The 72,089-nt window shown below is 40.2% G+C and overlaps 2 protein-coding genes across 2 annotated transcripts; both read right to left on the bottom strand.

Annotated features, from left to right (window-relative positions):
* Nucleotides 1-14,702: 14,702 nt before the first annotated feature.
* On the bottom strand, nucleotides 14,703-26,428 carry snapc2 (small nuclear RNA activating complex, polypeptide 2). Its single transcript, XM_031727196.2, has 7 exons — nucleotides 26,121-26,428; nucleotides 23,844-24,017; nucleotides 22,357-22,477; nucleotides 18,278-18,366; nucleotides 17,737-18,184; nucleotides 16,482-16,570; nucleotides 14,703-16,235 (listed from the first exon to the last, which is right to left on the bottom strand). The coding sequence occupies exons 1-7, from the start codon at nucleotides 26,328-26,330 to the stop codon at nucleotides 15,936-15,938; spliced, it is 1,431 nt and encodes a 476-aa protein (XP_031583056.1). The 5' UTR covers nucleotides 26,331-26,428; the 3' UTR covers nucleotides 14,703-15,935.
* A 13,650-nt stretch (nucleotides 26,429-40,078) lies between these two features.
* Nucleotides 40,079-46,441, bottom strand: vgf (VGF nerve growth factor inducible). The gene is made up of 2 exons (XM_039609168.1): nucleotides 46,095-46,441; nucleotides 40,079-43,346 (listed from the first exon to the last, which is right to left on the bottom strand). Exon 2 carries the CDS (start codon nucleotides 43,294-43,296, stop codon nucleotides 41,152-41,154), a length of 2,145 nt encoding a protein of 714 aa, XP_039465102.1. The 5' UTR covers nucleotides 43,297-43,346; nucleotides 46,095-46,441; the 3' UTR covers nucleotides 40,079-41,151.
* Nucleotides 46,442-72,089: the final 25,648 nt, after the last annotated feature.

Here is a 72,089-nt window from a genome sequence, read left to right as displayed (position 1 = left end):
ATAATATGCACTGTTAGTTGATTATTTACCTGCCGCGTGCGGAGAGGGCGTGCAAACGTTACCGCTGCTGCTGGGTTGAGATTCACGAGTCCAGAGCGGAATTAAAAACACGACATTCATTTAAGGTTATCGCGTGTTTTGTGAGCAAATGCTTTTGCATATTTGTAGTGTTTCCTCCTTTAAATGAAATATCTACTTTGCAAGTATTGCAAGTTGCCCTGTTGTCATCCGTTCTCATAAAGTATAACCAAACTTTTGAGTGTTTGAGCCGCTTAAGCTGGGCATACACTGTGTGATCTTTTCAGTCGCGTTATTCAGCTCCTGCTCAAACTGTACGACTGGCTCGCAGGGGTTAGAAGTTCATAGGTCACGATGCAGGGTCTCACACTATATGGCCCGATGCTCTGATGTGACCTGAGTGCTCACACTGTGCGTCCATAAAATGAAGGTTATAACGGAAATTCTGTCGCTCGCTCTCCCTCTCTGTCTTTCACTCACACAGATACGCACACCACCACCATCAGCTTTGCTAAATTGCTAATGAAAAACATTGATCAGGCAGCTGTGATTGAGCAGCAGTGTAGATCCAACTATTTTCACGGTTGTTGTGGTCGTGATAATTTTGTGGTGCCACATCGAAAAGACTCAGATGAGCTTTCCAAAGTTCTACAAGTGCCTCCATCGCTTGTGTCCAGATCACACGCTGCACTGCTGTGCTACTCCGTCTTTTTCACCGATATTTATGTGTTTGCGCGTGTGCAGTGTGAGCGGCTGCGGTGACACCCTCACGACGGTCGGGAGGGTTTGAAATCCTCCCGACCAAGCGATTGATGATCGGGAGCTGGTCGTGAGGTGTTAATCGCTTCTCGTTACCCCATGTATACTACACGATGAACGACGCATGATGAAGGCCAAACTCGGGTCGATCAACAAAACGGTTGCACGACTGAAAAATCGGCTCAAAATGGGCCAAAAATCGCACAGTGTAAGCCCAGCATTAGGCGCCGTGTTTCCTGCCAGGTAAATGATGCTCCGCAACGTGGTGACGTCTTTCAGGGCGACTGGAATCGATTAGGGAATCGTTTGCAAAAATGGCAAACAATTCCAAGGAATTGAAACAGTGGGAACCGGTTCTCAACAAGAACCAGGTTTCGATACCTATCCCTAGTGTTCATATTTATTTATGATTAGTAGGAAACACCTTAAAGTCAAATGCAATTTAAGAAAGGCTGTAATGGATTTTCAACATGAGTTTAATATTCCTTACCTCTGGAAGAGTTGAAAAATACCAGATGAACAAGAGCAAATTGAGCAAATTAACCTCAACAGCCTTCCATATCACAATTTCTGAACACTCATGCCGGGCAGTACAGCATGACTCATCCACAGCAGAAAGCCATCGCAAATACATCATTAAGTGACTTGATTATTGGTTGCAACCTGTCCTGTCTATTGTGGAAAACAAGAGTTTTCAGCACTTTCTGACAGTAGTAGACAGCAAATACAGCTTGGTACAATTACATCAATGCTTCTATCAACACAGAACAATTACATCAACAACAGAGAATCTCACTGCTGAGAAACGTTCAATGTTAAAAAAGTTGAGCGAGACTGATGATGTTTCAGTTAATGTGGGCATTTGGTCAGACCAAAAGATGATGGGTTTCCATGGTGTCACTATGCACTGGATACAAAAAGGGACGGGTGGGTGAGTTGGTGGGCCCAGCAGTTGCTCTGTGGCCCCCAGCCAGGGAGCAGGAAAGGGCGCAGGCCCCTGCCGGGCACAAGCCGTTCCCACCCGAGGAGTGGGGATGGGCGAGGCGGCAGGCTGTGTCCTGACAGGTCGCATCCTAGGGGCCGGCATGGGTACTGGGACAGTCCGGACCTTCTCCACGCCAACGGCGTCGGGATATGCTGGTGGGAGTGGCGGCGGTGACAGCCTGGACTGGATCCAAGTGGCCTGATTCTCAATCAGCGCCAGATGATGCTCTGTCTGGTCTTGCAGCTCTTCCCACCAGGGGTGTGGCACCCACCGCTTGCTCCCGGTGTGTGGCGGCCATTTCACCAGCTCCTCCCTTTGCTGGCCCAGTCCTGGGTCTGCCGATGGAATTCAACACTGAGACAAGTGAAGGCAGTTCTCCAGTGTGAACATCTAAAACTCTGTGCTGTTCTTGAAATGGCTGACCATGAGGAGTTATTATTCACAGCACGAGAGTGGATCCTGTTGAAGATGGTGGTCATCTTGTAACCTTTTGAAGAAACAACAGATTTGACGCAAGGTGAGAACATAGTCGCAATTAGTGCTGTTATTCCATCCGTACTGTTCCTCAATCACCACCTTAAAAAACTTAAGCCTCAAGTTAATTTCCTGAATGGTCTGGTAAGGAGTCTCCAAGCATCTTTGAACAAAAGATTTCGTGGAATCACTATCAATGTGCGAATGGCTAGAGCAGAAGATGGGATCACTGCCTCCTCAGATCCAGTGTACCTCAAAGCAGCTGCTTTGGATCCAAAACAATGACTTGGTCCCACCTCTGTCTTGTTCTTCCCACTCAGCTGACATCTCAGGATTTGCCTTACTCTCTGTAGATATTTTGTGGTTGCTGTTTTCCTAGCGGCAGCTTCACGGTTCCCATTTGGCTGTGGGGTTCCCAGGTACTTTAAGCTGTCCTCAGTGTCTGTTATGTTGGCTTATGGTAGTGTTATCCCCTTTCCTTTCTTTGTTAGCATACAACTACATTTCTCCAACTACATTTCTCCAGTCTGAATGGCATTCATTTCAATGTCATTACTGTAGATCCCAATGGCATGGATCAATAAGTCACAGTCTCATTCACTCCTGGCATAAAGCTTGAGGTGATCAATGTAGAGGAGGAGGCTAACGACTGTGCCATTCCATAGGCTCTATCTGTAGGGAGTCAGTGATTTGACTAAGGGGGTTGAGGCCTATGTAGAACAGTAGTGGGGACAGAGCAGCTCCAAAATGAATGACGACTTCTGCAATTGGCTTGAAACTGACCTATAGTATTGTTCTCCCCATCAAAATCCTATGAAGACTTTTATGCTCCCATTGATCTTTGTAATGTAACCCGTGCCCTTTAGAGGACAAAGACTGCATATAGCCCATAACATGCTAGAAAGGCATTTTCTATTGTTTTATTACACATAACCTGCAAATCAGTATTTTTTCTAAATAAATTGCATGTCGGGTAAAGAGACTCCCTGCCTCCAAGTCTGCTTCCTTCACTGCATCTGTGGCCCCCATCAGATGTGGTGTCAGAAGACAAAACCAGGGCTTGCCTCTTAAAAAGCAAAAGCAGTAAATGGATGATGGTATAGAGGAATCAAAATCAGAATACTTTAAAGAAATTATGTGGGTTACAGACAATAACAATAACAGACTAAACTAAACTAGCTCAATTTAAATATCAAGAATATTACAGAGATGAAATACATATGATTTACATTTAACTGTAACCTGTGAAACTTTGTCATTAGTTATTTTATTGTAGAGAATGTGCAAAAGGGTGTAACTATTGCAGTGTGTACTGTGCATTAGATGGAGGAGTTGTAAGGAGAGAGCCATGGGCAGGAATGACTTCCTGTGTCATTCAGTGATCCATCCATCCATCTTCTTCAGCTTTATCCTGGGCCAAGTTGCAGGGGCAGCAGCCTAAGCAGAGAAGCCCAGACCTCCCTCTCCCTAGCCACCTCCTGTTTGCGGGAACACCAAGGTGTTCCCAGGCCAGCCGAGAGATATAATCTCTCCAGCGTGTCCTGGGTCTGCCCCGGGGCCTCCCGGTGGGGGTCAGCCAGCCACCCTTCGGAGGAAGCTCATTTCCGCCAATTGTATCCGTGATCTCGTTATTTCGGTCACTACCCACAGCTTGTGACCATAGGTGAGGGTAGGGATGTAGATCTACCAGTAAATTGAGAGCTTCGCTTTTACGCTCAGCTCTCTCTTCACCACAGCGGACCGGTGCAGCGTCTGCATCACTCCAGCCGCAGCACTGTCGATCTCGCGCTCTCTTCTCCCATCACTCGTGAACAAGACCCCGAGATACTTAAACTCCTCCACTTGGGGCAGGAACTCATCCCTGACCCGGAGATGGCACTCCACCCTTTTCCAGCTGAGAACCATGGCCTCAGATTTGGAGGTGCTGATCCTCATTCCCGCTGCTTCACACTCGGCTGCAAACTGTTCCAGTGCGAGCTGGAGGCCATCACCCGATGAAGCCAACAGAACCATATCATCTGTGAAAAGAACAGATATGATTCTGAGGCCACCTAAGCAAAAGCCCTCCGCCACTTGGCTGCACCTAGAAATCCTGTCCATAAAAGTTATGAACAGAATGGGTGACAAAGGGCAGCCCTGGCGGAGCCCATCACCCAATGGGAACAAGTCCGACTTATTGCTGGCTATGCGAACCAAGCTCTTGCAACAGTTGTATAGGAATCGAATGGCCTGTAGCAATGGGCCAGACACCCCATACTCCTGCAGCACCTCCCACAGAAAACCCCGAGGGACACGGTCGAACGCCTTCTCCAAGTCCACAAAACACATGTAGACTGGTTGGGCAAACTCCCAAGCGCCCTCAAGTATTCTTGAGAGAATAAAGAGCTGGTCCAGTGTTCCGCGACCAGGACAAAAACCGCATTGTTCCTCCTGTATCCGATTTTCGATTAACGGTCAGACACTCCTTTCCAGCACCCTGGCTTAGACATTCCCAGGGAGGCTGGGAAGTGTGATCCCCCTGTAGTTGGAACACACCCTCCAGTCCCCCTTCTTAAAAACGGGTATCACCTCCCCGGTCTGCTAGTCCAGGGGTACCGCCCGTGATCTCCACGCAAAATTGCAGAGGCATGTCAGCCAGGACAGCCCTGCAACATCCAGAGCCTCCAGGAACTCGGTACGGACCTCATCCACACCAGGGACTCTGCCAGCAAGGAGGTGTTTAACTGCCTCAGTGACCTCACCCTCGGAAATTGGCGGGTCATCCCCCTCATCCCCAGACTCTGCTTCCTCCTCGGAAGATGTGTCAGGGGGATTTAGGAGGTCCTCGAAGTATTCCTTCCACCACCCGACAATTTTCTCAGTCGAAGTCAGCAGCACTTCTCCAGCACTATACACAGTGCAGGTAGAGCACCGCTTTCCCCTCCTGAATCGCCTAACGGTTTTCCAGAATCTCTTCGAGGCAGTCCGAAAGTCTTTTTCCATGGCCTCTCCGAACTCCTCCCACACCCGATTGCCCAAGCTTCATTCCGCTTGGCCTGTCAGTACCTATCGGCTGCATCCGAAGTCCCACAGATTAACCAAGCCTGATAGGACTAATTGTGGTCTTCAACAATCCAGCACACAAGAAACACATCCACCTGCATCACTGTCAGCTTATCACCCAGAAGGGTTGAACTGATGGTACTAAGTGCACTGGAGAAGTCAGAAAAACATGACCCTCACAGTGCTTGGCAGCTGGTCCAAATGGGCGTAGACACGATTGAGCAGGTAGATGATGGTGTCCTCAACTCCGAGGTGGGGCTGGTAAGCAAACTGAAGGGGATCCTGATGTGGCCTGACAATAAGTTGGAGCTGGTCAAGGATGACTCTTTCCAAAGTCTTGATGACAGGGGCCTGTAATCCTGGGGGCCACTGGGAAGGTACACGGACGAGGCATGATGTCTTCCACAGCACTGTGACTCTCTTCAGACCGAGCTTCAACATGAATAGTTTATAACAGACTCCACAAAGCTGGGGGCCACAGGCCTTGAGGACACGGGACTCACCCCATCTGGTCCAGTAGACTTGCCTGAGGGGAGTCTTCTCATTTGTCTCTGAACGTGGTCGTGAGTGGAAAAAGATAGGTAGGGTGATAGAGGGGTGTCGGGACTTTTACAGGAGGCAACGGTGCAATGTGGAGAGTGGTGTGGCTGTGGATGTGTCTGACTACAGGTAAGGCTGTTGGGGGGTGAGCATTCACTGCAGTGTCGAATCTGTTGAAAAACACATTCAATTCATTAGCTCTGTTCTGAGTGTAGATGACTCAGCCCCCAGCCTCTGCTGCTGAATAGCCTGAATTTAGTGATTGTCTTGATGCCACTCCACACCTCTCCCATGCTGTTCTGCTGGAGTTTCCACTCCAGCTCTCTCCTGTTATGGTCCTTAGCCTTTCTGATCTTGCCCTTCAATACCACCTGAACCGTTCTCACCTCCTCTTTTTGCCCATTCTAATGGCCCTCTTCTTGTGATTCAAGAGGCTCTGATGTCTTTACTCACCAACACCTTGTTATTTGGGTAACAATGAAGTTTTATTAGTTTTGCCCCCATCTGAGAACAAGCTGTTGGTGAAGTGGCATGGCTCTTACCAGGTAAAGAAAAAGATGAACTGCCAGCAAACCATTCCTTTTCTGTTTGTGCTGCGGGGGATGATTAAGAAGTGACTGAGCAATTCCTACCTGTGTGGGAACCACAGACACAGCTAGATGAGACACGTGCTGATGTCTCTAAAATTAGGGCTCAAGAAAGTCTAGTGTTCAGTTAGATTTGACACAGATCTGTCTTATCCTTTAGCAGCTGGTTCATTTGTGCTGCCAGATGCTCATGGAGCACAGTTGGCTTCTTTAGCCAGTAGATGTGGATCATCTCAGGGGCTGATACTGTCAATCTCCTCCTGCTTGAGACACCTACTTGAATATCTGCCACTGCGATGGATACTAAATCTTGTTTACGGAGGTTTTTGTAGTCTGCTCTTAGCTCCACTAGCCACTAAGCATTGGTGTAATATGTTGTGCCCTTCTCCCATATGGGAAGCTGCTGGACCAGACAGAATCCCAGGTCGCGTGCTGAGACTGGCTGATGTCTTCACAGACATCTTCAACTCATCAGTGAGCCAGATGATCATCCCAGCATGCTTCAAGTCCACCACCATCATCCAGGTGCCAAGGAAATCCTAAGTATCCTGCCTGAATACTACCATTGCCCTGACCCCCATCATCATGAAGTGCTTTGAGAGACTTGTCATGGCACATGTGAAGAGCAACCGCCCCTGCTCATTGGATCCGGTGCAGTTTGCATGCCAGCCGAACAGATCGGCCGAGGATGATATTTACACTGCACTTCACCTCTCCCTTTCCCACCTGGACAAGAAAGACACCTGTGTCAGAATGCTGTTCATAGACTTTAGCTCAGCATTCAACACCATTATCCCCCCAAAACAGTTTGATAAACTCAGCAAGTTGGGGCTGAGCACTTCTCTCTGCAACTGGATACTAGATTTCCTGTCAGAGAGGCATCAGTCCATCCGAATCAGCGACAACATCTCTAGCACCATCAGGCTGAGCACAGGAGCTCCTCAGGGCTGTGTTCTCAGCCCTCTGTTGTTCACTCTCCTGACACACGACTCACCGCCCTACACAGCTCCAACCACATCATCAAGTTTGCTGACGACACAACCGTGGTTGGACTCATCAGCAGCAACGACGAGTCCGTGTACAGAGATGAGGTTCAGCAGCTGGCGTTCTGGTGCAGCGGGAACAACCTGTCATTGAATGTGGACAAAACCAAGGAGATGATCGTCGACTTCAGGAAGACTCGCTCCACCCACACACCACTCAGCATCCAGAGTTCCACAGTAGAAACTCATAACAGCATCAAGTTCCTCGGAGTTCACATCTCAGACGACCTCATCTGGACCACCAACACCACCTCCATCACCAAAAAAGGCCCAGCAGTGCCTCTACTTCCTGAGAAGACTGAAGCGTGGCAACCTCCCCCCTACTATCCTGACTGTGTTATACAGGGACACCATAGAGAGCGTTCTGACCAGCTACATCTCCTTGTGGTTTTGAAACTGCATGTTGGTGATCTCAGTAAACTACAATAGCTTGTTAAAGCAGCTGCCAAGATCATTGGGACATCTCTCCCCCTGCTACAGGACATCTTCCACAACCACTGCATCAGTAAGGCTTCCTGCATTGTGATTGACCCCTCACACCCCTCACATGGACTCTTTTCTCTCCTTCCATTTGGCAGATGCTACCGCAGCATCGAGGCCAGATCCTTGAGACTGCGGAATAGCTTTTTCCCACAAGCCATCAGACTCCTGAACTCACTACCAGGCCTCCCTCTCCCCCCCACCACACACACACACACAAACTGTTAACCGACCCTTTTGCACTTTACACACCACTCCCTTTGTAAGACATGCTGCTCTATAGACAAAATTTTTTACTCCAGGTTTACAAGCTGCTATACTGGTCACTTTAAACCACTCCAAACTGTAAATTGTAAATTCTAAATTGTAACTTTTCTTGATCCCCTAAGACTTAAGTGTATATTTGTTTTTCTTACTCCTTTTTACATCTATTTAGAAGCCCTTTTCCACTGACGTAACCGGAGCCTTGTCGTCTTGTTTCTCTGTATGCTGCACTGGATATAGCAGAGATAACAATAAAGTTTACTTTGTCTTTGACTTTCCTGGATTCTGTCTCTATTGTATACCTTTTCATGTTGCTACCCAGGGATATGAGTCTTTGCTTGGCAGTGCTCTACAGCTCCAATAGCTAGCTTTGGAATTTCTCCACATGTTGCCTTGATCTTGGGATCTCATCTCCTTCTCCATGGAGGGTACTGCTCCTTGTGGGTCCTTGTGGTGTAGATAAGTTATTTGGTTTCAGTGATGGTTGCAGTAGAGATTGCCTGTGCTGGATTTACATTTTCTAGTAGTTGGTACTTCACATAGTCTTAGTAATCAGTCAGTAGGGTCCAGGTTTCCTGCTTAGCTATTTTCAGGTCAGCTGCTTTCGCCCTCAGTCCCTTCAGTTGGACTTGGTACGGGATCTTGGAGGGTGGGGAAGATGATACCCCCCCCTTACCTGACATCCTGGCTCCCCCTTGGTGTAGCTTTCGAGTTTTACCTCATCGATCTTCAGTTATGATAACAGTTGCTTCCAGATGCCGAAACACTGAGCTACTAGTGCTACGACTGCTTCTTTGTTAGTCTAGATTTTAGGCATTGAAGATTCCATAGGTCCCACCTCCTCTTGATGTAACACCTTCCGCTGGTAGGTGTAGTAGCATTTCAGCAGCCCTGTATTCTCATCTTAACAACAGTTTTTCTCTGCTCTTTATGGATAAAGGGGTTTGGCTCTGAGCAGCAGATCAGAACTTCAGCAGGTGCTTGAGAGGAGGAAAAGGGAACAGAGTTACCAGGATGAGGAACAACATAGTAGGACTCCTCTGGAGAAAGTCCTACTCAGACGTCAGCAGAAACAGCATGAGGTAGTAAACTTAAAGTATTGCATAAGGTTTAGCTACTTTTAGTAAGTGCCTTTATTTAATTGGATCATCCATTATAAACAGTGTCCAGTAGGGTTCAAGACCATTTCCTCCAAGACTACTGTAGGGTATTTACATCTTACAATATAAACCACCCTGAGGTTACAGTTGTTGTGATTTGGTACTATACAAATAAAACTGAACATAATTGTACTAAGGAAGGACTGTAGATAAAATGAGTGGAACTTATAGAAAGTAAAACTTCAGATATCATGAAGAACATTATTAACACAAAACGTGGTAAATGGACTGGTTCAGAATTTTTTGTTTTGTTTTGTTTTTGTTATATACCACCTTTCTACACCAACTGAGAACTCAGTTAAAGCACTTTTTACTACGAGCCTCAATGCTTTTAACATCTCCATACACTCACCCAGATGTATTTTATAAACAATAAACATATTATGTGAAAAGTTACTTTTTCTCTGTCATTTATTTTCAATAATAAGCTTTATGTGCTTGTCTTTGTCTCTTAGAAAGAGAAAAAACATGATGAGGAAGTACGAGAGGAATCCCAGCTGATGGAGTTTGTTAGAGTCCGACAGAACTTAAGAAAGATCCACTCCGTGGTCCAGGACAAGAATGCAAACTCTTGAACTGTTATTGAAAAATATGAAAAGACTTATTGTTTCATTTCACTTTATTCAATGTCTGCTGTCCTTTACATGTAAAAACATTGCTTATTGAAGGGAAAAAAAATTTTAATACAAAATTATGACACATTTTTGTTATACTTTTCAATGCTATATTAGATACTTTTTAAAAAGAAGATATTCATAAATGTAAATAGGAACTGTATTCTTTAACTTGTGCTGTTTAGTTATATTGAAGTCATTTTATAAAGTACTGCTACTTTTATGTTATAATAATACCAGAAATTTTTGCAAACAGTTGCACATGAAATCCTGAATAGAGCAGGACAATTTGCATGTTTTGTTGTGAAGTGGAAAAAAATACAAACCAAAATGTAAAATTCACATCTCTATGTTGCTTAGCAAAATTTGGCCAATAACTCTTGTTAGTGATGGAACGTGTGCTGAAGCTTTGGGGCATGTGTCGAGAAATCCAGTATTAGGAATAAAATGATTAAATAAAGCTGTTTTTTTATGAATTTTATACACATTGCTATGTGCTCATTAAAGAGTTGGCACTCCGTGTGATGAAGGTCGAAAGCTTCATTCAGCACTATGACTGAATTGAATTATCATGATTGACACGTAGAAGTGCAGAAGGTTTTGCAACATGCGTACACATTATACCGTTTAAAAGTCAGGATGATATTTTCTGGGCCAAGGGATCAGGGTTCAGAATATCCTGAACTTAGATAAATAGAATCAGTAGGATAATATTAATAATAAAGGCTAGGCAGGGAGGTATTTTCTGTTTTATTTCAGGAAAAGAGCAGATACGAGACGAGGTCAGATGTGAACAGAGAGAAAAGATTCGCAGGGAAACGGCAGGACCGCCACTTTGCTTCCCAGAAGAAGATAGTCACAACAATAATTGTTTTTTCTTGTTTTATAAAACTTTACAGCCTGCTCTGATGGTCATCCTCTGTGTGAGGCAGACGGCTGATTTCACACAGAGGTCCAGTGCTATAAACATGTAAATTCAAGTGCTGAAGCAAATTAAATCTTTTAAACGACAGAAGTTCTCCTGTACTTCCTTAAGAAAAAAACATGTCACCAGAAAGTCTTTTATGAAGATTCTTCGTAATGAGGCTTGCTTCATTAGGGCGAGTGATGTCACTGATGACATCGGAAGCCTTGCTGGTTCAGAAAGTGGTTGGAGTGTTTGTGTAATTGATGATCATATATTAAGTAGATTGGATCCACACAAAATTTTCATGTTAGTGTTCAAGCTTGTTTTCATGGAGGCTGCTGATAAAAAGAAGTGTCTCCCCCTGCATGGCAACACTTTGACCTGATTTCTCCCTATAAAATATTACACACAATGTGCAATGTGTTACTATGACTACAGTATTCACAAGTCAGTTTTTTCGTCATTCCAAGGTGAAGTATTTGTTGTGTGCCAAGCACCTGATCTAAGGGTATCATCTAGAAAGAGGTGCATTTATCTAAGCCGTTACAGCAGCTGACCTGCCCTACCTCCTGAGCTACAGCCACATCATTAAATATTTTTAAATATTTTAAATAAAGTGTCATTAATTAATAAATTGTATGAATTTAATTAATGAAAATGTATGAATGAAGAATGAAGACAAAAGGACCAACAAGTGCTCAGCATCTCTGGGAACTCCTTCAAGACTGTCGGAAAACCCCTTCAGGTGACGACCTCATGAAGCTCATGGAGAGAATGCCAAGAGTGAGCAAGACAGTAATCAAAGCAAAGGGTGGCTCTCATTACTACATAATTCCTTATGTGTTCATTTATAGTTTTGCAGTCTCTCCTTGCAGCAAGGAGGAAGAGAGAGAGCTCCACCTGGAAGAGAGAGCTGGGGATTCAGTAACAGCAGGTCCTCATCTTTGGCCTACAACTTCGCCAACAATATATCTGGCAAGGAGCAGGGTGGAGCGCCACACAGCTGGGCCTCCAACGGGCTCAAAACTGTGTCAGGGCAGGGATTGGCTCAGATGGGGGCAAGCTCAACAATAAAGCGATCAGTTTAACAGATGTAATGAAGTCATGGGACTGAAGACTGGACTTCTGCGACCAAGAATCCTGCTTCTGTCCAATTTGCGATAGAGAAACGAGCTGGCTGACTGTTGCTGTTCAGACTGCTGCAACCAGGCTTAAGTGCTGAGTGGATGTATGTGATGTAAATGTTCAAATAGTTGAGGATGTTTATGGATTATGGCTTTCATGGCTGAAAGTCAATACATTTATGTCTTTGGAGTCACAGACCTTAAATTTTCAGAAGCTGTGAAAATGCCATCCAAAAGAACAGCTGGCTCTTTTGGGTTCATTTCATGGTCATATGAGGCGGAGAATGAAGAGTGCTGACCCAAATGCAGACTCTGAGGTGGAGGTCAATTAGGAAAAAAACTGAGGCAGCGGGTTAGAAAATCCATAAATTCAGGAGGTGAAGGAACTCACAAAATGAAACAGGAAACAATCAGAGAGCTAAGGGTCAACACAACAAGAAACCCAGAAATACTGAGGGCTTAAACACATAGATGAGGAATTGAGGTTGAGAAAACATAAGTGAAGAAGAAGACAGAGATGAACAGAATCTGACAGATGAGACAAGGAACTAGCAAAACAAAACAGGAAGTTAAGTGACAGAAATAAAGAACAGAATATGCAGAAAATATTATAATGAACAAAACTAAAATATTAAACTTACAGCGCGGGGTTGAAGAACCCGCATCATGACAGAGCTCTCTATCCACTAGTTGGTTAAACTTTTAATAAATAAACTTTTTTTTAAATTTAAGACTGAAAAAAATGAAACAGGAAGTAACTATGGAATTACCGACTGACCAAAACTTGAAAAGATACGGAAACACAGGGAAAGCGCGATGACTAAAAGGTACAGAATACAAACCATCTATAACTAAGAAAACCTAGATAAATAAAACTAAGAAGGCCTAAGAATATAAATATTGAGCACAAGGAGAAAAATAAAAATGCTACACAATGCTGTTGTGGCTCTTTTGGGGGTCCTGTTAAACACATGGCTCCATAACAAAGCTGGATTTCCTGGATACCAATTGCATGCCAGGCATTGTCCTGTATCGCTTTCTGGGAAAGTCTCAAAGCTCAGTCACGGGCACAAAACTTCATATGTTGCCCATGAAAAAAAAGAACCTAACTGTCCTAACTGACTTAGCCAGATGTATACAGGTACTTGACAGCAGATGCGCAGCCCAGAGCTAAATTTGGGTATATAGAGAGACAGCTGTTACAGACAGAATACAATAATATCTCCATCAAACAAATGTTAAGGCAGCTGAAGAAATCTAAACAACTTATTACGAACATTGTGACAAGATGGGAACATTACTAATACACCAACAAATACAAGCTTCTCTTAAACATACAACAAATGTAATTTGGATGCCAGTTGGATCAATATCTACCTACCCATCAGTCATAAATGAGCAGTTTCAGAAATTCTACCGCAATCTTTACACATAATGTTTTTAGGAATCTACAAGTCTGAAGCTTTGCTGGTAAGCACCTCAGACTTTCACAACCACCAGATGAGTCAGTTATTGATGACATACTTGCTTTGGACCCTTGTGCAAAAGGCAACATTTGAAACATTTCAAGATTCACCGAGCTGGGAAAAACTAGATTAACATGGATAAAGGATCTCAAAATGGAAATTCCCAAAGAATTCTGGCAGCTCTGTCTAGAGAATACTCACACACCTTCGTTCTGTATTATACAATGTTTGATACAATTTAAGAGAGTACTTAGTTACATACAAGCAAAAATGTATCCAACTGTGAGTGTAGCATGTGCAAGATGCCATCAGGTTCCAACCACATTAGAGAATATGTTTTGGGAGTGCCCCTTGCTATATGAATTCACAAGAATGTGTAGGTCTTTCATACATATGCAACAGAATAATTTCACCATCGGCCCACATCTCCATCTTTGGGGTCCCTCCCCAAGATGTTATGGTTTCGTCACCACAGCTAAAGGTGATTGCTTTCGCCTCAGTCACGGCTCAAAGGCTTATTCTTCTTCAATGGAAATTAGACAAACCTCCTTCTTTTAACAACTGGCTTAAAGAAATGCTTTCAATGTTACAGCTGAAAAAACTGAGCTACAGCAATTCAATTCAATTTATACAGCGCCAAATCACAACAACAGTCGCCTCAAAGCGCTTTATATTGTAAGGAAAACCCTACAATAATGGAAAAATGGACTCATAAAGTTTTGGCAAACTTAAAATAAAACAAAAAATAAAATTACATAAAATAAGTTGTACTGAAAATAATTTGTGAACATTAAAATATGCTACAACTAAAGATGTATAATATTGTTAGAATCTGTGTTTATGTGCAGGAATGTGTTTTATTTGAATGCTAATCTCAACGCTTTGCTTCACTTTTAGCTCACTATCAAACATGAAATAACTTTGTCTGTGTTGGTCTATGGCATGTCAATAATAGTCCAATTTGAGTAATATATAAAGCGCCTTGAGGCGACTGCTGTTGTGATTTGGTGCTGTATAAATAAAATTGAATTGAATTAATTTACCATGCTGAGCATTGTGTTATGTTTTATGCATACATAAAATTTCCAATTTAACAAGGGTTAGGATTTTGTTGCCTTAACTTGATGATTTTGCATACAGAACTGTTATATCGTGAGTCATACTTCATATGCCATTGTGGCTACATCGTACATCATAATCATGCATTTTATTTTTCTGTTTTATAGTAACAGACACGCGTTTTCAAGAATACAGGTTTATTGAACTTTTTTAACTAACATTTCTCAGACAAGCAATTGTGAGGACAGAATATCCATTGTATTAATTTCATTTGTCATTTTTTATATCATGTTTTTTAAATTTGTGACACTACCATTCAAACCCAGGTCTACTCAATAAAGTTACGTTTCCAACTTCCTGTAATTTTTTTTGTATTCATCAAAATGTGCAGATATTTTACTTACAATGCTTTCCATGGACAGTGCTGAACAGAACTGTTGGTAGGTCAATCATTGGTAACAGTTACCAACGAATGAGCTGCATTTCTATTGCTCTTCCTCCTCCAGGTCCCAGCAGCTGCTGAAATAGGCAGGCACAATGCAGTCAGGTCTGCTGTTCTCCAGTCCCCAAATCCAGACTCCTCCACCCAAACTGCCAGACGTTAGAGGTGTGATTCATCACTCCAGAGAACATGTGTCCACTCCTCTGGAGTCCAGTGCTTTACACCACTGCATGCAAAACATTTCATGTAAGGCTCGGATGCAGCCTTACATGGGTTTCCTGATCAGCCACGGAAACCCGTTCAATGAAGCTGTCTATGTGCTGCTCTCGAGCTAATTTGGAGGCTTTCATTCCCAGACGTTTTCACTTTGTTATACTGACTGACTGTGGAATATTCAGCATTGCACCGGCATCCTCTAACGGTACCACGCTGGAATGTACTGAGCTCATGACAGCGACCCATTCTTTCACAAATGTACTTAGAAGCAGTCTGCAGGCCTGGAGCTTGATCTTCTACAGCTGTGGCCGTGGAAGTGATCAGAACACCTGAATTAAAGGATTTGGGTAGGTGAGGGAATACTCTTGGTAATATAGTTTATTACATTCAGCCATTCTCATAGATGCTAATCTGAAAGTGCTGTTTGGAAGTGTTGTTTAATTATATTAAAAAGCCAAACAGTTATCTGCAGGAAACATTTCAATTTAAAATTAAAAAAAGCTAAATGTCCCAAATGCATTCATTTAATTGTATTAACATAACCAGCTGAAAGAACAGCTTTGCCTGAATGATACAACTTAATAAAGGCAGAAAGTTTGAAATAACGACCCACGTAATTCAAAAAATAAATAAAGAAAATCAATTAGCAAAAACTTAGAGTTTTTTTTACACTTAACATACTGTGATGAGCTGAAAGCTCAGTAATGGGTTTAAAATCACTACAACAATAATAATGTCTAAATAATTATGGATTCCTATCTACGCTTTAACAGTGTCAGCGGCACAATAAAAGGGTTAAGCTGAGGGGGCGTCACATTTGAATAATCTAATTTGCTAAATGTGGTAGAGCTCTGTGTTGATTGGCTGTCGGCTTTGTGTATCTGTGATTCTTTTCCTTCACCGCCTGTGACATTAGTGCTGTCCGTAGTTCCTGTAGGACTCTGATGGTCTTGAGGAACTAGTGCCTTTGACTGAGTACAAAGTTCATCATCCAGTTCTTGAAACCTTCTTCTTGTCATGTTAGAGTCAGCGGGGGCAGAGAGACACTGGTGCATCTGAAACATACAGAGTCCCATCAAAACACTGGAGAAAAAAAGTTCCTATTTTTAGGTTCTGCCAGAAACATAAAAAGCCAAAAACTAACCAGCACAGATCACAAACTCTCCTCGACCTCCAGTGAAAGCCGAGAATGAAATTTATTTCAATCACATTAATTTTATCCTCAAATGAAAAAACAATTTCAGGGCTTTCAAAGCCTGATCGCATGAAGACGATGGCTGTGTGTAAGCAGCAGGTCGTACCTGGATCATATGTTTGTGCAGTTTGTTGCAATCTAGCAGGGGAAGCTCCTCTGGGAGAGACATTAAAAGGTCCAACACGATAGCACTCTCTGGATGACAAAATATATTATTAGCAAATGTAAATTCATCAAGTGAAAGCTACAAACAGACTTTCAGGATCGATCCAATATTTTAAGTATCCGGAGGAACAAGAACACAATCCACGTTTCACAGTTTTTCATTTTTAGTGAAGCTTTGGTCAAAGACAGCACCCAAGACTGTTTTATAATAGTGTAAAAGGAGTTCACAGAGTGTCCGGGGTTATATTTTGTTTCTTCAATTTTTAATTAAAAAAAAGGATCAAACTCCTTCAGTGTCTTTGTTGGTCCCTGAGTTGATGGAGCACAGAGGGAAACAGAGGGATGCTGTTTCAGCATCACCGAAAGGTGTTGCCGGCATAAAATGTAAAATAAGCTTTTATTTAAAAAAATACAATAAAAAAATTCATAGTTTCAACATGTGATAACTTGTTTTGTACTATTATGAACTGAATATATGCTTTAAAAGATCTGCATATCATTGTTTGCTTTTGTGTTTAGATTTTATGAAGTGTCCAAACATTTTAGGGTCAACTGGTGATGACCAAAATGGTTTCCCAGAGCTTGAGGGTTTTGCACACTCACAGGTTGCCTGATGGGAGGGAACGTTGCTGCAGACAGTTACAGTCTGACTGCAATCACTCTCAAAGACACTGTTGAAGGTTGACAAATAACTGCTGTCGACTTGGAGACAGATTACCATCAGCTGGTTGTATTGTGCTTACTTTCCTACACAACAAGAAAGTTGCTGAGCACAAATGAAGTTGTTAAATGTGAACTTCTATATAGACAACAACACTGTTAGCAGACTAAACTCAGTCTTATATTTAGTAAGTATTCCTTGAGTACAGCTTTAGCAACACAAATAACTTTTGATTTGTTTCTCGTGAAGACATCCTGTTGTTCTGAAGACAGAAATGAACATAAACCTTTTTTTTTTTTTTAAACCTCACATGAATATTGCATTTACTCAAAAACATAAAACAGTGACGGGCACCAGTGCAACCCCTCAGCCTTCTGGTAGACACATCTACGGTCTGCATTTGAAAATCCTAGATGACTTCAAACTTAAGTTTTCACACTCAAAAGATATTTTTGGAATGATTTATGAGTGAAATTCTGCATGTTTAGTGTGTTTGTTGCAAAAAGATTCTACCATAATAATCAGCAATGCTTACCCATGGGAGTGAGCTGACAATCCTGACTGGGCTTTTGAATTGTACTTAAGAAGCCATAGATCCTCTCAAAGTCCACTACACACTTGACACCAAACGTCCTGGGACTGTCTTTTGTGGCATATTTGCTGGTCCGACCAAACTTGGCATGAAACGCTGTGGCGGAGACGGACTGTGGGAGAGTAGTGGCTGAGGAGCAGCTGGAAATGGCTGAAGAGGTTGAGGCAACGGTGGATAATACAGAACCAGGGACTGAAGTAAGGGTCGTGGCAGAGCAAGAGACAGGCAAATTAAGGCTGGAAGACAAAGACTCAGAGGTGGAGGTGATAGCGATGGTGGCGGGCTGCGGCTCGGTGGTCTTGATTATTGACCTGCCAAGACTTGGAGATGCTGAAGACTGAGAAGATGGTTGAAGCGGTCCTTTTTCTGGCATCGCTGTCAGAGATGCAGCCTGTAGATATACACAGGGCTTGTCAAACGTTTCAAATGTGGGCGCAGGCTGTTGCTGTGGTAGACAGATTGTGCTGTTTGGCATGCTACATACTTGAGATGGTGCTGGCGGTGTGTTGGATGGCCTTGTGGTTGGTGTTGGAGTCTTGGGTGACTGGACTGCCTTTGTGTACCAATCCTTACCTAGAGAGCAAAATTTTTAATTTTTAGTTGCAATATATTTTTCCACAATAATATGGCAGCAACTATCAATACATGTAATAAGGTGTTACCCCGGGGATCACAAAGGACACACCTACAGTTTGGTTACTCTGGTGTGTATCGGTTGATGTGTTTGTAAACTTGCAGATTTTCCTTGTGATTTGGTTTCTTTTAACACAGAGAAGAGTCTAACTGAACTCCAGCAAACCAAAATTCATCCCTACAAACCATGTGAGAATGTCCACTCTGCTTACTGGTCAGGTGTGTCTGTGGCAGGAGTAACAAAAGTAAATACAGGAAGATGTTGCTGTGTGCTGGACTACTGGAGAACATGGAGAGTTTACATAGAAACTAGCTGTGATTTCTAACCCATACAGACCTTTGCACATTTTTAGTACCTTGAAGAGGGAAATAACTCATTTTTGATGTAAACAGACTAAACACAACAGGTGTGAAAAGACCCAAAGATACAAAAAGGACAACAAACAGGCTGGTGACCACTTTCATGGCTGTGACAGAGTATCAGCTCTATGAGACTTAATTTACAGTAAAAGCCATAGAAAGCAGGCAGGTGTTTGTTTTTGTTTTAAAAAACAAGAGCATATTTATTCCCATTACCATGTTCAGGTGCACAAAATATGGAGCCAGACGGATATTACATTTCACAATATGGGAAGGTGTTATTCCAGCTACATTCTTAAATGGATTCAATTCATTTTTCACCAAAATTCTACAAACAACACTCCATAATGACAAAGTTTGCTTGAAAACTTCAATAAATTTATTTGCTTTTATTGCAAATTTATTAGTTAAAAACCAAAAATACCACATGCACATAAGTATTCACAGCCTTTACCATGACACTCGAAACTGACCTTGGGGCACTGCATTTCCTGTTCCTGTCTACAACTTCATTAGAGTCAAGCCTTGGTAAATTTAATTGATTGGATTAGAAAGACCAGCTCGTAGTTTATGGTGCAGGAGCTGTCTGTGGACCTCCAAGACAGGACTGCACTGAAACACAAATCAAGGGTGCAGACAAACTTCATGAAGGTCCCAGTGAGCACAATGGCCTCCAACAAGTTTGGAAGCACCAGGACTCTTCCTACAGCTGGCTCCCCGGCCAAGGCGTGCGAAGGGCCTTAGTAAGGCAGGTGACCAAGAATCCAATAGATACTCTGGTAACGTTCCAGTGTTGCTCCACAGAGGGAGGAGAACTGAAAAACTATGCTGAAAAACTAGTTCATGCATTTATTACTTCCAGGCTGGACTACTGTAATTCTTTATTATCAGGATGTCCGAAAAACTCGCTGAAAAGCCTTCAGCTAATCCAAAATGCTGCAGCAAGAGTCCTGACAGGGACTAGAAAGAGAGAGCAGATTTCTCCTGTTTTGGCTTCCCTTCATTGGCTTCCTGTTAAATCCAGAATTGAATTCAAAATCCTGCTCCTCACATACAAGGTCTTAAATAATCAGGCCCCATCTTATCTTAATGACCTTGTAGTACCATATCACCCTATTAGAGCACTTCGCTCTTGCTCTGCAGGCTCACTTGTTGTTCCTAGAGTATTTAAAAGTAGAATGGGAGGCAGAGCCTTCAGTTTTCAGGCCCCTCTTCTGTGGAACCAGCTTCCAGTTTGGATTCGGGAGACAGACACTATCTCTACTTTCAAGATTAGGCTTCAAACTTTCCTTTTGCTAAAGCATATAGTTAGGGCTGGACCAGGTGACCCTGAATCCTCCCTTAGTTATGCTGCAATAGACGTGAGGCTGCTGGGGATTCCCATGATGCATTGAGTTTTTCCTTCCAGTCACCTTTCTCACTCACTATGTGTTAATAGACCTCTCTGCATCGAATCATATCTGTTATTAATCTCTGTCTCTCTTCCACAGCATGTCTTTATCCTGTTTTCCTTCTCTCACCCCAACCAATCACAGCAGATGGCCCCGCCCCTCCCTGAGCCTGGTTCTGCCGGAGGTTTCTTCCTGTTAAAGGGAGTTTTTCCTTCCCACTGTCGCCAAAGTGCTTGCTCATAGGGGTCATATGATTGTTGGGTTTTCTCTGTATTTATTATTGTGCTATCTACTGTACAATATAAAGCGCCTTGAGGCGACTTTTGTTGTGATTTGGCGCTATATAAATAAAATTGAATTGAATTGAATTGAATAGAACATTCCACAACGACAACCACTTCTGCATTATTCGACCAATCAGACCTGTATGGTCGATTGGACAGATTAAAGTGAATCCTCAGTAAAACCGAATGATGCTTGCCTGGAATTTGCCAAAACAGATCTGAAAGGCTCTTACACCATTCTTGTCTGATGAAACAAAGACTGAACCCTCTGGCCTCGTCTGACTCTCTTCCACAGCGTCTTGTGTCATGTCTACCATCCCTCACCCCCAACTAGTTGCGGCAGATGGCAGCCTGAGCCCGGCTTTGCTGGGGCTTTATTCCGGTTAAAAAGTAGGTGCTCCCCATCCAACCTGATGGAGTTCGAGAGGTTCTGTAAGTAGAATTGAACAAACTGCCAAAAATAGGTGTGCAAAGCCTATGGTGTCAAAAACACTTGAGGATGTGATTGCTGCATATTTTGCTTCAACAAAATATTGAGCAAAAGCTGTGAATACTTATACACATGATATATTTTGTAATAATTTCTATCAAACTTATCACTTTGTCATTATGGGGTGTTAGGTGTAGAATTTCTGCTATGAAAAATGAATTTAATCCATTTTGGCCTTAACATTGTAACATGACAAATTGTGGTCCAAGTGAATACTTTACAGATGCACCGTGAACCTTTAAGGGGAATGGTTTTCTTGTTTGTCAACCATTTAACACTGACCTATGAAACACTCATAGGTCAGAAAAATATAGAAATAAATCAGTGTAGCACCTAGATAAATACTGGCAGGGCCTCCTAGCAGATGCACCTATGGTAAGAATCTCTGTCTCTCTTCCACAGCATGTCTTTATCCTGTCTTCTTTCTCTCAGCAGATGGCCCCGCCCCTCCCTGAGCCTGGTTCTGCCGGAGGTTTCTTCCTGTTAAAAGGGAGTTTTTCCTTCCCACTGTCACCAAAGTGCTTGCTCATAGGGGGTCATATGATTGTTGGGTTTTTCTCTGTATGTTTTATTGTAGGGTCTACCTTACAATATAAAGCACCTTGAGGTGACCATTGTTGTGATTTGGTGCTGTATAAATAAAACTGAAATGAATTGAATTCCAAAATCCAAAATGCCTTATTCTCAACTTATTGCGTTTAAAAGATTTTCAGAAAACTTGACCTCTGACCCCTGACCTTGGGGCCGAGGTCACTGATATCTTAGGTAGATATACCTATGGTATCAATTTGAAACTCCTACATCACTTCGTTCTCGAGTTACCGCATACACAAACTTCAGTGTTGGCCGCCCTCATTCCATCCAGTGTGATAAAAACACAAGATCAGCCTTTTATGGCTGATTTATCATGAAACCATGAAAGAACCAGTTTCAAATTATAGGCCCTTTGTTACTAGCAGCCTGTCACGTAAAAAAAATGTTAACTGAGAAAGATAACACAATTTGACAGGACAAAAAAAAATATATATTTTTGCACCAACAATGTGACTCAGAAAGACCCATTAGCCAAAAAACCTGGTGTTTATCAGCATACTGTGCAGTGTGCGCTTAGAAAACACTCAGTAAACTGAACAAGTAGTAGCAGGTCTAAAAAACTATCTTGAGCAGATGAACAGTATCTGAAAGTCAAAAACAAGAAATCCAACAAAGACCTGACACAGGACCTGGGAGAGACAACTGATCCATTTACCGCTTACCAAACTTTTATCAGAAATGGTCTCAATACAAGGGTGGCTACCATTAAAAATAAATAGGAGCAGGCTCTCATTTCTGGCAGCTACCACGTTGCCTCATTATCCTGAATACATGATGCTGAGAGGTGGTTGGAGGAGCTACAGGTTTGTACCTTGCACTGGCACCGGCATTGGCCTCAAAGGGATGGTACGACCATCTGTGGGTGGTCTGTGCACCTGGGGAGGGTCACCATTTCTGAGAGTGCAAGGCTCTGTAGAGGACACTATCAGCATCTGAAAACACAGAGAGAAGCAGAATGTGGGAGAACAACACTGATTCAACCGTGTTTTTAACTACACAAATGTAACTATCGCAGGAATTTTAAAAGCAAAAAACAGAAAACTTTAGTTTAATTTTCATGCAGCAGAGAATTCTTCCTTGCAAATTAAGACGAGCGGCAGGTGCACATTACTGATTTGTCTTTTTTGAAAAAGCTATATTCATTTTTATATCAGCCAAGCTCATATAGTCATAAGAGCCATGTATTTTCTGAGGTGGTACTCATCGTAAAAAGTTTGAGAACCACTGCTCTAGCTTATCTCGATGAACACCAAGGTGTTCCCAGACTAGCTGAGATATACAGTCTCTCCAGCATGTCCTGGGTCTGCCCTGGAACTCCTTCTGGTGGGACATACCTGGTACGCCTCACCCAAGAGGCGCCCAGGAAGCATCTGTGTTAGATGCCTGTACCACCTTTACTGGCTTCTTTCGATGTGGAGGACTAGCAGCTCTGCTCTGAGCCCTGAGAATACTCCAAGGGACACGGTCGAATTCCTTCTGCAAGTTCACAAAAGACATGTAGACTGGTTGGGCATTGGCACCCACCCCATGCACCCTCAAATAAGATTTGGAAAGTATTGGGAAAAATGATCTGATATACAATATACTTTAAAAAACTTAGTTTTGCCTGTTTGTTTATGAGTCTTTTTCAATTATGAGATTGTCAGTGGGTCTTTGGGTATAAATAACAGTCTCCACCACTTCCCCCCCCTTTGTTGGAGACAGCACAAAGCAAAGATGACAATCAGCACAAGGAGACGTTTCACCAATTACCACAGCAATTCAACTTGAGAAACATGAACAGATAGAAAAGAAGGCTGCAGCTTGACTTGTTACCTGTTGAAGTTCAGTTTTGGCTGTTGGGCTGGGATCTCCTTGGCTATGTCACTGAGTAGCTTAGCCTTAGCGTTAGCATCCTGTCTGTGCAGGCGTTTTGCAAAGAACTGAAGTTCTGTTAGCAGTATAATGGAGTCTTTTTTCTGTCCTGGATGTAGTTTGCACTTCATCATCATGCTCTTGTCCTTTTGTTCGATAAAAATAAAAGTTCAGTCTGTATCCATGCTGTAGACTGCGCCACTGTTTTTCTCCTCAGGCACACAAACTGACTGTACGCAAGTGCAAGTAGACCAATAAGTGGACTCAACAGGCAAGCAGAATAACAATCCCAATGAATTAAAATACTTGGTCTCGTTTCCTCTCTACTGATAACAGATCTATCCTGAAGTATGACTGATGGACCTGCCTGCTGTTGTGTGAAGGATTTGTTATTTACTTAAATTATCACAAAAATACAGTTGAACTAAAGTTTAAAATGCCTACCTGAGAGAAAGCAGTGGAAATAGTTTGCTCAAGGGTTCCCACTAAAGAAGAAGCCATGTATGTCCACTCTTCAATGGGTTTTCTGACATTCCTCTCCTCCCTCCTTTGCTTTTTCAGCTTCAACCTGGCATTTAAGAGCACTTTGTTCTTCAGAAGTTCAACCACAGACTGGATCTGAAGGAGGGAAAAGACAGTCCGTGTCTTTATGCACAGTCAGCACACACAGGATAAACAAAAATTTAAAAATATAAAGTCAGTACAAAAAGTAAGGAATCTTGTGTTTGATTATTTTTTGTTGTAACAACATTTGGCAATAAATCTCATGCTCTTTAGTCTCCTTAAATGCTGTCACCTTTCTAAGGAAAATGGATTTGCAGCATGGTTACGTTGATGGAACTTGCCAAATCTTCTCTACCAATGACAAACAACTTATTCTGACAAGATGCTGACAATCAGGTCTCTGTGAGCATGATCAAAGTATGCCACGCTGACTGACCCACACCATAGGGCAACTTTAAGCTGGTGTTGTTGGTCCTAGATCTCCAAATTGAAGACCAAGTTCGACATAATGGGAGATGTCAGCACTAGGGATGGGTACCGGTGTCATTATGGCACCAGTTCTGACATAAACGGTAGTAACCAGACCGAAAAGCAGCGCACATTTCGGTGCTTTATTTTGGTGGGGTTTTTTTTTACTGAGATGTCATACACTTTGGATTCTAGCCAATCATTTTACCTTTGCGAGCGTAGTAGCCGGGCCCAGGTACGTATGTTCTTTTAGAGCAGAGCTACAGATTAAAAATGCCCAAGGCGAAGCGGTCAAAGTCTGGCTGTACTTCACAGCAAAAGATGCAAACTCAGCAGCCTGCAACAAGTGCTTTAAGCTGATACTGTGATACTGTCAAAGGAGGTAACTCCTCGAATCTGATGAAACACCTGGCGACGCATAGCGTTTTTTTAAAAGCCGAGAAATGCGCCGTGTTTGATAGCTTGCTGCAAGACATCACACCGAGCACATCTACTGCGGGTGTGGTGCCTGTTATTGGACCCGGAGTTAGCAACATCCCCCAAGAACCCGAAGAGGAGAGTCCTGGCCCCTAGCCCTGTCAGCGTTGCAGAAATGATGAGGATGATGATGGCAGCAGCAGCCGTTCTCCTCTGCGTGAGCAGCTTAATGTTGTTCGCGTGTAATTTACGTTGAGTAGGCTAACCACGTTATTAAATTAATGCATGTAAGGTGAACTAGCAAACACCGTCGTAGTTACATGCGGCTGTCTTCTTGTTTGATGGCAGATACTCCCTTCACCCTGGCCAAAAAGGCTAAAATGACCAAAGAAAAAGTGGGAAACAGCTAAACATGAGAGGCTTTTGGACAAAGTTTGTGTTTTTTCCATTGTTTAAGCACTGCTTCCAGCCAAGAGTGATACCATATATGTCCTATAGCTGCAGAAAAGGCTAACATTGTTATCTTTTTACAAAAAAACAGCTAAACATGAGAGGTTTTTGGACAAAGTGTGTGTTCTTCATTCTTTAAGCACCGGCACTGTTTCAAAAGTACCAGTTTGGTACTAGTATTGGATAAAACCTAAACGATACCCATCCCTAGTCAGCACTTAGGAACCATCGGCGGTCTTCTACAGATTTGCAGGATGATATGACACTCTAATCTGGCATAGACGGCACACGGCCAATCTCTGGCCTCATAGGGCTGCCATGACTGCCCTTTACTGTTTGCACTGGCATTGACAACATGTGCACTGGAACCTGAACATGTGGAGGAATATCATCTTTGGTGAGGAGTCCAGATTCTGTCTATGGCAGTCTGGATACACGGAGGACGCTATGCTGCTTGCTGCACCAATAGTGTGACAGCTTTTAGCTTTTGGTGAAGGCACTGTGTGATGGTGTGGGATGTCATCTTTCTCACTGGAAATCCAAAGTTTGTCATTACTGGGGGCACTTATGTCCAGTTTCTTCAGACTTTAATCATCCAATCCAATAAATGACACTAAATTTGAGCTGTTTAGCATTGGCACCGATCTGACAAGTTTTTCCTGGGCACAAATACACGTTCCTTACAATGTGGCACCATTTAAGGGGAAATATACAGATCCAAGATTTATTAACAAGAAGGACTGTTAAAACAAACTAATAACCACTCAAACACATACTTCCTTACTTTCTGTTTATATAAATTAAGGCTGTATGCGACAGACTCTAAGTATTGTTTAGACTTAAGCAGCAACGAAAAGCTTCGTTTCTGGATGTGGGCCGTACCTCTGAAAGGGACCGAGTAGGCAGGTATTTTCTCAGGAAGGCATAGTCAATGTCTGTTTTTCCTCCGGCGGCCCTGCCGTTCAGTCTGTTAAGGGCAACAAGAAGTTTCTTCTTTTCGTCTCGATGCCACCTGCATTTACCAGAACGTTCTGGCTCAGCGTTCAGTCTGTCAGACCATTTTGTCCGAGTAACGCGAGGACGCGGCTTCATGTTCGCCTGAGTTAAAACGAAATGAACTTTAAAATTCAACACAGGCTCGTGACACTCACATATGCACTCTGATAAAACGTATTGAGCTCAAAGCAGGAAAACCCAGTGCGCATGCCTTCTGCTCCAAAACTTCCGATAATACATTTTCAGAATAAAAGTTGTATATTTCAACTTGTTACAAATAATTTGTTGTTCAGTGTGCATTAAACTTAAATTGCATGTTTTTGGTCATACAATTAAAGAAAAAGCGTTTCTAATGACCCAGGCTCATGATTTTTTTATTAGATGTGATAATAAAAAATAAACAAACAAACAAACAAACTGTATGTCACATCAATATTATACATTAAAACAACAAAACTTTCTTAAGCGCCACAGGTTTGAAATGTGATATGAAAGCATTTAGATCCCTTGCTCTCTCTCTCTCTCTCTCTCTCTCTCACACACACACACACACACACACACACACACACACACACACACACTTTAAATAAAAACATTTTGTTTTTAGTTGGTTTTCATTTTATTTTGAAGGTCGTACTGTTTCCGGGTAACTTCAGCGCTGACCTTCTCCGAGGTAACACAGCATACAAATATGAACAAAGCAAAGGCTTCGTGAAATTCTGATCGCCTGCCAAAAGGTGAAAAAGATGATTGCGGGAATTTAAGCTGTTATACATGACCTGTTGACCTAAATCTGTCAGAAATAGGCCAGTCATATCTGTCACGAACAATTTCAAGTATTTAAAGGCCGAAAAGAGCATTCCTATCACTAGGTAGCTGCTGCAGTCAGTTTTGGGTAAAATTTATATATCCTTTATTTATCCGGGTAGAAAGTGTAATTCGCATTAAAAAATTTGTTTTTCAAAAAACATCTTCCCCAAGAGGGAAGCAGAAATTGTGACAAATATAACACATCACAGTTTTAGAAACTTATTTGAAATGACCAGAAAGGACTGGATTGATGACAAAATGGGTACAACTACGCAGAGTCATAAGGATACTTCAGAAACAGGTCATTACTTAAAAAAAAACTTAAAAATTAGATGTGAAAAAAAAACAACATAAAAACGGAAATCACATTTTGGCACAACACCAGAATTGAAGATCTTGAAGATGTTGTTCTATGAAACAATGATTAATTTCTAACAAAGCTACTTATTATACCAGACTGACCGTTATTATGAACAACAGAAATACTCGTACAAAGAAAGAAAGAACAGTAATAAGTTTGTTACCATTTGTTAACATTCGTGTTGCTCACAATGAATCAATCATGCGCTGTAGGTCAGCAGTCAGCACGTCACCTGGACCTGCCATGCCCGCGCTGGAGGTCAGGACCTGCCTAGGCAGCGCGCTAGGCAGGTCCAGGCAGTGTGGATGGCATTGGAGCCATCCACACTGCCTGCGGCTTCCATGTCACCATCGGTTCAACCGCCTCCCTTTGCTTTGATTACTGTTTTGTACACTCTTGGCATTCTCTCCATGAGCTTCATGAGGTCGTCACCTGAAAAAGGAGTTCCCAGAGATGCTGAGCACTTGTTGGTCCTTTCACCTGCAGAACCGCTGCTCCTCCAGTTGAGCCAGTTGAGGTGGTTCGGGCACTGACAACGATGCCTCCTGGGTGAGGTGTTCCGGGCATGTCCCACCAGGAGAAGGTCCCGGGGCAGACCCATGCTGGAGAGATTATATCTCTCGGCTGGCCTGGGAACGCCTTTGTGTTCCCCCAAGCTGGAGGAGGTGGCTGGGGAGAGGGAGGTCTGGGCTCTGCTTGGGCTTCTGCCCCCACGACCCGGCCGCGGATAAGCGGAAGATGTACGGATGGATGGAAATTAGTGTAAAAGTCGTAGTGTTTAACTGTTATAAACATCATGGGGAAAAAAACAAGGAAAAACAACACATGAGTGCTTTATTTTTTTCAGAGAAAAAAAGTACAAATTACTGTTTTCACTGATTAATATATTTAAACCTTCACATCAAATCATCAGTTTTAAACGGTTTCATGATTTTACTGTTTATACCTGTTATATTCAGATACCTGAATTATTATATTATGGATGTATCACTCACTGTGTATGCCTTTACACTTCACCTGGGTCTTGCTCTGCATTGTGTAAATTGACATAACATTGTGGACCCCCAAACACAAATTCTTTGATGTGCCTCTCTTTTGCCTCTCCACACCCTATTTTGTTTGTAAGATCTCCCAGAAAGAGTTCTAATGAAGGAGCCTACTCACCTGGTCAAGGTGAATATAACAGAGTCAGTTCAGGAGAAGCTTGTAAGAACTTCTGACTGCTTTGCTCACACATATCTTAGCAGGGTGTAATTGTATTCCCTCTTTCTCATAATACTCATCAGTGTGCTTTTGCAAGGATCTTCTGGTTTTCTGGGTCACCCGACGCCTCTCGCTTGCATTTCAAAAACATTTTGACATACACCCTAACCCTCTGGATTCTGATTTTATTTTTATATTTCACCTTTTCAAATTGTTCGCCATGTCTTTTCAGCACAACCTCACACGTCTGAATTTAAAAAGTTATTGTTTTTATGTTCACGTACTGTATTAACACCTAAAATCAGACCAAAAACATAAAAATCAAGTATGAAAAAGTTTGATGTTTTTGCTGTGAAAAACACAAACAAGTTTAATGAATAATTTTCATAACTTGAAAAGAACGTATGCACAAATTTTGTGAAATATAAAATGCAGCCAATGCCTGAGGAGTTTTTCTGCAGTCACTAAAACTCACTAATGATATTGCTCTCTCTCTCTCTCTCTCTCTTGCTCTCTCTTGCTGCTGTCACTCACAAATCTTCCCCACCTCCCTAAGCAACCAAATGCCACATTGGCATAAAAATTTTTTGATTGGTGCATTTTTTCACCAATAGGAAAAGGGGTGTCATGCATGCACTCACCCTGTTGTTTCTGCTCCTCAGCACAGGTTCTACAGCGAGGAAACATCACTTATCTGTAGGGAAGGCCTGGATGATCCACCAGGTGGCAGCACAGTGCATTTGACAAAAAAGTTCTAAAGGATCTGAACCTGAATGTTTTCTTTAATTCAATCTTCTGGTATAATTTCATTGCATCCGCCGAAGGGAGCATTACTGGGGTCGAGATGTTGTGGCTTTCTGTCTGGATGAAGGCCATGGCTGTGGAATGAGTCTACTTTAATGACACCCAAAACATATTCTCTCATGACCATAAAATCAACACAGTGGTCACAAAACACACAAAGCTCAGCGTAGGACCCCTAACTGACTGGAATAATCTTATTCTCAGGATGACATGACAGACAGCCTTGGTGAAAGCAGCTGGAAAATTCATAAGTGGCATTGGTGGAAGCATCGAAACCATCCAAAAAATATAGACCCACTCTCTTCACTGCCTGTGAGAGCATGTTTCACTACAATGTTGTCTCTGTGGGCTACAACTGAAGCCATTCAATAGAAACATTAGTAAAAATCTTATTCTAATCAATATATGCTCCTTCATATGTGAGAGCTTGTATGTCTTGGGGGAGAAACAATGTTTTATACATGCCCATACATGATGATGCTAAAGTAGTGAACGAAAAGGGGTCTACATCTGGTCTACAGTTTATGAAAGAATGTATGGCAATAACTCCACATCACTAACACAATAACGCTGCATTTCCAGCTGCAAATCAAAGATTTTTCTGGAACAGTCTGGTACACTCCAGCAACATGATGGAAGATTAAAATATTGACATTTAAGTATTTTCAAATTTGGTGACATCAGTGTGTGATACCTACTGATTATCATTTAGTCCTACTCTCCAAAAGTTGATTCTGTTCATCTGGACGTTTTCAGTGGGAGAAAAGTTTCATCACTCATCCAGGTGACTTCTTCAGTCTCAGCTGACTGCAGGTTTCCCCAAACCTTATAAACAGTACATTTGCATAATGACTGAAACCAGCCCACTGAAGGAACAATGGGCTGTGAGGTCAGTTCATTCATCATAATTATGCAAATTCTCATGACCATTGATCAACAACCACTGATCAATGTCCATGAGTACCATTCACAGAGAGTTGGGGAATGGCTGCAATCACAGCATTGTAAGATGGTGACAGATGTACCCTTAGGCCCCCTCCTCGATTCAGAGATGGTCTTTCCCTTTTCACGTAAATGGCCTCCTTGACTCCGCCCTCAAACCAGCGTTCCTCCCTGTCCAGGATGTTACATCCTCATCGTTGAAAGAGTGTCCACTAACCTGTAGGTGTAAATAGACTGCAGAGTCCTGGCCTGACGAGGTGGCTCTTCTGTGTTGAAGCCAGAGGTTGTTTGGTTTCCCCGATGTATAAATCCTGACAATCCTCCTGCACTTAACAGCGTACACTATGTTACTCTGTTTGTGTCGGGGGACCCGATCCTTGGGGTGGACCAGTTTTTGGTGCAGCGTGTTTTGGAGTTTGAAAGCCACAGAGACACAACTCTCTGTGAATGGTACTCATGGACATTGATCAGTGGTTGTTGATCAATGGTCATGAGAATTTGCATAATTATGATGAAGGAACTGACCTCCCAGCCCATTGTTCCTTCAGTGGGCTGGTTTCGGTCATTATGCAAATGTACTGTTTATAAGATTGAAACCTGCAGTCAGCTGAGACTGAAGAAGTCACTTGGATGAGTGATGAAACTTTTCTCCCACTGAAAACGTCCAGATGAACAGAATCAACTTTTGGAGATTTACTTTCCTGGATGATTGAGAATGCATCAAGACATCTAGTCCTACTGCACTGTATAGCTGTCTTTCTCAGACATGGCAGTACTGGCTGTGTGTGCAAGGCATAAACAGAAGCTCAACTTGTTTTCATTATTGTTTGAATTAAACAGTTACTTCCCTTTTTTGACAATTTATCATCATAAGGTACTCACTCCAGCCTTAAACATGACCCACCTCCATTAACTCTAGTTCTTTGGCTATAGAATCATTATTACTTTGCATATCTGTTATTTCATCAAGAAATAAATCTGGGTTATAAATGTCATCTGCATTTAAAACAGCCTGAACATCGCTGGCTACTGAAGGTCCTCTCAAAACAACATCCATCACGCCACCAGGCTGGGAGCCTTCCACTGCTCTGGTCGATCTGATATCCTCGTGTTGGTGTTGGTCCCAGATCATCATGAAAATGTTGTTCCAGGATCAACATTGCAAGTGACCAATCAGAATGTTGTGACGTCATACTTTTGCGACTTCGGGAAAAACCTCCGTAAAACAAAAAACTGTACTTAAGCTGCGAGAAACCGCCTCTGTCCGCCGATCAACGGACCCTGACCCTAATCCTAACCCTAACCCTAACCTTTTAATAAACGGTAAGCAGGATTGATATTGTCCTTGCAACACTGGAATTTCATAAATGCAAGAATGGCTTGGCGCGCAAAAGAATAACGTCACAACATTCTGATTGGTCACTTGCAATGTTGATCCTGGAACAACATTTTCATGATGATCTGGGACCAACACCAACACGAGGATATCAGATCATCCCACTGCTCTATCAATGACATTAGCCAGACTCTCTTACTCTGATGGGCACCTGTTCTGGGTTATCAGCACCAATATCTCTAAAATCAACACACTGACACACTACTCAGGCATTGAAAGTGGGTGTGGCCCTAATTGGTGCTGACCTATCATCACCACAACTGCACAATATCCACAGCGCTGTTCACATTGTCAACACCGGAGGGAGCGAGAGAAACACGACTGCTGTCATCAGCAGACAGCAGTAGAAAAGCATCACCAGAATGATTATAACAATACCACCATTGTTCACATTATCAACAGCAGTAGGTGGCATATAAACACTAGCGTTACAAACACAGCTGAGTGCAAGAGAAACACTAACATTATCAGCAGCAGCAGCGAGAGCCAGAGAAGCAGTGCAGGAACTGTTATAACCACCAGGAGGAGGCAGAGAAGCCATAGCAGCTGCAGGATTAACAAACACGTGGAGTAGTGAAACCAGATGATTCACACACATGTAAGTGAGTGAACAGCTTGTGCCAACCATCTCATCTCTATCATATGTCTATTGTTATTACTATTAGCATTTGCAAATATACTAATTAGACATGTGAAACAGGGGGTGGGGGTTGCATGACATCTTTTGACAAAGACACACACACAACAATGAGATTGTTGATTTATGTATCTGTGCATTCTCATGTTTTTGTGTTCCAGGTGCTGTATGGTTTGTTTTCTTTAATTCCCTGTGTTCGTGATACATCACGTTGTTCTATTTGTGCTCTATCATCTTATTATGTTTCTCCCCCCTTTCCATTGTTTTTCTCCCACCTGTCAGCTGAGACGTGGTCCACCTACAGATATAATGTAATAGCTGACATCGCACTAATAGAAATGAATAAATAAACAGATAAAAGAAACACATGAACAAGAGAAGCCTATATAGATGTTATAGAGCTCATCTTGGAAAAGCAAAATGTGTTTGGCACAGAGTGCATTCACATCATAAAGCTGTCTGCAGAAGCTGCCTGACAGTACAAACAAAACAGGCAGAAGAGTTTTTTGAATTTTTGGGTATAGTCCAACACACACACACACACACACACACACACACACACATATATATATGTGTGTGTGTGCGTGCATGCATTATATGCACAATATGCATGCTTATATATACACGTATATAGATATGTGTGTGTGTGTGTGTCTCATCCACTCCTCAGCACATGACATCATGAATCACTTAACCCCTCTGTAGGCAGAAGAGCTGCAACCATCACCCCCTATTTTATGCCTTTTCTCTCTCCTAGTAACAAGGCTAGGCACCTGACACATTCTCTTTTTTGTATTCTTCTGTTTTTCTTTGTCATCTTATTTATTTCATGAGCTGAAATTAATTATTTTTCAGGGTAGCCTACATTTTCACCCTTATATTTCAACCTTCTATCCCTCCCATCTGTCTGTCTCAGTTACTGATTCATCCATGCATCACATGGAGCATACATGAATCAGTTTGTCACACATGTGTCAGAAAAGGCATCCAGTGTAAAGTCTTTGCCAAATCAAACATGGGGATTAAAAAACGAGTCTTCTATACCAGATGAGTCAGGGTCCAGGTTAACAGTGATTGTCTAAGATGCCGTTGCCCAACAGGTTGCTGGTGAAAAGTGCTGCTGTTGGCTGAATACAAAATTGACATAGCAAAGGGATGAGGTGTGTTAGGAGGCAGTGAGAAAGAAAAGCAGGAGTGTGTAGGTGAGAACAGAGACTAAATGACTAGTAAAGGGAGAGCGCTGACTGAGATGATGGAGATGATGGCAAACAAATGATAAGTCAGGCTTCCAGCATTGTAGCCTCCATTTCTCCATGTTAATGTTTCCACAGTAGAATCACTGTGGTGATCGCTTTAATGTCTCTTTGGGCTGGTTTTCAACCTTGTTTGTGTTGTGTTGAATGAATATGGTTCAGAGACACTTACCAAAAGACAGAAGGTGGAGAAGGAGGTGAAAGAGCTCGACATGTTAATATTTTTATTGGAAAAATAAATAATGAGGATGGGCAAGATTAAAAATGGGTATATCAGAAGGACATCTCAGGTTGGGACACGACAAGAGAGGTTTACATTGTTTAACACGTGCAGAGGAGAGACAAAGGATGTTTAATCAGAATCAGAAAACTATTGTCTGTTGCAAAGTAATGGAAATTTGTTTTAAACTTGGTTTTCACTGTATAGAAAATAATACAACAACAAAACATAAAACACAATATAAACACAGCATAGTGAGATTAAAACATTGCTTAAAAGTGATCTAAAATTTCATTATGAGCCATTAATCTGGTCAGTAGCAGTGGAAGGCAGTGATCCTGCCGTATTTCCCTGGCTGCAGGGACCCTGCAGGGAGGAGCTGAAATGAGTTGTGCAATGTCTTTATATGCAGTTGCCTGATAGTGATCTGACAGTGATGACTGTGCGGTGCTAGTTATTTTATTTGCCTGTTTAATGACCAATGACAGTTTTTTTCAGGTTGTTTGTGACCTGACTCGCTTAGATGGAATGAAACAGGAGTCACCTGAAGGCACTTTATTTGGTAAGGTAAAGACCCAACAACAGAGGAAAGAAATCAAACAACCACCTTTCGGCAAGCACTCGGAGAATGAAGAACTCCTTTTTTAACAAGAGGAAGCCTCTGGCAGAACCAGGCTCAGGGAGGGGCACCCATTTACCACGACCAGTTGGGAGTGATGGGAGGAAGACAAGACAAAAGACTCTCTGTGGAAGAGAGCCAGAGATGATTAATAACTAATTACTTAATAAAGGGTGGTGTATAAGCACAGGTAGTGTGAAAGGTGAGTAAAGTCTATTGCAACATAACTACAGAGGATTCAGGATCACCTGGTCCAGCCCTAACTATATGCTTACTCAGAAAGAGAAATTTTGAGCCTAGTGTTTTTAGGGTGTTTAGAGTGTTTTTAGGACAGCAGTATATAGTATATAGTCCAGCTTAGAAGAAATAAATGCTAGTTTTGCAGCATCACACTGAATCAGAATGTTTCTAATTCTAGAGATGTTGCACAAATGTAAGAAAGCAGTCTTACATATTTGTTTGATATGTGCATTGAAGGTTAAAAACAACTGCAAGGTTCCTCACAGCATTACTGGAGGCCAAGGTAATGCCATCCAGAGTAAGAATCTGCTTAGATACCATATTGCTAAGATTTTCAGGGCCGAGTACAATAACCTCAGTTTGATCTGAATGAAGAAGCAGAAAGTTAGCGGCCATCCAGGTCTTTATGTCTTTAAGACATTCCTGCAGTTTAACTAATTGGTGTGTGTTACCTGGCTTCATGGATAGATAGAGCTGCGTGTCATCTGCATAGCAGTGAAAATGTATGCTATGTCTTCTGATGATACTGCCTAAGGGAAGCATGTATAATGTAAATAGAATTGGTCCTAGCACTGAACCCTGTGGAACACCATAGTTGACCTTAGTGTGTGAAGAGGACTCTCCATTTACATGTACAAATTGGAGTCTATTAGATAGATATGATACAAACCACTGCAGTGCAGTACCTGTAATACCTACAGCATGTTCTAATCGCTCTAATAGGATATTATGGTCAACAGTATCGAACGCAGCACTGAGGTCTAGCAGGACAAGCACAGAGATGAGTCCACTGTCAAAGGCGTTGATAGTTTGGAGGAAGTAATTATTGAAGTGAGCTAAGAAAGATCAATTGGAGAAAAAGTCTAAATAAATATCAGCAGCATTGAAATGAGTCATTTTTTTCTCTAATGGTTAAAATTTTATTTGTGACAAAATTCATGAAGTTATTGCTGGTTAAAGTTAAAGGATTGTTTGGCTCAACAGAGCTCAGACTTTTTGTCAGCCTGGCTATAGTGCTGAAAAAAATCTACACCGCAAAATCTCCAGTGTTAAATTAACACTACAGAGTGTTTATATGTGTCCACACTGTTGAGTGTTAAATGAACACTTTTGACAGTGTTGTATTTTTAAAAGTAACCTAGTCAGTTTTCAAGATTTACAATGACTAACACAGAGCAGTGCTGATTTTCTGAACACTGGAAAATAACTCAAAATGTTAGAAATATTCCAGTGTTAGAAAATCAGCACTGCTCTGTGTTATTCATTGTAAATCTTGAAAACTGACTAGGTTACTTTTAAAAATACAACACTGTCAAAAGTGTTCATTTAACACTCAAGAGTGTGGACACATATAAACACTCTGTAGTGTTAATTTAACACTGGAGATTTTGCTGTGTTTCTTTCAGCACTAGAGTAGTTATTTTAGTTATTTCAGAGTAGTTATTTTAGTTATTTCAGAGTAGTTATTTTCAGACAACTCTTGACTTTTACTCCCTACATTTTTAAACAAATATCTGTACTTTCTAATCGTTATATTTTCAATGCTCCTTACTTTTGGTTTGATGCATTTCAGGGAAGTTGTTATTTCACGTCACATTGGTCCTTCATCAACATCAAACCAATCTGAACCTGTAACTCATGAAAGGCAATCCTTTTTGTGTATTAATGACCAGCAGGTGTCGCATGAAAAGAGATACAACAGGCAAAACTATCAGGGGTTAAAGTGGGCGGGTGTTTTTTGTTTGTTTGTTTGTTTGTTGGCTCTCAGTAGAAATAACTGTGACTTCTGATTATTTTCCCCATGATGAGTTTTTAAAAGCAAATGTTCCTTCTTTCTTCTCTGCTCATGTTCTACTTAACTGATTCAAGCTGAGTGCATTTATTAGAATTAAAATTTAGACTAAAATAAAGTTTTTATTCCCATCTACAAATGTTATTATTACATTAGGACAAGGTTCGCTTTGCACAAAACAGCTGGTAGAATTATCCTCAAAAGAGCTACATTTTCACTTTTACTTGAATAAAGAAGTTGAATCAGTACTTCAACTTTTATTAGAGTATTTGTCAACACTAGTATGTGTAGTTCTCTTTAAGTCTGTACTTTTTCTACCTCTGCTGAGGAGCCACAGTATCCAGACTCATACGCAGTGAAGATGTAAAACCATTAACAAGATAATGATATACACAAGATAATGCATGCAGTTGAAGAAGAGAAGAGTGGAGGATTTATACCTTAAAAGTAAGTTACAGCACTTTCACTAAGGCATCTACCGTTATGAAATGAATTCCTCACTGCTGTATAATCCATTATTGTAAATGTAAATGGTAATGACCGGGCAAAAGAGGATCTTTGGAGAATATTGTTAGATGTTCAGGTTTTATGACATTTGTCAGAACTAGATCTAGAGTGTGACTGAAGTGGTGGATGGTTTCTTTTCCACATTTAAAAAATTCAGTTGAGTGTAAAATTAGAAATAGATATAGACTTTATTTAATCCCACAATGAGGGAAATGAAATTGTTACAGCAGCACAAGGGACAGGACGAAAAGGTGAATCAGAGATATATTAAAAAATCAATTAATTAACTGCTAAATAAATAAACAGGAAAAATTGTGTACAAAAAAGCAAAAGTGCTGTACAATGTACAGATGGCTAGTTCAGTGAAATAAACAAGGATTATTCTTTTGCATATTTACATAAAGTGCAGTGAGAGGGATAATAGTATACATGTATTTTTAAACAGTATTTATCCTGTGTGGGTATCGTACAAATTAAATGCTATGTTGAGGGTGTCATTTTCAATATCTACATAGATGTTAAAATCACCGACAGCAATGATTTTTATCTGAGCTGAGCACTAAATTAGATAAAAAGTCAGAGAAATCAGACTAAGGTCCAGGTGCATGATAGATAACAGCAGCAAAAAACAGGCTTTGGAGTTTTCAGGTTTGGTTGAAAAATGCTGAGCATCAGGCTTTCAAATGAGTCAAAACTCTGTCTGGGGCTTTGGTTGATTAATAAGCTGGTGTGGAAGATTGCTGCTGCACCGCCTCCTCGGCCTGCGCTTCGAGGATTCAGACAGTTAGTGTGACTCAGGTGTTTATTCATTTACACTTACACAATCATCCTGATGTAAAGAGGTCTCTGTAAGGTAGAATAAATCAGTATGTTGATCAATTATTAATTCATGTACTAACAGGGACTTAGAAGACAGAGAGACTTGCACTGTTTTACTCTTTAGTGCAGTATATTGTTATATTGTTTTTCCTTTCATTTTTTGCTGATTTTTGATTATTTTTTTGGTGATCTGGGAGCTGACACAGTCTCTAACGGGATGGGGATTTGGGGGATAACAGGAGGAGAGAAACTGCAAAGAAATTTGCAAGACTGCAACCCTGCTTCCTGCTCCAGAAGGTTACAGAAATAAGAGCTGCTCCATCCAAAGTGGATGGATGCCATCTCTCCTAACAAGACCAGGTGCTCTCCTGAAAATTTCCCAAGCAGCACGTCTCAAAACAGAATTGGTAATATCCAGTTTTTTCCAGAGCAGAGTGGGTGGTGGCGCACCCACAGAAAATTGTCGTGGGGGCTCCATGGGGTAAAACTTGTCAGGCCTGCATTGGCTGACCCACAGTGTTACTTGTGTGGGTTTTTTCACATAGTTGGGCCCCAGTGGGCCCTGGACGAGCACATTCTCTTGGGGCTACAGAGGAAAGTGTAGGTTTGCCCAGCCTTAAAGTCCATCCATCCATACATACTGCTGGCCCATGTATGTTGGGAAGTAAGACTGCAGTTCTCTATTGAGATGCTCATGATTATGATCATACTTCAGCCAAATTGGACTGGCACAAATATGGTCTAAACGAGCACAGTACATCTTGCATTTTGGTAGCAGCATCATCTTTACCATCCTGGATGAGCAGTTTATTGAATCTAGCACTCTTTTCAAGACTGAGGACACTGATGAATACACAAAGGCAGTCAGTCAGCAAACAGACAGTAGGGAAAAGGCTGTGCTGATAATCACTGTCGTGATGATAGCTATTTTCAACACCACCGAGATGAAGTTTAAGCTGGATGAAGAATTTGATGTAACAGCTGTAAGTGTTCAGCTTTACTTTGGTCAGCACAGTCACACACGTTGCCGACCAAAGTGTCCCGGTTCAATGAGATGACGACTTTGCTGTTGCTCTCTCTCTCACAGTCTCTTTGTGTCCAAAATGAAACATTTTTTTTGTAATAAAAATATTTTCCTTTATTTCTTTATGTGTAGTAAAATAGTAATTGACATGGACATTTACATCCAGCAAACACATATTTATTACAGCGGTTACAATGACTTACATCTAGAAAGACCGTGAGTAACACTCATTGCATACATGACTCAAACAGTTAGTAGTAGGTACACTGACGTTTTTGTTTCATTCATCTTTAAGATTTTTTTATACTTTTTTCATTGATGCATAAATGTCTTTAAAAAAGTTATTTTTCAGATGCAAGTATACATAAACGTGCAGACATTGTACCCTCTACTGTGTCTCAGCCCCTTTTATCTGCCCCTTTCCTTATCAATAAGCAAAAAAGAAAAGAATAAAAAAAGCAACAAATCATTAAAAATGACAAAAATTCAGTTCGCTCTTTTTGTTACTCGTAGCTCATGATGACTTTTTTCTATGAGACTTTCAATGCCAAGTTGCTGTGCTGATGATGATGATGACAAAGATGAACACTAAAAAGCCAAAGTGGAAAATCTCTTTTCGATTAGAAAAATAGAAAAAGCAGCAAAAGAAAGTTTTTATTGATGAATTATTATTAGTATCCATGTGAAAAAGAAAACCAGGCTGTACAAAGTTTCTTTTTTTGTGTCACTGTCATTGGAAAATGTTTGAAAATGACAAAGCATAAACATAATTAATAATTAAGTTGCTGAGAACATTTGCATTATGCATTTCAGTCCGACTGACCACACAAAGTGCTTCACACCAAACCTTCCCATTTTACTTCATGCATTACTTTTTTCCCTACACTTATGCATTTGATCTACTTTGCATTCATACTTCATCAATCATTACATGTATGTTTTTTAATTGTGGGATTTTCACTAATTAGGAGATTTGAAACTAGAGCCTTCTTGATATGACATGAAGAGATGTTACTAAACACTGCACCACCATCACAGGAGAGTTTTCCTATACTGAACATCTGGATAACGGGAAAAAAAGGGCCAAATTAACACTGAATTAAAAAATGACAAATTAAAAAAAGAATGAATGAAAAACTAATGAAATAAAAGTTAAAAAAAAATTGTGTGAAACTCTGGGATTTCAGAGCACTTTGTGCCAACAACACATCTCCTAAAATAGAAACTTGTAACATTTACTAAAAAACTACAAAGGCCAGCTTGCTTAGAAAAGTAGTGTATTAAATGCAGAACTGCTGCTTCTAAGGAATTTGTTGAGAATGACTGAAAATATAGAATTAGTCTTTTGCTTTTAAATATCTTCATGAAAAGATCAGTATGCCTCCACCATTACATCCTCCTCCAATAGCAGGACGTGTAAAAGACTGTTTAGCCAGGGTTTGGCTGAATTTGTTATCACCGTAGCAACAAGGTTATTGAAGTTATGCAAAAGAATGAGTCATCCAAGCTATTATATTGGTGGTAGTGTGGCTTTTTGATGCATTATGTTTTATTATAAAGAGCTTTGGTGGATATGTGTCAGTATACATTCACAGAAACGTGCTTTGCATTAAAAATTTTATCCTTTTATAGGAACAATAAAAAATGATACATTTACATAAACATGTGGTCATTTAAAAGATAATTATAGGGAGTGGCTTTTGAATTAGTTCACTCCTAGACTATGGATGAAAATAATTTAATTTCTAAGCGGTGCTAGTGACAAGAATGTATGGACACTCTGCCTTTAGGGGCTAACTCCTTCCACTGAGGGGGACTTTTGGTATCCACAATCTTTAGGCCAGGCATAATTTTGAGGAAATTGTTTTAATTTGATAATTTTCAAATTGTAATGCCAAAACTATCATTTCTGACAGTGGATCTATCATTTAATAAACGTTTTCAGATTCATGTGACTGACTGATTCTGAAAGAGGCCTTCGGTGCAGGTAACAGCATAGTTAAACATCCTCCTTTGTCGGCATTTTAAAATGTCTACATAGAGAATGTTGTCATGAAAAGTTAAAGGATAGCAAAGGAAACGAGTGCAGATGTACATCTTTCATCCATTTTATGCAGACTACCTCTGAGAAAAAGTCTTCTGTAGTGTCCTTGTCTCAGTCATAACCAATCAAAATGATTACAGGAAACTTATTACATACGAAAAACCACCTAAATACTTTAACATAAATAAATACACTCTTTTCTGCTTGTGGCTCTTCTTCTTCTCTTCCTTCTTCTCATGTCTGTACTCAGTCCATCATGTGCGGCTTCTTCATGGATATCTGCTGTATGTATTTCTCCAGATCATCATAGTTACTGTCTGGCTGCTTTCCAGCCACATAATAATCTGCAGGCGCTGGGGCTGAGTAATAAAGCTGCTTCTGCTGAGAATGGATTCTGGGAAGTGGATGTAGTTTGGGGCTGGACACTGGCTGAAATGTCCAAGGGTACAAAGAGAGAGGGTATCTGGTGTAGTAAGTCTTCTGCTGTGGGCCTGTAGGGGGTTTTCTCAGCTTAGGTTGGACCCAGCTGTTGTATCGCCTTTTGGGAGAAAAAGCATACACATCATCCACTGAATGAGTGAGGAAGTTGTTGAGAGTGAGAGCGGGCTTAAGGACTAAGTAATAGGGCTTAAGTCTGGGCGCAGGAGGAACATAGATGGGGTAGTCTTTGTAGGGCTTCTTCTGGTAGTAGGAAGGATAAGTGTGGGGGAAAACAGGATAGTGAGGATATCTAGTCCAAGCAGATTTAGGTGACGTGAGCCAGAGGTCCTGTTTGATCGGCACAGGAGGTTTGGCCCAGATATTTTGATTGCCAAGCTGAGGTTTTGCAGGTTTGTTCCAGAGATCCTCTGATCGTGTTGGTTTTTTCTTCTGGAACCAGGTTTTGAGGAAATTAACTGCTGGAAATGGTTGGTTAGAGGCGGGAATGTCATTTTGATTGCTTGAAATCTGTGATTCCGATGAAAATGGTGAAGATATTGGTGATAAAGGTCGTCGCCAACCTGATATCACGTCAGGCGACAAGTCTTTCTTCTTCTTCTTCTCCACGTCACTGATGATGTCCACCACGTCATCAGCAGGGAGGTGGAGCTTGCTGGAGATCTCTATAAGCTTGTCAATGGTCTGAGGATCAATATCGTCTTCCTCTGTGACTTCCTGTTCTTCGTCTGACCTTTTATCCTCTGCAGCGCTGGAGAGAGAAGAGCTGTAGTGCTTGTTCCCATTATTCTGTTTGACCATGTACCGCAGCAGCATGTCTGAGGCAATATCAGCTAGCATCTCCTCCTCCATCTTGGCTCTTTGTGCCTCAGCTGCCTGTCTCCTCATCTCCTCCTGCTCACCTTTGGCCTGAGCCTCCTCTTCCTCTGGACTCAACACCTCCTCATCTTCCTCCTCCTCATCTGGTTCATCATCTTCCATCGTCTGTTCTCTTGGAGCCTGGAGGTCTGCTGAGTTATGATTACTGTCATCAAATTCATCCATAAAATTATCTCCTCTGAACTTTGGGATGCTGAGAGCTTTCTGCGTCTCTTCTTGCCATTTAAGTTTTTTCTTAGTAATAGCAAGGTCACTGCCTTTATTTATGGGCATGATGTCATTGTAGCTGTAGTCTCTGCTTTCTCTGTGACTTTGCTCGGAGTCTCCTTCCCTCTTAATGGGCACGTTCAAAGCAGGAAATTCCTTCATCATCATCTCAAGACTTTTTAGTTCCTCAGGGCTGAGCTGTTCCTCCTCCTCACTACTGGCTTGATCAGGGCTGGTTGATCCCTGCTGGGAACCAGTACTCTGTCCATTGTCGCCTAGTCCATCTGAGCCAGTGGGAGGCTTCTCTCTTGCTATTTCGACTGTGTGGCTTGTAGTACGACTGGTCACCCTCTCGGTCAGCTTCTCTTCTTTTTGTGCTTTCTTCCTCTCTTCATCTTCCCTCGTTTCCTGTTCCTTCCCCTGTGTCGCCATTAGCAGCTCTAACTCTTGTCGTCCGTCTCTGTCTCGGTCTGCTCCCTCAATCGTTCTCAATCTTCTGTATGAATCTTCGTTTTTATATTCCTCTTTCTCTGTCGTCATCTCTTCTTCCATTCCATCACGCCCCTCTCCTTCGTTCATTTGCTCTGCTTTTGAATTATTCAGTGCCTCTAGTAAAACTGCTGCTAGTTTTTTGGGATCAACATTTTTAAAAAGCTCTTCTTCACGCTCTGCTTCCTCTTGTTTCTGCATTGGCTGGCTTTCTTCACCACCTATATTCCTATATCCAGACACAGTCAGCCCTGACGTATGTTGGTATGGCTTGTCAAGGGTGCTGAGAGGATCGGAGGTGGACAGATGGAGAAAGGATGCTGCTGTCAGAAGAAGCAGCTGTATTAAAGCACTTGAGGGATTATGGTATCTAGTCATGGCTAGCCAGAACAGGACTTTCTGTGAGTGGTGAAGGAGATCAGAAATTCCTGGAAAAGAGAAGAAACAGAATCAAATCTTCACTGAGAATGTGAGGATGTATATGTGGGGATGATGAGTGAATGAGTGAGTAGTACATATGACCCTACAGACAGCTAAAGCTTGCTTTCTATCTGCAGTTAATTAAGACTTTTAGTGTAACCATGACTGTTTCTTCTCCTGGTGCTTGATAGATATTCTAAAAAATGGATACTGTGTTTACACTTTAATAAACCTTTTGTCACGTTTCATTTTATGAATTTGAAATTAATCACATTAAATCTGTTACTTTTATTAGATGTCACCAAAACCTTTGGGAGCTGACACGTAGGGATGGAAACTGATGAGAATGATGCAGATTCCATTGTCAATATCACTTATCAATTCGATTCCTTATCAATTCTTGATGGAGCTATTTGTTCTTTACTTTTATTATTTTGAAGTTTCTTAGGGTTTGTTGTTGGTTTACATATATTTTTGGGTTATTCACAAGTTTTATTTGTAGGTTGGTACTTCTTTTATTGTTTTGTTTTGTTGTTTGTGTTGTTAAGTCAGCCAGGAGGAACTGTAACTGTATTTTCTATAAATGAAGGCACTGGTATAGGACCAGCATGCACTGGGGTGGGCCTATGGTTTTTTTTACCAGAGCAGGAGAAGCAGCAGGAAGCAACAAAAATGGATCCCCACAAATCCTGCGTGAAGCAGTCCAGACGAGGTCCTGACAGACATTGACCGGTGCACACGCACACACACACACACACACACACACACACATACAAATTGGGAAGTGGGAGAGTGGAGACAGAACACAAAACAAACAGAAAATAGAAGCTCACGCAGTGAGGACTGAGGGACCGTGACGCTGTGCTCCAGCACCAGAGCAATGTTTCCTTGCAACACTAAGAGCAGAGCTGGTTTTCACTTTGTGAGTTTTCATGTGTGTGTGTGTGTGTGTGTGTGTTTGAGATCATGTCAAAACATGCACCTGAATCTAGTGTAGGAGTAACTATCCAAGGTTGTTATAGTTAACCAAACCGGGCAGAGGAGGCGTGGGTTTTCGCGCACGCAAGACGCGCTACCTGCAGTCCTCGAAGATCCTGACTGAGCGTCGCTGGAAGCGGATGACATATGCGACTGCTGAATGTTGATTGGTTGACAAGTGGGCCGGAATAGAGCAGCGAGCGATAGCAGAAGCAGAAAAATAGTGAAAAAACTTAAAAGATGATCAAATAAATCAGCTCCCAATGTTGCTGCTGCCGGCGGGGACGCGCTGCTCTACTTGGTGCTTAAATGTTGAACCCAGAGTGCAACAAGTGTAATATCTTGAAATCCACAACAACCAAACCGGTGTACATTCACTGCCATGACTGCTTTGGAACGAGTAAGACGTTTATTACACCGAGTCGTTTACACCATCAGAAAAACCTGCTCTTATTTTCAGAAGCCACCGCCTGCCCGCATCGCCATGTGCCATATGCAGCAGTTAAAACACTGTAAAAATGCGCAGGAACTGCAAACTCAAATGTACTTTCTAAGAATACCTAAACAGCCAGTTGTACGGTGAGATTTTTTATCCCTATTAAAGCAAAACAATGAAAGTTAAATGCTATTTTGTTGTCAGCTAATTACCATAAACCTTTTTTGTTTGTTTGTTTGTTTGTGTTTTGTTTTCGTTAAATCAGCCAACAGTTATATCAGTATATTAGTACCTTATTGTTAAAATCCTTTTTTAGTTGCAGTAAACACACTTCAGAGATATAGGAACGGCATATCCTGCGGTGGAGGCTGGGCTGTGCAGGGATTTCACATGTTCTCATGTGTTGTTGTTGTTGTTGTTTTAATGTCTAATGCATTTACTTATATTCGTAAATAGACTGTACTGAACAGGATTTATGAAGAGGTTTTTGAAGTATCTCTATGACTCTGTGTAATTGTACCCATATTGTCACCAAGCCAGTCCTTTTTGGTCACTTCAAGTAATTTTATAGAACGGTGATGTTGAGATATGATTGGCCTGTTTTTGATAGGTTTCAGGTCAACAACTTATTTATAACCGTTTAAATGTAATCATTGTTTGGCACAACAAGATGAATCTGTTGTTTGCACTGTTGCAGCAGGTCACAGATCCCAGAAAAGCAAATAAGAATAAACATGAGCCTCCGCAGACTCTGTTCAACATAAGTAACCTCCCCGCAGTTCGCACTTCACATGTAAACAACATTATCTCAGACTAACATGGACGTCAGTGTTATGCAGATACACGACAAAAGGTTAGCGTTGTCTCTGTGGTTTCAGCCTTTTTAATGCGAATGTCACCGCGGTTACAGCTTCAGTCTACTTATTTTACAGTGCAGTTATTTCAGTCAAGGATGTGATTGCTGGAAATGACGATAATTGAGATGATGAGGCTGATGATGTGGCTAAAGATGAGAAGTAGGAGGGGTTGTAGGAGCAGACAGTACGGTTGATTATAAACAATGAATTTTGACCACATCAAATAACAATACTTTAAGCTGCCATCAGTGCACAAATTCCCTTCAACGTGATGCCTCACTTACGAACCGCCTGCATGTCCGCAAAATATTGACTGGGGCCTAATTGATTTTTATTCCTTAAAATCAATTAAATGTGTGGCACAGTTTAGGACGAACATAAATACTTCCGATTCATCTACCAAATCTCCTCCAGCCCATCACACAACAGGAATTACCATCTTTTTCTAAATTTTCTATATATTTTGCACATTTTCTGCCACTTACTTGCAGTTCAGTGTGTGCGGCGGGGGAATTCCTGCTTTCCCTCCTCGTCACGTCACACAGCTGCTGAAGTCCTGCAGTCCTCCACTCTGTGCTCGTCGTGACGCGTGCCGTGTTGTTGTAATGTGCTGTTAATTATTGTTACTGATATTGTTGTATGTCGCTGGGTTTCGGACTCTTCGTGTGCTACTATCACAGGAGTCAGATCCTACTTCGTCTATTTTCAGGACTACGGACAGAGGCTGCGGCTGTCTTCTACCCCCTCCTTCCGCACACACGTGATCCTTGCGTCAAGGTCCCCATTGACGTCAGTAGACTGGATTTCATTCATAAGATTTTTCTGCACCTCACCGACCTTACCTTCTCCCTCCTCCTCTATTTTATCAGACCAATTAGCTGCAGTGCTGCTGTTGAATAAACCGAATATTCATAATTCATGGTGCAATCTCAGAGAGCTGGGTCCAAGCTTTCATGGGCAAACCTGAGTGCAGGAGGGAACCTTTGGGGTTTTTTTGACATGAACATTCTGAATAATCTGTGAGCTGTCTCATGTTTGTGTGCTGTCAGAGCATAAGGACGAGAATGCTGTGCACTGGTGTGTGACAATGGAGGGAAAAATAGCTCTCCTAATAAGCTGTGAAAGTTTTTCAAGGGCTCAGCCTAGGGCTGAGTTTTAGTAAATAAATGCATTTATTTTTCATGGTATGGGTCATCATCTTTATCCTTCTGTTCACTAGCACAATTCTCAATTCCTCAGCTTCTCCAGTTTTGTGTTAAACTGTCTGGTTAAAAAGTCCACTGCCCTCCCTCTTAGACATTTCCACACTGCTACAGCTACGTCATCTGAACCTTTCATTCAGTGGTGCTGGTTTCAGTTATTGTGCAAATATACAGTTTATAAGGTTGGAAACCTGCAGTCAGCAAAGACATCATCTGTTCCTCCCACTGAAAACATCCAGATGAACAGAATCAACTTTTGGGGAACCTTTCCACTCTTCATTGTTTTCATAGTTGCCTCAACTTCCTCTTAATTAATCTTCTGAACTTCCTGCTTCCAAGCTCTCTGTCTAGCCAATCCATAGAAGTCCGATTCTCCTTCCATATTGTCCAATCTCACATGCAGCACACTTTTTCTTTTCCACCTTTCTTTTTGCAATGCACGTGCCCTACCAGTATTCCTGGCTACTTCTCCTTCATCTCATAAACTATCCAACTTTTTTATTATCACTTATTCTTCACTGACATATTTCCCTGTACTTCCTAATTCTGCCATCGAGTCTCTTTGTCTTCTTTTCTCTTATTCTCAGTTTTCTTCACCACTTCAGCTGTCCTTTCCAAGTCTTCACTACCACCCAGAGCCTTTAATATTTGTCTTATATAATATTTGTCTAAGGCCGACTGGCCTTCACTTCCTACGAGACATTGCTCTTCTACCCCTGTATACAGGAGGAAACAGGACTGGACAACCTTGAATGTTGTCCAGTCCTGGGGAAAGAGGGCGGCTGGGTGACGGTGAGGAGGAAGCATAGTCTTAAACAGAAGCCCCAGGTACACCACCAACCTGTTCATGTGTCTAACCGTTTTTCCCCACACGGCGACACACCCCGCCGGGGTCAAACTCTGGTAATTGGTGATTCTGTTCTCAGACATGTGAAGCTAGAGACACCGGCAACCATAGTCAATTGTCTTCCAGGGGCCAGAGCAGGCGACATTGAAGGAAATTTAAAACTGCTGGCTAAGGGTAAACGTAAATACAGTAAGATCATAATTCACGTCGGCAGTAATGACACCCGGTTACGCCAATCGGAGGTCACTAAAATCAATATTGAATCGGTGTGTAACTTTGCCAAAACAATGTGGGACTCTGTAGTTTTCTCTGGTCCCCTCCCCAATCAGACCAGGAGTGACATGTTTAGCCGCATGTTCTCCTTAAATTGCTGGCTGTCTGAGTGGTGTCCCAGAAACGATGTGGGCTTCATAGATAATTGGCAAACCTTCTGGAGGAAACCTGGTCTTGTTAGGAGAGACGGCATCCATCCCACTTTGGATGGAGCAGCTCTCATTCTAGAAATATGGACCAATTTATTAAACCCCCAAAATATGACTATCCAGAGTTGGGACCAGGAAGCAGAGTTGCAGTCTTACACGCCTCTCTGCAGCTTCTCTCCTCCTGCTACCCCCAAAAACCATCTCCATTGAGACTGTGTCAGCTCCCAAAAGACAAAAAAACAAACCAAAAACCAGCAACAAACAACTTAAACATAAAAATCACAAAGAAAGAACAATACAGTATCCACATCTGAACCAAAGAGTAAAACAGTGAAATGTGGATTATTAAATATTAGGTCTCTCTCTCCAAGTCTCTGTTAGTACATGACTTAATAATTGATCAACAAATCGATTTACTCTGCCTTACAGAAACCTGGTTGCAGCAGGATGATTATGTTAGTTTAAATGAATCAACACCCCGAGTCATTCTAACTACCAGAAACCTCGAAGCACAGGCCGAGGGGCAGTGTGGCAGCAATTTTTCACATCAGCCTATTAATTAACGAAAGACCAAGACAGACTTTTAATTCATTTGAAAGCCTGATGCTTAGCCTCGTCCACCCCAGCTGTAAAACTCAGAAACCAGTCTTACTTGTTATCATATATCGTCCACCTGGGCCTTACACAGAGTTTCTCTCTGATTTCTCAGACTTTTATCTGATTTAGTGCTCAGCTCAGATAAAATAATTATTGTGGGTGATTTTAACATCCATGTAGATGCTAAAAATGACAGCCTCAACATGGCATTTAATCTGTTATTAGACTCAATTGGCTTCTCTCAAAATGTTAAAGAACCCACCCACCACTTTAATCACACTCTAGATCTTGTTTTAACATATGGCATAGAAACTGAACATTTAACAGTGTTTCCTGAAAACCCTCTGCTGTCTGATCATTTCCTGATAACATTTACATTTACAATAATTGATTACACAGCAGTGGAGAGTAGACTTTATCAAAGTAGATGTCTTTCTGAAAGTGCTGTAACTAAGTTTAAGAATATAATCCACCCACTGTTATCATCTTCAATGCCCTGTACCAACACAGAGCAGAGCAGCTATCTGAACGCTACCCCAACAGAGGTCGATTATCTTGTTAATAATTTTACCTCCTCACTACGTACGACTCTGGATACTGTAGCTCCTGTGAAAACTAAGGCCTCAAATCCGAAGTACCTGACTCCGTGGTATAATTCTCAAACACGTAGCCTAAAGCAGATAACTCGTAAGCTGGAGAGGAAATGGCGTGTCACAAATTTAGAGGATCATCATTTAGCCTGGAGAAATAGTTTGTTGCTTTATAAGAAAGCCCTCCATAAAGCCAGAACATCTTACTATTCGTCACTGATTGAAGAAAATAAGAACAACCCCAGGTTTCTCTTCAGCACTGTAGCCAGGCTGACAAAAGTCAGAGCTCTACTGAGCCAACAATCCCTTTAACGTTAACTAGTAATGACTTCATGAACTTCTTCACAAATAAAATTCTTATCATTAGAGAAAAAATTACCAATAATCATCCCACAGATGTAATATTATCTACAGCTACTTTTAATACCATTGATGTTAAGTTAGACTCTTTTTCTCCAATTGATCTTTCTGAGTTAACTTCAATAATTACTTCCTCCAAACCATCAACGTGTCTTTTAGACCCCATTCCTACAAAACTGCTCAAAGAAGTCCTGCCATTAATTAATTCTTCAATCTTAAATATGATCAACCTATCTCTAATAATCGGCTATGTACCACAGGCCTTCAAGCTGGCTGTAGTTAAACCTTTACTTAAAAAGCATCTCTAGACCCAGCAGTCTTAGCTAATTATAGGCCAATCTCCAACCTTCCTTTCATATCAAACATCCTTGAAAGAGTAGTTGTCAAACAGCTAAGATAAGATAAGATAAGATAAGATAAGATAAGATAACCTTTATTAGTCCCACATGTGGGAAATTTGTTTTGTCACAGCAGGAAGTGGACAGTGCAAGAGTTATGAAGCAAAAATTAGAATAAAATAAAATAAGAATAAATACAGTAGAATAAAATAGAATAAAATATACAATAAGATAAAAATAGAATACAAATGCTATATACAACTGAGTAAAAATACAACGATGCCAGAAAAGATTATTGCACATTAGTGTTATTGCACATTTGTGGATGTGTGTGTTTGATCAGTTAAAGTCTTTGTTGTGGAGTCTGACAGCAGTGGGGAGGAAAGACCTGCGAAATCTCTCCGTCCCACACCGTGGGTGCCGCAGTCTCCCACTGAAGGAGCTGCTCAGTGCTGTCACAGTCTCATGCATGGGGTGGGAGATGTCCAACAGGGATGACAGCTTAGCCACCATTCTCCTGTCACTCACCACCTCCACTGGGTCCAGAGGGCATCCTAGAACAGAGCTGGCCCTTCGGATCAGCCTGTTCAGTCTCTTCCTGTCCCCAGCAGAGATGCTGCCGCCCCAGCAGACCACACCGTAAAAGATCACAGCACAGAAACAGCTTTAGTGAAGGTTACAAATGATCTTCTTATGGCCTCTGACAGTGGACTCATCTCTGTGCTTGTCCTGCTAGACCTCAGTGCTGCGTTCGATACTGTTGATCATAATATCCTATTAGAGCGATTAGAACATGCTGTAGGTATTACAGGTACTGCACTGCAGTGGTTTGTATCATATCTATCTAATAGACTCCAATTTGTTCAAGTAAATGGAGAATCCTCTTCACCCACTAAGGTCAATTATGGAGTTCCACAGGGTTCAGTGCTAGGACCAATTCTGTTTACATTATACATGCTTCCCTTAGGCAGCATCATTAGAAGACATAGCATAAATTTTCACTGCTATGCTGATGACACGCAGCTCTATCTATCCATGAAGCCAGGTAACACACACCAATTAGTTAAACTGCAGGAATGTCTTAAAGACATAAAGACCTGGATGGCCGCTAACTTTCTGCTTCTTAATTCAGATCAAACTGAGGTTATTGTACTCGGCCCTGAAAATCTTAGAAATATGGTATCTAAGCAGATTCTTACTCTGGATGGCATTACCTTGGCCTCCAGTAATGCTGTGAGGAACCTGGGAGTCATTTTTGACCAGGACATGTCCTTCAATGCACATATTAAACAAATATGTAAGACTGCTTTAACCTTCACTAAAGCTGTTTCTGTGCTGTGATGAGCTCTGAAACCTGACTGAAACTCTTCAAATAAGCCATTCCTCTGCAGATGATCTGTTAGCTGTTTGACAACTACTCTTGGCAGGACTTCTTTGAGCAGTTTTGTAGGAATGGGGTCTAAAAGACACGTTGATGGTTTGGAGGAAGTAATTATTGAAGTTAACTCAGAAAGATCAATTGGAGAAAAAGAGTCTAACTTAACATCAATGGTACTAACAGTAGCTGTAGATAATATTACATCTGTGGGAAATATGGTATCTAAGCAGATTCTTACTCTGGATGGCATTACCTTGGCCTCCAGTAACACTGTGAGGAACCTTGGAGTCATTTTTGACCAGGATATATCCTTCAATGCACATATTACCTGAGCAGAGGAAAACCCCTGTCCCGCTTGGGGACCAGGAAGCAGTGGGAGAAAAGCCCCGCTGCTGTCTGCCTCCTCTCACCTTGGGATGCTGACTGTCCCCAGGGTGCGTCAGGCCATCAATGCAGGGGATTGATTTGCCACGATCAATCTGAAGGATGCTATCAAATCCGGTTCTTTGATATTCTTTTACTGACAGAGAAAGACCCTGACTCAGTGTGGTCAAAGCTCAAAAATCATCTTTATTCTACTTTTCCAGAAAAGGAGAGCTGCATACGCTAGCAAGCATCAACAGGTCCAAAGCATTACCAGCCAAATGCGTGTAATATAGTTCTGTTATACGTCACACATGGTCACACATAGTTTCAATCAAAACAACTCCTGGGCTGCAATCTACCGAGTTTCACTTCCTGTCTACATCCTGTTCCTTTGCAACGGTGCACAAAGCGTGCAGAGTTTCCTGTTTTAGACAGAACTCTGTGACCTTTCACACACATTATAACTCAACATGGCGTTTTACTACACTGGCCTCTCTAAAACAATATAAGCAGAAAATAAGCACTAAGAATATATATTTATTCTGTAACAATGCCTACTTCCAGATCCCAATCTGTCAGGGGCACTGCCGGTTCCACAGATTCGGGTTTGAGTGGCGGCTCTTCGAGATCCAGGTCCTCCACTTTGACATCTCCCTGGCACCCCAAACCTTCCCCAGGTGTGTAGACACAGCCCTTGCTGCTATGAGGCTGCGGGGCCTCAGAATCTTGAATTACCTGGACAACAGGCTAGTCTGCACCTCCTAAGTAGAACAGTGCCGCAGCCATGTTGCCCGCCTGGTCTCCCATGTTCAGGCTCTGGGGCTCTGCCTGAATCATCAAAAGCCTTCCCAGTAGGGTGGGGAGCGGTCCACGAGGGGAGGCTTTCCTCCCCTCTGCAGACTGGCCGCCCAGCTGTGGTTGTGGGCTAACCCCCTTTTCCTCTCCTTCAGGGCAGTCCCTGTGCCAGGTCCCCTGAACACGGCAGCGGACATTATGTATGGGGGGGTCTGAGCCCAGGACAGTGGAGGCTCCACCCACAGGTGATCGCACAACTCTGGTGCCATTTCGGAAGGGCGGAAGTAATACAACAAAAGCACAAAGGCCAACTTTAACATTAAAAGGAGTAAAAACAAGTACAAGATGTTTACAATAAGCAGACCTCAGTGCGAGAAAGTGTCTTTCCAACACTGAAAACCACAGAGGCCAACTGTTACATTAAAAGGAGTAAAAACAAGCACAAGATATTTACAATAATTCAATTCGATTTTATTAATATAGCGCCAAATCACAACAAAAGTTGCCTCAAGGCGCTTTATATTGTACAGAAGACAGCACAATAATAGGTACAGAGAAAAACCCAACAATCATATGACCCCCTATGAGCAAGCACTTTGGCGACAGTGGGAAGGAAAAACTCCCTTTTAACAGGAAGAAACCTCCAGCAGAACCAGGCTCAGGGAGGGGCGGCCATCTGCTGCGACCGGTTGGGGTGAGAGAAGGAAAACAGGATGAAAGACATGCTGTGGAAGAGAGACAGAGATTAATAACAGATATGATTCGATGCAGAGAGGTCTATTAACACATAGTGAGTGAGAAAGGTGACTGGAAAGGAAAAACTCAATGCATCATGGGAATCCCCGGCAGCCTACACCTACTGCAGCATTTTACAAAAGAGTAGCTGTAGATAATATTACACCTGTGGGATGATTATTGGTAATTTTTTCTCTAATGATAAAAATTTTATTTGTGAAGAAGTTCATGAAGTCATTACTAGTTAACGTTAAAGGGATGGTTGGCTCAGTAGAGCTCTGACTGTTTGTCAGCCTGGCTACAGTGCTGAAGAGAAACCTGGGGTTGTTCTTATTTTCTTCAATCATTGACGAATAGTAAGATTCTGGCTTTGCGGAGGGCTTTCTTATAAAGCCCTTTCTTATAAAGCAACAAACTATTTCTCCAGGCTAAATGATGATCTTCTAAATTTGTGACACGCCATTTCCTCTCCAGCTTACGAGTTATCTGCTTTAGGCTACATGTTTGAGAATTATACCACGGAGTCAGGTACTTCGGATTTGAGACCTTAGTTTTCACAGGAGCTACAGTATCCAGAGTCGCATGCGTAGTGAGGAGGTAAAATTATTAACAAGATAATCGACCTCTGTTGGGGTAGCGTTCAGATAGCTGCTCTGCTCTGTGTTGGTACAGGGCATTGAAGATGATAACAGTGGGTGGATTATATTCTTAAACTTAGTTACAGCACTTTCAGAAAGACATCTACTTTGATAAAGTCTACTCTCCACTGCTGTGTAATCAATTATTGTAAATGTAAATGTTATCAGGAAATGATCAGACAGCAGAGGGTTTTCAGGAAACACTGTTAAATGTTCAGTTTCTATGCCATATGTTAAAACAAGATCTAGAGTGTGATTAAAGTGGTGGGTGGGTTCTTTAACATTTTGAGAGAAGCCAATTGAGTCTAATAACAGATTAAATGCCATGTTGAGGCTGTCATTTTTAGCATCTACATGGATGTTAAAATCACCCACAATAATTATTTTATCTGAGCTGAGCACTAAATCAGATAAAAAGTCTGAGAAATCAGAGAGAAACTCTGTGTAAGGCCCAGGTGGACGATAGATGATAACAAGTAAGACTGGTTTCTGAGTTTTACAGCTGGGTTGCAAAGTGTCTTTGCAACACTGAAAAGCATAAAGGTCAACTTTTACATTAAAAGGAGTAAAAGAAACAGAAGATATCCGGTTGTTCAGTCTGACGTCACTGGCCGTGTCTGGGCCTAAACTCCGCTGCAGGTCCATATATCAAACGATCACTGTGGCATTACTGAGAGTTGAAAAACTGTCTAAAGTCTTTCATCTTTAATAAAATGATCAGTGTTCTGCTCTACCAGGTGTAACAATTGAGTTTAACATCCAGGCATCCATGAAAATGGAATTTATGACATTTAACGGCGTTAGAAGTTAGCAGGAAGTTAGCTCGCTAGCTTCTATCTAAATACAATATAGCATGTCCTGACTGTGGGGTTTTGGAAAAAAATTCAAACGTACAGTTCTGCTATAACTTCCAACATAAATGAAGACAGAAAACTAAACAGCAGTGACGTTTGTAGGGTTACTGAAGTTTGGCTAGCTGGTATATAATGATGTGCTACGTGACCGCTAGCGACACAGCTATGTTAGCATAACATAAACAAGCTAACTTTTTTTCCACTCGATAAAAGTTAACGTGAGTGTTCTCGGTGGTCAGTAACAAATGTAATCGCATGGCAGGATGCTGTAAAAGGACTAAACTTCAGCCAGGAGAACAAGTGAGATAATCCATCCACAATACGAGGTTAGTCATTCATATACTGCTGCATGGGCTGTGCTGTAGTTACATCGTAAGGTTTTAAAAACTGAGCTTAAATAAATGATTAGCAGTAATAAAAGCCGAGGGAGGTCAACAGTGATCACTGACTGTTGACCTCCCTCCTCTGACTCTTTTAGGAGCTTTTTGAGATTAAATAGAAGAAAATACAAAACATTAAACATGTTAACAACACAAAAGCCATATTAAACGCAGACTACTTTAGGCCCGGAAGTAGGATTCGTCACGTCATCACTGAACAACCGGATTGAAAATAAGCAGACCTCAGTGCAAGAAAGTGTCTTTGCAACACTGAAAAGCACAAAGGTCAACTTTTACATTAAAAGGTGTAAAAGAAACAGAAGATATTGAAAATAAGCAGACCTCAGTGCAAGAAAGTGTCTTTGCAACACTTAAAAGCACAAAGGTCAACTTTTACATTAAAAGGTGTAAAAAGAAACAGAAGATATTGAAAATAAGCAGACCTCAGTGCAAGAAAGTGTCTTTGCAACACTGGAAAGCACAAAGGTCAACTTTTACATTAAAAGGTGTAAAATAAACAGAAGATATTGAAAATAAGCAGACCTCAGTGCAAGAAAGTGTCTTTGCAACACTTAAAAGCACAAAGGTCAACTTTACATTAAAAGGAGTAAAAGAAACAGAAGATATTGAAAATAAGCAGACCTCAGTGCAAGAAAGTGTCTTTGCAACACTTAAAAGCACAAAGGTCAACTTTTACATTAAAAGAAGTGAAAGAAACACAAGATATTGAAAATAAGCAGACCTCAGTGCAAGAAAAAGTGTCTTTGCAACACTTAAAAGCACAAAGGTCAACTTTACATTAAAAGGTGTAAAATAAACAGAAGATATTGAAAATAAGCAGACCTCAGTGCAAGAAAGTGTCTTTAAACAGCAACACTGCAACACTGGAAAGCACAAAGGTCAACTTTACATTAAAAGGAGTAAAAGAAACAGAAGATATTGAAAATAAGCAGACCTCAGTGCAAGAAAGTGTCTTTGCAACACTTGAAAGCACAAAGGTCAACTTTTACATTAAAAGGAGTAAAAGAAACAGAAGATATTGAAAATAAGCAGACCTCAGTGCAAGAAAGTGTCTTTGCAACACTTAAAAGCACAAAGGTCAACTTTACATTAAAAGGAGTAAAAAGAAACAGAAGATATTGAAAATAAGCAGACCTCAGTGCAAGAAAGTGTCTTTGCAACACTTGAAAGCACAAAGGTCAACTTTTACATTAAAAGGAGTGAAAGAAACACAAGATACTGAAAATAAGCAGACCTCAGTGCAAGAAAGTGTCTTTGCAACACTTGAAAGCACAAAGGTCAACTTTTACATTAAAAGGTGTAAAAGAAACACAAGATATTGAAAATAAGCAGACCTCAGTGCAAGAAAGTGTCTTTGCAACACTGGAAAGCACAAAGGTCAACTTTTACATTAAAAGGAGTGAAAGAAACAGAAGATATTGAAAATAAGCAGACCTCAGTGCAAGAAAGTGTCTTTGCAACACTGGAAAGCACAAAGGTCAACTTTTACATTAAAAGGAGTGAAAGAAACAGAAGATATTGAAAATAAGCAGACCTCAGTGCAAGAAAGTGTCTTTGCAACACTTAAAAGCACAAAGGTCAACTTTTACATTAAAAGGAGTAAAAGAAACAGAAGATACTGAAAATAAGCAGACCTCAATGCAAGAAAGTGTCTTTGCAACACTGGAAAGCACAAAGGTCAACTTTTACATTAAAAGGAGTAAAAGAAACAGAAGATATTGAAAATAAGCAGACCTCAGTGCAAGAAAGTGTCTTTGCAACACTGAAAAGCACAAAGGTCAACTTTTACATTAAAAGGAGTAAAAGAAACACAAGATATTGAAAATAAGCAGACCTCAGTGCAAGAAAGTGTCTTTGCAACACTGAAAAGCACAAAGGTCAACTTTACATTAAAAAGGTGTAAAAGAAACAGAAGATATTGAAAATAAGCAGACCTCAGCGCAAGAAAGTGTCTTTGCAACACTGGAAAGCACAAAGGTCAACTTTACATTAAAAGGAGTAAAAGAAACAGAAGATATTGAAAATAAGCAGACCTCAGTGCAAGAAAGTGTCTTTGCAACACTTAAAAGCACAAAGGTCAACTTTTTGCACATTAAAAGGTGTAAAAGAAACAGAAGATATTGAAAATAAGCAGACCTCAGCGCAAGAAAGTGTCTTTGCAACACTGGAAGCACAAAGGTCAACTTTTACATTAAAAGGAGTAAAAGAAACAGAAGATATTGAAAATAAGCAGACCTCAGTGCAAGAAAGTGTCTTTGCAACACTGAAAGCACAAAGGTCAACTTTTACATTAAAAGGTGTAAAAGAAACAGAAGATATTGAAAATAAGCAGACCTCAGTGCAAGAAAGTGTCTTTGCAACACTTAAAAGCACAAAGGTCAACTTTTACATTAAAAGGAGTAAAAGAAACAGAAGATATTGAAAATAAGCAGACCTCAGTGCAAGAAAGTGTCTTTGCAACACTGGAAGCACAAAAGGTCAACTTTACATTAAAAGGAGTAAAAGAAACAGAAGATATTGAAAATAAGCAGACCTCAGTGCAAGAAAGTGTCTTTGCAACACTGGAAAGCACAAAGGTCAACTTTTACATTAAAAGGTGTAAAAAAGGAGAAACAGAAGATATTGAAAATAAGCAGACCTCAGTGCAAGAAAGTGTCTTTGCAACACTGGAAAGCACAAAGGTCAACTTTACATTAAAAGGTGTAAAAGAAACAGAAGATATTGAAAATAAGCAGACCTCAGTGCAAGAAAGTGTCTTTGCAACACTGGAAAGCACAAAGGTCAACTTTACATTAAAAGGTGTAAAAGAAACAGAAGATATTGAAAATAAGCAGACCTCAGTGCAAGAAAGTGTCTTTGTCAACAAGCAACACAGTGGAAAGCACAAAGGTGGAAAGCACAAAGGTCAACTTTACATTAAAAGGAGTAAAAGAAACAGAAGATATTGAAAATAAGCAGACCTCAGTGCAAGAAAGTGTCTTTGCAACACTGGAAAGCACAAAGGTCAACTTTACATTAAAAGGAGTAAAAGAAACAGAAGATATTGAAAATAAGCAGACCTCAGTGCAAGAAAGTGTCTTTGCAACACTGGAAAGCACAAAGGTCAACTTTTTTACATTAAAAGGTGTAAAAGAAACAGAAGATATTGAAAATAAGCAGACCTCAGTGCAAGAAAGTGTCTTTGCAACACTGGAAAGCACAAAGGTCAACTTTACATTAAAAGGTGTAAAAGAAACAGAAGATATTGAAAATAAGCAGACCTCAGTGCAAGAAAGTGTCTTTGCAACACTGGAAAGCACAAAGGTCAACTTTTTGCACATTAAAAGGAGTAAAAAAAGAAACAGAAGATATTGAAAATAAGCAGACCTCAGTGCAAGAAAGTGTCTTTGCAACACTTAAAAGCACAAAGGTCAACTTTACATTAAAAGGAGTAAAAGAAACAGAAGATATTGAAAATAAGCAGACCTCAGTGCAAGAAAGTGTCTTTGCAACACTTAAAAGCACAAAGGTCAACTTTTACATTAAAAGGAGTAAAAGAAACACAAGATATTGAAAATAAGCAGACCTCAGTGCAAGAAAGTGTCTTTGCAACACTTAAAAGCACAAAGGTCAACTTTTACATTAAAAGGAGTAAAAGAAACAGAAGATATTGAAAATAAGCAGACCTCAGTGCAAGAAAGTGTCTTTGCAACACTGGAAAGCACAAAGGTCAACTTTTACATTAAAAGGAGTAAAAGAAACAGAAGATATTGAAAATAAGCAGACCTCAGTGCAAGAAAGTGTCTTTGCAACACTGGAAAGCACAAAGGTCAACTTTTACATTAAAAGGAGTAAAAGAAACAGAAGATATTGAAAATAAGCAGACCTCAGTGCAAGAAAGTGTCTTTGCAACACTTAAAAGCACAAAGGTCAACTTTTACATTAAAAGGAGTAAAAGAAACAGAAGATATTGAAAATAAGCAGACCTCAGTGCAAGAAAGTGTCTTTGCAACACTGGAAAGCACAAAGGTCAACTTTTACATTAAAAGGAGTAAAAGAAACAGAAGATATTGAAAATAAGCAGACCTCAGTGCAAGAAAGTGTCTTTGCAACACTGGAAAGCACAAAGGTCAACTTTTACATTAAAAGGAGTAAAAGAAACAGAAGATATTGAAAATAAGCAGACCTCAGTGCAAGAAAGTGTCTTTGCAACACTGAAAAGCACAAAGGTCAACTTTTACATTAAAAGGTGTAAAAGAAACAGAAGATATTGAAAATAAGCAGACCTCAGTGCAAGAAAGTGTCTTTGCAACACTGGAAAGCACAAAGGTCAACTTTTACATTAAAAGGAGTAAAGAAACAGAAGATATTGAAAATAAGCAGACCTCAGTGCAAGAAAGTGTCTTTGCAACACTGGAAAGCACAAAGGTCAACTTTTACATTAAAAGGTGTAAAAGAAACAGAAGATATTGAAAATAAGCAGACCTCAGTGCAAGAAAGTGTCTTTGCAACACTGGAAAGCACAAAGGTCAACTTTTACATTAAAAGGAGTAAAAAAAGAAACAGAAGATATTGAAAATAAGCAGACCTCAGTGCAAGAAAGTGTCTTTGCAACACTGGAAAGCACAAAGGTCAACTTTACATTAAAAGGTGTAAAAGAAACAGAAGATATTGAAAATAAGCAGACCTCAGTGCAAGAAAGTGTCTTTGCAACACTGGAAAGCACAAAGGTCAACTTTTACATTAAAAGGAGTAAAAGAAACAGAAGATATTGAAAATAAGCAGACCTCAGTGCAAGAAAGTGTCTTTGCAACACTGGAAAGCACAAAGGTCAACTTTTACATTAAAAGGTGTAAAAGAAACAGAAGATATTGAAAATAAGCAGACCTCAGTGCAAGAAAGTGTCTTTGCAACACTTAAAAGCACAAAGGTCAACTTTACATTAAAAGGAGTAAAAGAAACAGAAGATATTGAAAATAAGCAGACCTCAATGCAAGAAAGTGTCTTTGCAACACTGAAAAGCACAAAGGTCAACTTTACATTAAAAGGTGTAAAAGAAACAGAAGATATTGAAAATAAGCAGACCTCAGTGCAAGAAAGTGTCTTTGCAACACTGGAAAGCACAAAGGTCAACTTTACATTAAAAGGAGTAAAAGAAACAGAAGATATTGAAAATAAGCAGACCTCAGTGCAAGAAAGTGTCTTTGCAACACTGGAAAGCAGAAGAAGGTCAACTTTACATTAAAAGGTGTAAAAGAAACAGAAGATATTGAAAATAAAAAGCAGACCTCAGTGCAAGAAAGTGTCTTTGCAACACTGAAAAGCACAAAGGTCAACTTTACATTAAAAGGAGTAAAAGAAACAGAAGATATTGAAAATAAGCAGACCTCAGTGCAAGAAAGTGTCTTTGCAACACTGGAAAGCACAAAGGTCAACTTTACATTAAAAGGTGTAAAAGAAACAGAAGATATTGAAAATAAGCAGACCTCAGTGCAAGAAAGTGTCTTTGCAACACTGGAAAGCACAAAGGTCAACTTTACATTAAAAGGTGTAAAAGAAACAGAAGATATTGAAAATAAGCAGACCTCAGTGCAAGAAAGTGTCTTTGCAACACTTAAAAGCACAAAGGTCAACTTTACATTAAAAGGTGTAAAAGAAACAGAAGATATTGAAAATAAGCAGACCTCAGTGCAAGAAAGTGTCTTTGCAACACTGGAAAGCACAAAGGTCAACTTTACATTAAAAGGAGTAAAAGAAACAGAAGATATTGAAAATAAGCAGACCTCAGTGCAAGAAAGTGTCTTTGCAACACTTAAAAGCACAAAGGTCAACTTTACATTAAAAGGAAAAGGTGTAAAAGAAACAGAAGATATTGAAAATAAGCAGAAACAGACATAAAAGGTGTAAAAGAAACAGAAGATATTGAAAATAAGCAGACCTCAGTGCAAGAAAGTGTCTTTGCAACACTGGAAAGCACAAAGGTCAACTTTACATTAAAAGGAGTAAAAGAAACAGAAGATATTGAAAATAAGCAGACCTCAGTGCAAGAAAGTGTCTTTGCAACACTTAAAAGCACAAAGGTCAACTTTACATTAAAAGGTGTAAAAGAAACAGAAGATATTGAAAATAAGCAGACCTCAGTGCAAGAAAGTGTCTTTGCAACACTGGAAAGCACAAAGGTCAACTTTACATTAAAAGGAGTAAAAGAAACAGAAGATATTGAAAATAAGCAGACCTCAGTGCAAGAAAGTGTCTTTGCAACACTTAAAAGCACAAAGGTCAACTTTTACATTAAAAGGAGTAAAAGAAACAGAAGATATTGAAAATAAGCAGACCTCAGTGCAAGAAAGTGTCTTTGCAACACTTAAAAAGCACAAAGGTCAACTTTACATTAAAAGGTGTAAAAGAAACAGAAGATATTGAAAATAAGCAGACCTCAGTGCAAGAAAGTTGAAAATAAGCAGACCTCAGTGCAAGAAAGTGTCTTTGCAACACTTAAAAGCACAAAGGTCAACTTTACATTAAAAGGAGTAAAAAGAAACACAAGATATTGAAAATAAGCAGACCTCAGTGCAAGAAAGTGTCTTTGCAACACTTAAAAGCACAAAGGTCAACTTTACATTAAAAGGTGTAAAAGAAACAGAAGATATTGAAAATAAGCAGACCTCAGTGCAAGAAAGTGTCTTTGCAACACTTAAAAGCACAAAGGTCAACTTTACATTAAAAGGTGTAAAAGAAACAGAAGATATTGAAAATAAGCAGACCTCAGTGCAAGAAAGTGTCTTTGCAACACTGAAAAGCACAAAGGTCAACTTTACATTAAAAGGTGTAAAAGAAACAGAAGATATTGAAAATAAGCAGACCTCAGTGCAAGAAAGTGTCTTTGCAACACTGGAAAGCACAAAGGTCAACTTTACATTAAAAGGTAAAAGAAACAGAAACAGAAGATATTGAAAATAAGCAGACCTCAGTGCAAGAAAGTGTCTTTGCAACACTGGAAAGCACAAAGGTCAACTTTACATTAAAAGGAGTAAAAGAAACAGAAGATATTGAAAATAAGCAGACCTCAGTGCAAGAAAGTGTCTTTGCAACACTGGAAAGCACAAAGGTCAACTTTACATTAAAAGGTGTAAAAGAAACACAAGATATTGAAAATAAGCAGACCTCAGTGCAAGAAAGTGTCTTTGCAACACTTAAAAGCACAAAGGTCAACTTTACATTAAAAGGTGTAAAAGAAACAGAAGATATTGAAAATAAGCAGACCTCAGTGCAAGAAAGTGTCTTTGCAACACTGAAAAGCACAAAGGTCAACTTTACATTAAAAGGAGTAAAAGAAACACAAGATATTGAAAATAAGCAGACCTCAGTGCAAGAAAGTGTCTTTGCAACACTGGAAAGCACAAAGGTCAACTTTTACATTAAAAGGTGTAAAAGAAACAAAAGATATTGAAAATAAGCAGACCTCAGTGCAAGAAAGTGTCTTTGCAACACTGAAAAGCACAAAGGTCAACTTTACATTAAAAGGTGTAAAAGAAACAGAAGATATTGAAAATAAGCAGACCTCAGTGCAAGAAAGTGTCTTTGCAACACTGAAAAAGCACAAAGGTCAACTTTACATTAAAAGGAGTAAAAGAAACAGAAGATATTGAAAATAAGCAGACCTCAGTGCAAGAAAGTGTCTTTGCAACACTGGAAAGCACAAAGGTCAACTTTACATTAAAAGGTGTAAAAGAAACAGAAGATATTGAAAATAAGCAGACCTCAGTGCAAGAAAGTGTCTTTGCAACACTTAAAAGCACAAAGGTCAACTTTACATTAAAAGGAGTAAAAGAAACACAAGATATTGAAAATAAGCAGACCTCAGTGCAAGAAAGTGTCTTTGCAACACTGGAAAGCACAAAGGTCAACTTTACATTAAAAGGTGTAAAAGAAACACAAGAAAGAAACACAAGATATTGAAAATAAGCAGACCTCAGTGCAAGAAAGTGTCTTTGCAACACTGAAAAGCACAAAGGTCAACTTTACATTAAAAGGTGTAAAAGAAACAGAAGATATTGAAAATAAGCAGACCTCAGTGCAAGAAAGTGTCTTTGCAACACTGGAAAGCACAAAGGTCAACTTTACATTAAAAGGGGTAAAAGAAACAGAAGATATTGAAAATAAGCAGACCTCAGTGCAAGAAAGTGTCTTTGCAACACTGGAAAGCACAAAGGTCAACTTTACATTAAAAGGAGTGAAAAAAGAAACAGAAGATATTGAAAATAAGCAGACCTCAGTGCAAGAAAGTGTCTTTGCAACACTGGAAAGCACAAAGGTCAACTTTACATTAAAAGGTGTAAAAGAAACACAAGATATTGAAAATAAGCAGACCTCAGTGCAAGAAAGTGTCTTTGCAACACTTAAAAGCACAAAGGTCAACTTTACACATAAAAGGAGTAAAAGAAACAGAAGATATTGAAAATAAGCAGACCTCAGTGCAAGAAAGTGTCTTTGCAACACTGAAAAGCACAAAGGTCAACTTTACATTAAAAGGTGTAAAAGAAACAGAAGATATTGAAAATAAGCAGACCTCAGTGCAAGAAAGTGTCTTTGCAACACTTAAAAGCACAAAGGTCAACTTTACATTAAAAGGAGTAAAAGAAACACAAGATATTGAAAATAAGCAGACCTCAGTGCAAGAAAGTGTCTTTGCAACACTTAAAAGCACAAAGGTCAACTTTACATTAAAAGGTGTAAAAGAAACAGAAGATATTGAAAATAAGCAGACCTCAGTGCAAGAAAGTGTCTTTGCAACACTGAAAAGCACAAAGGTCAACTTTACATTAAAAGGTGTAAAAGAAACAGAAGATATTGAAAATAAGCAGACCTCAGTGCAAGAAAGTGTCTTTGCAACACTGGAAAGCACAAAGGTCAACTTTACATTAAAAGGAGTAAAAGAAACAGAAGATGAATTGAAAATAAGCAGACCTCAGTGCAAGAAAGTGTCTTTGCAACACTGGAAAGCACAAAGGTCAACTTTACATTAAAAGGAGTAAAAGAAACAGAAGATATTGAAAATAAGCAGACCTCAGTGCAAGAAAGTGTCTTTGCAACACTGGAAAGCACAAAGGTCAACTTTGCAAGAAAGTGTCTTTGCACATTAAAAGGAGTGAAAGAAACAGAAGATATTGAAAATAAGCAGACCTCAGTGCAAGAAAGTGTCTTTGCAACACTGGAAAGCACAAAGGTCAACTTTACATTAAAAGGTGTAAAAAAAAGAAACACAAGATATTGAAAATAAGCAGACCTCAGTGCAAGAAAGTGTCTTTGCAACACTTAAAAGCACAAAGGTCAACTTTACATTAAAAGGTGTAAAAGAAACAGAAGATATTGAAAATAAGCAGACCTCAGTGCAAGAAAGTGTCTTTGCAACACTGGAAAGCACAAAAAGGTCAACTTTACATTAAAAGGTGTAAAAGAAACAGAAGATATTGAAAATAAGCAGACCTCAGTGCAAGAAAGTGTCTTTGCAACACTTAAAAGCACAAAGGTCAACTTTTACATTAAAAGGAGTAAAAGAAACAGAAGATATTGAAAATAAGCAGACCTCAGTGCAAGAAAGTGTCTTTGCAACACTGGAAAGCACAAAGGTCAACTTTACATTAAAAGGAGTAAAAGAAACAGAAGATATTGAAAATAAGCAGACCTCAGTGCAAGAAAGTGTCTTTGCAACACTTAAAAGCACAAAGGTCAACTTTTACATTAAAAGGAGTAAAAGAAACAGAAGATATTGAAAATAAGCAGACCTCAGTGCAAGAAAGTGACTTTGCAACACTGAAAAGCACAAAGGTCAACTTTTACATTAAAAGGAGTAAAAGAAACAGAAGATATTGAAAATAAGCAGACCTCAGTGCAAGAAAGTGTCTTTGCAACACTGGAAAGCACAAAGGTCAACTTTACATTAAAAGGAGTAAAGAAACAGAAGATATTGAAAATAAGCAGACCTCAGTGCAAGAAAGTGACTTTGCAACACTGAAAAGCACAAAGGTCAACTTTTACATTAAAAGGAGTAAAAGAAACAGAAGATATTGAAAATAAGCAGACCTCAGTGCAAGAAAGTGTCTTTGCAACACTTAAAAGCACAAAGGTCAACTTTTACATTAAAAGGAGTAAAAGAAACAGAAGATATTGAAAATAAGCAGACCTCAGTGCAAGAAAGTGACTTTGCAACACTGAAAAGCACAAAGGTCAACTTTTACATTAAAAGGAGTAAAAGAAACAGAAGATATTGAAAATAAGCAGACCTCAGTGCAAGAAAGTGTCTTTGCAACACTGAAAAGCACAAAGGTCAACTTTACATTAAAAGGAGTAAAAGAAACAGAAGATATTGAAAATAAGCAGACCTCAGTGCAAGAAAGTGTCTTTGCAACACTGAAAAGCACAAAGGTCAACTTTACATTAAAAGGAGTAAAAAGAAACAGAAGATATTGAAAATAAGCAGACCTCAGTGCAAGAAAGTGTCTTTGCAACACTTAAAAGCACAAAGGTCAACTTTTACATTAAAAGGTGTAAAAGAAACAGAAGATATTGAAAATAAGCAGACCTCAGTGCAAGAAAGTGTCTTTGCAACACTGAAAAGCACAAAGGTCAACTTTACATTAAAAGGTGTAAAAGAAACAGAAGATATTGAAAATAAGCAGACCTCAGTGCAAGAAAGTGTCTTTGCAACACTGGAAAGCACAAAGGTCAACTTTTTACATTAAAAGGTGTAAAAAGAAACAGAAGATATTGAAAATAAGCAGACCTCAGTGCAAGAAAGTGTCTTTGCAACACTGAAAAGCACAAAGGTCAACTTTTACATTAAAAGGAGTAAAAGAAACAGAAGATATTGAAAATAAGCAGACCTCAGTGCAAGAAAGTGTCTTTGCAACACTGGAAAGCACAAAGGTCAACTTTACATTAAAAGGAGTAAAAGAAACAGAAGATATTGAAAATAAGCAGACCTCAGTGCAAGAAAGTGTCTTTGCAACACTGGAAAGCACAAAAGGTCAACTTTACATTAAAAGGTGTAAAAGAAGATGTAAAATAAGCAGACCTCAGATATTGAAAATAAGCAGACCTCAGTGCAAGAAAAAAGTCTTTGCAACACTTAAAAGCACAAAGGTCAACTTTACATTAAAAAACAGTGTAAAAAGAAACAGAAGATATTGAAAATAAGCAGACCTCAGTGCAAGAAAGTGTCTTTGCAACACTGGAAAGCACAAAGGTCAACTTTACATTAAAAGGTGTAAAAGAAAAAATAGAAGATATTGAAAATAAGCAGACCTCAGTGCAAGAAAGTGTCTTTGCAACACTTAAAAGCACAAAGGTCAACTTTACATTAAAAGGTGTAAAAAGAAACAGAAGATATTGAAAATAAGCAGACCTCAGTGCAAGAAAGTGTCTTTGCAACACTGCAACACTTAAAAAGCACAAAGGTCAACTTTACATTAAAAAAGGTGTAAAAGAAAAACAGAAGATATTGAAAATAAGCAGACCTCAGTGCAAGAAAGTGTCTTTGCAACACTGGAAAGCACAAAAGGTCAACTTTACATTAAAAGGTGTAAAAGAAACAGAAGATATTGAAAATAAGCAGACCTCAGTGCAAGAAAGTGTCTTTGCAACACTTAAAAGCACAAAGGTCAACTTTACATTAAAAGGAGTGAAAGAAACACAAGATATTGAAAATAAGCAGACCTCAGTGCAAGAAAGTGTCTTTGCAACACTTAAAAGCACAAAGGTCAACTTTACATTAAAAGGAGTAAAAGAAACAGAAGATATTGAAAATAAGCAGACCTCAGTGCAAGAAAGTGTCTTTGCAACACTTAAAAGCACAAAGGTCAACTTTACATTAAAAAGGAGTAAAAGAAACAGAAGATATTGAAAATAAGCAGACCTCAGTGCAAGAAAGGTCTTTGCAACACTTAAAAGCACAAAGGTCAACTTTACATTAAAAGGAGTGAAAGAAACACAAGATATTGAAAATAAGCAGACCTCAGTGCAAGAAAGTGTCTTTGCAACACTTAAAAGCACAAAGGTCAACTTTACATTAAAAGGAGTAAAAGAAACGGAAGATATTGAAAATAAGCAGACCTCAGTGCAAGAAAGTGTCTTTGCAACACTTAAAAGCACAAAGGTCAACTTTACATTAAAAGGTGTAAAATAAACAGAAGATATTGAAAATAAGCAGACCTCAGTGCAAGAAAGTGTCTTTGCAACACTGGAAAGCACAAAGGTCAACTTTACACTAAAAGGTGTAAAAGAAACAGAAGATATTGAAAATAAGCAGACCTCAGTGCAAGAAAGTGTCTTTGCAACACTGGAAAGCACAAAGGTCAACTTTACATTAAAAGGTGTAAAAGAAACAGAAGATATTGAAAATAAGCAGACCTCAGTGCAAGAAAGTGTCTTTGCAACACTTAAAAGCACAAAGGTCAACTTTACATTAAAAGGAGTAAAAAGAAACACAAGATATTGAAAATAAGCAGACCTCAGTGCAAGAAAGTGTCTTTGCAACACTTAAAAGCACAAAGGTCAACTTTTACATTAAAAGGTGTAAAAGAAACAGAAGATATTGAAAATAAGCAGACCTCAGTGCAAGAAAGTGTCTTTGCAACACTGGAAAGCACAAAGGTCAACTTTTACACTAAAAGGTGTAAAAGAAACAGAAGATATTGAAAATAAGCAGACCTCAGTGCAAGAAAGTGTCTTTGCAACACTTAAAAGCACAAAGGTCAACTTTTACATTAAAAGGAGTAAAAGAAACAGAAGATATTGAAAATAAGCAGACCTCAGTGCAAGAAAGTGTCTTTGCAACACTGGAAAGCACAAAGGTCAACTTTTACATTAAAAGGTGTAAAAAGAATCAGAAGATATTGAAAATAAGCAGACCTCAGTGCAAGAAAGTGTCTTTGCAACACTGAAAAGCACAAAGGTCAACTTTACATTACAAAAAGGAGTAAAAGAAACAGAAGATATTGAAAATAAGCAGACCTCAGTGCAAGAAAGTGTCTTTGCAACACTGGAAAGCACAAAGGTCAACTTTACATTAAAAGGTGTAAAAGAAACAGAAGATATTGAAAATAAGCAGACCTCAGTGCAAGAAAGTGTCTTTGCAACACTGGAAAGCACAAAGGTCAACTTTACATTAAAAGGAGTAAAAGAAACAGAAGATATTGAAAATAAGCAGACCTCAGTGCAAGAAAGTGTCTTTGCAACACTTAAAAGCACAAAGGTCAACTTTACATTAAAAGGAGTAAAAGAAACAGAAGATATTGAAAATAAGCAGACCTCAGTGCAAGAAAGTGTCTTTGCAACACTTAAAAGCACAAAGGTCAACTTTACATTAAAAGGTGTAAAAGAAACAGAAGATATTGAAAATAAGCAGACCTCAGTGCAAGAAAGTGTCTTTGCAACACTGAAAAGCACAAAGGTCAACTTTACATTAAAAGGTGTAAAAGAAACAGAAGATATTGAAAATAAGCAGACCTCAGTGCAAGAAAGTGTCTTTGCAACACTTAAAAGCACAAAGGTCAACTTTACATTAAAAGGAGTAAAAGAAACAGAAGATATTGAAAATAAGCAGACCTCAGTGCAAGAAAGTGTCTTTGCAACACTGAAAAGCACAAAGGTCAACTTTTACATTAAAAGGAGTAAAAGAAACACAAGATATTGAAAATAAGCAGACCTCAGTGCAAGAAAGTGTCTTTGCAACACTGAAAAGCACAAAGGTCAACTTTTACATTAAAAGGAGTAAAAGAAACAGAAGATATTGAAAATAAGCAGACCTCAGTGCAAGAAAGTGTCTTTGCAACACTGGAAAGCACAAAGGTCAACTTTACATTAAAAGGTGTAAAAGAAACACAAGATATTGAAAATAAGCAGACCTCAGTGCAAGAAAGTGTCTTTGCAACACTTAAAAGCACAAAGGTCAACTTTACATTAAAAGGAGTAAAAGAAACAGAAGATATTGAAAATAAGCAGACCTCAGTGCAAGAAAGTGACTTTGCAACACTGAAAAGCACAAAGGTCAACTTTACATTAAAAGGAGTAAAAGAAACAGAAGATATTGAAAATAAGCAGACCTCAGTGCAAGAAAGTGTCTTTGCAACACTGAAAAGCACAAAGGTCAACTTTACATTAAAAGGAGTAAAAGAAACAGAAGATATTGAAAATAAGCAGACCTCAGTGCAAGAAAGTGTCTTTGCAACACTTAAAAGCACAAAGGTCAACTTTACATTAAAAGGTGTAAAAAGAATCAGAAGATATTGAAAATAAGCAGACCTCAGTGCAAGAAAGTGTCTTTGCAACACTGAAAAGCACAAAGGTCAACTTTACATTAAAAGGTGTAAAAGAAACAGAAGATATTGAAAATAAGCAGACCTCAGTGCAAGAAAGTTCTTTGCAACACTGAAAAGCACAAAGGTCAACTTTACATTAAAAGGAGTAAAAAAGAAACAGAAGATATTGAAAATAAGCAGACCTCAGTGCAAGAAAGTGTCTTTGCAACACTGGAAAGCACAAAGGTCAACTTTTACATTAAAAGGAGTAAAAGAAACAGAAGATATTGAAAATAAGCAGACCTCAGTGCAAGAAAGTGTCTTTGCAACACTGGAAAGCACAAAGGTCAACTTTACATTAAAAGGAGTAAAAGAAACACAAGATATTGAAAATAAGCAGACCTCAGTGCAAGAAAGTGTCTTTGCGACACTGGAAAGCACAAAGGTCAACTTTACATTAAAAGGAGTAAAAGAAACAGAAGATATTGAAAATAAGCAGACCTCAGTGCAAGAAAGTGTCTTTGCGACACTGGAAAGCACAAAGGTCAACTTTACATTAAAAGGAGTAAAAGAAACACAAGATATTGAAAATAAGCAGACCTCAGTGCAAGAAAGTGTCTTTGCGACACTGGAAAGCACAAAGGTCAACTTTACATTAAAAGGAGTAAAAGAAACAGAAGATATTGAAAATAAGCAGACCTCAGTGCAAGAAAGTGTCTTTGCGACACTGGAAAGCACAAAGGTCAACTTTACATTAAAAGGAGTAAAAGAAACAGAAGATATTGAAAATAAGCAGACCTCAGTGCAAGAAAGTGTCTTTGCAACACTTAAAAGCACAAAGGTCAACTTTACATTAAAAGGAGTAAAAGAAACAGAAGATATTGAAAATAAGCAGACCTCAATGCAAGAAAGTGACTTTGCAACACTGAAAAGCACAAAGGTCAACTTTTACATTAAAAGGAGTAAAAGAAACAGAAGATATTGAAAATAAGCAGACCTCAGTGCAAGAAAGTGTCTTTGCAACACTGAAAAGCACAAAGGTCAACTTTTACATTAAAAGGAGTAAAAGAAACAGAAGATATTGAAAATAAGCAGACCTCAGTGCAAGAAAGTGTCTTTGCAACACTGGAAAGCACAAAGGTCAACTTTTACATTAAAAGGTGTAAAAGAAACACAAGATATTGAAAATAAGCAGACCTCAGTGCAAGAAAGTGTCTTTGCAACACTTAAAAGCACAAAGGTCAACTTTTACATTAAAAGGTGTAAAAGAAACAGAAGATATTGAAAATAAGCAGACCTCAGTGCAAGAAAGTGTCTTTGCAACACTGGAAAGCACAAAGGTCAACTTTTACATTAAAAGGAGTAAAAAGAATCAGAAGATATTGAAAATAAGCAGACCTCAGTGCAAGAAAGTGTCTTTGCAACACTGGAAAGCATAAAGGCCATATTCACACTGGAACTTGTTAAATTATTATAGTCATCTAGTGACTCTTGAAATAATTGAAGAAATTTTGAAATGTACCAGGTGTCTGTCGACGAGTCGGGGTCCACGACGAGCCATCTTCAAGCTTTGCTGTTGTGATGAAACACAAGTACAAAAAGATCCAAAGATGCAGTAGTTGTTGTCGCTTTCTAGTAAAATCCGCTTTCTGTAGAAATATCCTCCAAACGTTATCTTTCCACAAGCTGAGCTTGGAGCAGTTCAAGACAAGTCCAAGAGTGAGTGTAACGGGCCGACTGGAACCTTGTGCCGCATTCATATACCGTGGTTACGGTTGCTAACATGCGTGTGCACGTCATAGAACGTGATAGGGCTTTGGAGCGTGATGTCACGAGGGTGGGCGTGGAAAGGATTTTGGTGTGATACGCCATTTTTTGGGTCCAAACAAAGGAGAAGGGTCTGTCACTACCCGATCCGTACCGGGTGGTGGCGGAAGATGGCGAGTTGAGCAGTCGCACGAGTTAGGAGCTCGTTGAACTTGTCCCAGAATTTACCTTGTGTTCGTTATTGTTTCCACTCGAAAGTGGTAAAATGAGTGCCCCAAGTATAGTTAAACCTGCTAAATTCAAACTCGACCTCAAAAACAAGAAACAACATCGCCATGTGATGAAAAGGAAGGCAGCAGAGAAGGAACGGATCATGACTACGCAGCAATGGACGTAGCAGTGATGAGCAAAAGGGAACGGAGCATCGATTCGGTTCCATCTACACCCAGTAAGAAGCCTGCAGAGAAGAAAGCTAAGTCAGCAGAGATAAGTGAAAATGACGAAGTCTCTAATGCTACTATATTGAAAGCGATTCTAAACCTTGAAAAAAGAGTGGACGAGCAGCTAGCTGACCTGAGTGTGCAATGCAAGCAAGCTAGTACGATGCTAGCTAGCCTAGCCAAAGCGGTTCAGTTCAACTCGGAGGAGGTGAAAGAATGTAAACAAAAGGTTAAAGAGTTGGAGAGACGAAACGAGCAGTTGACCAAAGATAACTACGATCTCAAGGAGAGAGTGAGAGAGCAAGAAAGGTACAAAATGAGGTGGTGCCTCCGGATTAAAGGTTTAGAGGAGAAAAAAGATGAAGATGTCAGATCGCTGGTTGTTGGAATTCTTGGCAAGATCGCACCTGATATGACACCAAAGCTTGAAGAATCTGTGGATGTGGTGCATAGAGTGGGGAAAAAGATTGAGAA

This window comes from Oreochromis aureus, linkage group 3, assembly GCF_013358895.1.
Source record: "Oreochromis aureus strain Israel breed Guangdong linkage group 3, ZZ_aureus, whole genome shotgun sequence".
Classification (NCBI taxonomy): Eukaryota; Metazoa; Chordata; class Actinopteri; order Cichliformes; family Cichlidae; genus Oreochromis; species Oreochromis aureus.
Note: the sequence above shows the minus strand (reverse complement) of the source record. Positions and strands in the feature narration are given on the sequence as shown.

Coding starts and splice junctions, on each gene's coding strand:
- snapc2 (XM_031727196.2), bottom strand. CDS start 26,330: ATGAAGCCGCGTCCTCGCGTTACTCGGACAAAATGGTCTGACAGACTG. Junction 18,367..22,356: donor AATGCCGGTGCCAGTGCAAG/GTACAAACCTGT, acceptor TTTGCTCTCTAG/GTAAGGATTGGTACACAAAG. Junction 16,571..17,736: donor TTGTCAGCTCACTCCCATGG/GTAAGCATTGCT, acceptor TTTGTCATCCAG/AGAGTGCTATCGTGTTGGAC.
- vgf (XM_039609168.1), bottom strand. CDS start 43,296: ATGACTAGATACCATAATCCCTCAAGTGCTTTAATACAGCTGCTTCTT.